This window comes from Canis lupus, chromosome 14, assembly GCF_003254725.2.
Source record: "Canis lupus dingo isolate Sandy chromosome 14, ASM325472v2, whole genome shotgun sequence".
NCBI classification, from domain to species: domain Eukaryota; kingdom Metazoa; phylum Chordata; class Mammalia; order Carnivora; family Canidae; genus Canis; species Canis lupus.
In genome coordinates, this window is record NC_064256.1 from 27,175,940 (window position 1) to 27,232,855 (window position 56,916).

The 56,916-nt window shown below is 35.4% G+C and overlaps 3 protein-coding genes and 1 non-coding gene across 5 annotated transcripts; 3 read left to right on the forward strand and 1 right to left on the reverse strand.

Moving 5' to 3' along the window:
• Window positions 1–6,797: 6,797 nt before the first annotated feature.
• Window positions 6,798–7,709, forward strand: LOC112674828 (taste receptor type 2 member 7-like). The gene has a single exon (XM_025471182.1). The coding sequence runs from the start codon at window positions 6,798–6,800 to the stop codon at window positions 7,707–7,709; it is 912 nt and encodes a 303-aa protein (XP_025326967.1).
• Window positions 7,710–17,581: 9,872 nt separating this feature from the next.
• On the forward strand, window positions 17,582–30,548 carry LOC112674836 (uncharacterized). 2 transcript variants are annotated; one of them, XM_025471190.3, is made up of 6 exons: window positions 17,582–17,760; window positions 23,296–23,751; window positions 25,910–25,994; window positions 27,411–27,553; window positions 28,352–28,431; window positions 30,399–30,548. In XM_025471190.3, exons 1-6 carry the CDS (start codon window positions 17,758–17,760, stop codon window positions 30,418–30,420), a joined length of 789 nt encoding a protein of 262 aa, XP_025326975.1. In that variant the 5' UTR covers window positions 17,582–17,757; the 3' UTR covers window positions 30,421–30,548. The 2 variants fall into 2 exon arrangements, with proteins under 2 accessions (XP_025326975.1, XP_048949420.1); XM_049093463.1 differs by lacking the exon at window positions 23,296–23,751.
• Window positions 30,549–43,939: 13,391 nt separating this feature from the next.
• Window positions 43,940–44,224, reverse strand: LOC112674837 (60S ribosomal protein L37a-like). Its single transcript, XM_049093720.1, has one exon. It carries the CDS (start codon window positions 44,222–44,224, stop codon window positions 43,946–43,948), a length of 279 nt encoding a protein of 92 aa, XP_048949677.1. The 3' UTR covers window positions 43,940–43,945.
• Window positions 44,225–53,108: 8,884 nt separating this feature from the next.
• LOC112675140 (U4 spliceosomal RNA) lies at window positions 53,109–53,249 on the forward strand. The gene has a single exon (XR_003145775.1). It is a non-coding gene; the product is annotated as a U4 spliceosomal RNA (small nuclear RNA).
• The last annotated feature ends 3,667 nt before the right edge of the window (window positions 53,250–56,916 follow it).

Genomic DNA, 56,916 nt, shown 5'->3' on the forward strand with positions numbered 1-56,916 from the left:
AACCATTCAATACCTATGATCCAGTCTCAGGTAATTTAGGATGCAAAGCAGTAAACGGTATAAATCCCATTTTCTTTCTCTCATCCCAATCATGACACTGGTCTAGAGTTTGAAATTGAGATGAAACTTCTTCATCTGTACCTAGAATTGGGAATAGATTTCTGGAGGCCATGGAGCAGGCAAATATTTTTCACTGAGCAAAATCAGGGCTCATAGACAGGAGCGATGGTGAGTCCAGAAATCCAAGGCAAAACTGATGCACAGGTCACAAAACCAGCATTTTAGAAGAGATAGAATAGGACAAATCTTGCTGCATTTTGAAGAGCTTTGAAGCATAGAAAATGGGTAGAGAAGGTTGATGAAGCCCTCAGAAGAATGTTATAGAAGTAGCACTGACATTTACTCAGTGACCCTGGGAGCTTTAAAAAACATCAAAGGGTGAGGAAATGGGTGGCAAATCCAGTTCTTTGCTGTTTTTTTTTTTTTTGAATTTTCAATACTCTATCTTTTTAAAAAAATTTTCAACTTATTTAAATTTAAAAAAATAAATAATTCACCCATTTCTCACACTTACTACCTACCCCTTGCCTCTTACAACCACTGATCTGTTCTCTGTATCTACGAGCTTATTTTGTTTTTGTTTTGGGGGGTATTTTTTTCAGATTTTACATATAAGTGAGATTATGCTGTATTTGTCTTTTGCTGTCTGATTTATTTTACTTAGTATAATGCCCTCAAGGTCGATTCATATTGTTGCAAATAACAAGATTTCATTCTTTTTTATTGCTGAATAATATTCCGGTGTGTGTGTGTGTGTGTGTGTGTGTGTGTGTGTGTGTGTGTGTATTGGTGTATCACAATTACTTTATCCATTCACTCATTGATGGACACTTAGGTTGTTTCCGTATCTTGGCTTTTGTAAGTAATACTTCAGTGAATATGGGGGTGCATATACATTTTTTGAGTCAGTATTTTCATTTCCTTCAGATAAATACCCAGAAGTGGAATTGCTGAATCATATGGTAATTCTATTTTTAATTTTTTGAGGAACTGTCATACTGTTTTTCACTGTAGTTGTACCAATTTACATTTCCACCAGTAGTGCACAAGGGTTCCCTTTGCTCCATATCTTTGTGAGTACTTCTTATTTCTTGTTTAGATGATAGCCATTCTAACAGGTGAGATACTTCATTGTGGTTTTCATTTCATTTCCCTGATAACTAATGATGTTGAACATCTTCGTATAACTATTGCCCATCTATATGTCTTCTACAGAAAAATGTCTATTCAGATCTTCTGCCCATTTTTTTAAGTAGGCTCCACACTGGGTGTGGAGGCTTGATCTGAGATCAAGACCTAAACTGAAAAAAAAAAAAAAGAAAAAGAAAAAGACCTGAACTGATACCAAGAATCAGATGTTTAACCAAATGAGCCACCTAGACATCCCTCTTCTACCCATTAGTTATTTATTTTTTAATTTTATTTCATTATTTTAAACAATATTTATTTATTTTAGAGTGAGAGACAGTGAGAAAGAGGTGTGAATGCAGGGAGGGGAAGAGGGAGAGGGAGAGAGAACCCTTAGCAGACTCTGCACTCAGCACAGAGCTCAACATGGGACTCAATCTCACAACCTTGAGATCATGACCTGAGCCAAAACCAAAAGCTGGATGCTTAACTGACTGCAATACCCAGGGGCCTTCTGCCCATTTTTTAAATGAAACTGTTTTTTTTTTGTTTGTTTTTTGGGATTTTTTTGTTGTTGTTTTTGCCATTGAGTTGTATGAGTTCTTTATATATTTCAAAGATTAGCCTCTTGTCAGATGTATGATTGCAATTATTTTCTCCCATTCAGTAGGCTCCCTTTCCATTTTGTTGATGGTTTTATTTGCTGGGCAGAACCTTTCTAGTTTAATGTAATCCCACTTATTTATTTTTGCCTTTGTTGCCTTTGCTTTTGGTGTCAGATTCAAAAAATCATTGTCAGGACTCATCAAGGAGCTAACTGCTTATGCTTTCCTTTAGGAGTTTTGTGGCTTCAGGTCTTACATGTAAGAAGTGCATGTAATGAATGAAGTCTTTAACTCACTTTAAGCTTATTTTTCTGTATGGTATAAAAGTGGTCCACTTTTATTCTTTTGCATGTGGTTGTCCGATTTGCCCAACACCATTTATTGAGGAGACTGTCCTTTCCCCATTGTATATTCTTGGATCCTTTGTTGCAAATTAACTGACCAAATGTGTTTAATTTGGGGCTCTCTAGTCTTTTCTTTTGATCTATATATCTGTTTTTAGGCCAATATATAATGTTTTAATTACTATAGTTTTGTAATATAGTTTGAAATCAGGGAGTATAATGCCTCCAGTTTGTTCGTCTTTCTCAGGATTTTTTTGGCTTTTCAGGTTTTTTTGTGGTTCCATACAAATTGTATAATTGTTTTACTTCTGTAAAAAACATCAGTGCTATTTAGATATCACTGCATTAAATTTGTATTGCATTGAATTTGTAGATTTATTTGGGTAGTATGGATATTTTAACAGTATTAATTTCTGCAATTTATAAGCCTGGAATATCTTTCCATTTATTTGTTTCATCCAATTTCTTTCATTGGTGCCTTGTAGTTTTCAGAATATACATCTTTGATTCATCCACTTAGTTAAATTTTTTCTCGGGATTTTTTGAATGTAATTGTAAATGGATGTTTTTTAGAAAATTTTCTTTCTATTAGTTCATTATTAGTGTAAAGAAATCCAATAGATTTGTGTGTACTGGTTTTGTATCCTGTAACTTTATGGAATTTGTTTATTATTTCGAACAGTTTTTTATGAAGTTTTTAGGATTTACTGTATACAGTATCATGTCATCTGCAGATAGTGACAGTTTTACTTCTTCCTTTCCAGTCTGGATGCTTGGAGTCTTGCTTCTTTTTCTTGCCTAATTGCTCTGGCTAGGATTTCATTCAACTGTGTTGAATGAAGGTGGCAAGAGTGGACATCTTTGTTTGTTCCTAATCTTAGACAAAAAACTTTTAGCTTTTCACCATTGAGTATGAAGTTAACTGTGGGCTTATCATATGTAGCCTTCATTATGTTGAGGTATGTTCCCTCTAATCCTACCTTGTTGAGAGTTTTTATCATAAACAGATATTGAATTTTGTTAAATGCTCTTTCGGTATCTGTCAACATGATCATATGATTTTTGTCTTTCATTTGTTAATGTGGCATATTTTATGACTTAATTTGGCATATTTTATGACTTTATTTTTAATGTGGCATATTTATGACTGACTGATTTGAGAATGTGAAACAATTCTTGCATCCCTGGAATAATACCACTTGATTGTGGCATATGATCCTTTTATTGTATTGTTGGGTTTTTTTTTAGAGATTTTATTTATTTATTTATTCATGAAAGACACAGAGAGAGAGAGAGAGAAGAGAGGCAGAGACACAGGCAGAGGGAAAAGCAGGCTCCATACAGGCAGCCCGACGCGGAACTTGATCCGGGGTCTCCAGGATCATGCCCCGGGCTGAAGGTGGCGCTAAACCGCTGGGCCACCCCGGCTGCCCTTTTATTGTTTTGTTGAATGTGATTTGCTAACATTTTGTTGAGGATTTTTGCGTCTATGTTTATAAGGAATATTGGCTTATACTTTTCTTTCTTTTCTTTTTTTTTAATTTATTTATGATAGTCACACAGAGAGAGAGAGAGAAAGAGGCAGAGACACAGGCAGAGGGAGAAGCAGGCTCCATGCACCGGGAGCCCGACGTGGGATTCGATCCCGGGTCTCCAGGATCGCACCCCCGGCCAAAGGCAGGCGCTAAACCGCTGTGCCATCCAGAGATCCCTATACTTTTCTTTTTTTATGGTGTCTCTCTGATTCTGGTATCAGTCTAGATTCATAAAATGAGTTTGGAAGAATTCCCTCTCTTATTTTTTGAAAGAGTTTGAGAAGGATTGGTATTAACTATTCTTTAAATGTTTGGTGGAATTCACTGATGAAGCTCTCTTATCCTGAACTTCTCTTTTGTTGAGAAGTTTTTGATTACTGTTCAATTTCCTTTCTAGTAATCAGTCTGTTCCAATTTTTATTTCATCATGATTTAGTGTCAGTAGGTTGTATGTTTTTAGGAATTTATTCATTTCCTCTAGATTGTCTAATTTGTTGGCATATAATTGTTCATAGTAGACTCATGATCTTCTGCATTTCTGTCATATTGCTGTAACATCTCTTTCATTTCTGATTTTATTTGAGTCAGCCTTGCTAAATGTTTTTTAATTTTATCTTTTCAAAGAACTATTTCTTAGTTACATAGATCTTTTCTTTTTTTTACATAGATCTTTTCTATTGTCTTTTTAATTTCTATTTTATTGATTTCTTCTCTAATATTTTTATTTCCTTTTTTCTACTAACTTTGGGCTGCATTTGTTTTGTTTTGTTTTGTTTTGGTAGCTTCTTGAAATGTAAAGTTAGATTGTTTGAGAACTTTCTTGTTTCTTGAGGTAGATACTTATCACTATGAATTCCCTGGGAACTGCTTTTGCTGCATCCCATAAATTTTGGTATATGCTTTTCCATTTTTGTTTGTTTCAAGACATTTTTAAATTTCTCTTTTGACTTCTTCTTTCATCCAGTGATTGTTTGATAATATGTGGTTTAGTGTTCACATATTTGTAAATTTTTAAATGTGCTTCATGTAATTAATTTCTAGATTTATACCGTTGTCGTTGGAAAAGATGCTTCTATGATTTCAACCCTCCTAAATTTATTATTTATTTATTTTTAAAATTATATTTTATTCACTTATTCATGAGAGACACACAGAGAAAGAGGCAGAGACATAGGCAGAGGAAGAAGCAGGCTTCATGCAGGGAGCCCAATGTGGGACTTGATCCCGGGACTCCAGAATCATGCCTGGATCCCAGGACCGTGGATCATTCCCTGAGCCAAAGGCAGGTGCTCAACCACTGAGCCATACAGGCATCCTAAGCCTCCTAAATTTATTAAGAAATGTTTTGTCACCTGATATATGATCTATCTTGGAAAATATTCCATGTGCACTGAGAAAAATCTATACTCTGTTACTTTTGGATGGAACGTTCTGTGAAAATCTGTTAAGTCCATCTCATCTGGCCTAACATGTCATTTGAGGCCAATGTTTTCTTGTTGATTTTCTGTCTGGATGATCTATCCAACTGATGTAAATGAGGTATTAAAGTTCCCTACTATTCATGTATTTCTATTTCTCCCTTTATGTTTGCTAGCATTTGCTTTATGTATTAAGTGCCTCCATGTTGGGTGCACAAATATTATATTGTATTGTTGGATTGACTCTTTGCCATTGTGTAAAGCATTTCTTTATCTCTTATTGCAGTCTATGTTGTCTAATATAAGTACAGCCAATCCAGCTGTTTTGGCTCCATTTGTAGGAAATGCCTTTTTCTGGTGCTATTCAAAAGAAACTCTAGGGGGCACCTGGGTGGCTCCCTTTCAGTCTGGATAAGTCCTTCCACCTAAGGTATATCTCTTGTAAGTAGCATATAGATAAGTCTTATTTCTTATTAAAACTATTTCAAGTGTTGTATTGAAAATATTTCATAATAGAATCATTATTTTCTTTCTGGGGTCAGCACAGTATGAAAACAGACATTTAATAGTATTAATAGTAGATAACATTTGTTAAGTGTTTAGCATGACCTAACCACTAAGCTAAGCAGCTTGAGCACCATATTTTATTTATGCAGTTTAATGATTTATTTATACTTAACATGTGATGTAACTAAAATTCAGTAAGGTTATGTGAACATCTCTTTGTAATAAGAGATGCAATAATCTTTTGAACTGATGCTCTTCAGCATGAGCATTAGATGATGGCAGCATGAGAATTACTTATGCTAGTTAAGCACTACTTTATCACTGTAGTTTGCTGAAACTCAGGTCAGAATTCTACAAAGTAAACTTTAAAAATATAAGAGATCATTTAGAGAAATGAATTCTTCATCTCAGGAAATGATTTTCAAGTCTAGAGAAGAAATTTCCTTTGTCAGGTGGGGTGAGTAGGGAGTGGGGAGGAGGAAATTTCTTAAACTGTCTTGAAGTTATTGTTAGGAAAAAAATGTACTGAGGAAAGAGTCACATCTGAGGTTGGATACTTGTGGCAATAATAAAAAATAGTTGTCCATCCTGGATGTATCATTTGTCATTAGGAAAAAAACAAAAGACAAAAAGGAAATAGTACTAACCTAAATAGGACATATTTATAATCACATTTTTTGATAAAGTTGAATAGGAGATAGACTGATTAATACCAATATGGCAATTTTCCCCAGAATGTAATTGGAAGACCTCACCATCATTCAAATCTTTGGATTTGCATTCCCACAGTTTCTTTCTTTTTTTTTTTTTTAAGATTTTATTTATTTATTTGAGAGAGAGTGAGAGAGCACAATCGAGGGAGCTCAGGCAGAAGGAGAAGCAGGCTCCCCACTGAGCAGGAAGCCCCACCAGGGACTTGATCCCAGGACTGTGAGATCATGACCTGAGCAGAAGGCAGATGCCCAACTCACTGAGCCACCCAGGTGACCCCACAGTTTCTTTTGAAAAGAACCAGATTAAAAAAAAGTAGTCCCTCTAGTTTTCTTCTTTAGGGTAAAATTCTAGTGCAAGATTCTACTTATGATCCAGGAGTTGAAGAAGATCGGATTTCTCAGGGCTGTATGTTCCTCTCTGCAAGATTATCCGGAGGCAATATTTAACACCATCCACAAGAAAAAGCTAAGATTCATGGTAGGAAACATGATCTCCTTTTTGTCAGCTCTTCCTCATGTTATTGTTATGTCAGCAGAATTTATCACAGGGATTACAGTAAATGGATTTCTTATCATCATGAACTGTAAAGAATTGATCAAAAGCAGAAAGCCAACACCAGTGCAACTCCTTTTCATATGTATAGGGATGTCGAGATTTGGTCTGCTCATGGTGTTAATGATACAAAGTTTTTTCTCTGTGTTATTTCCACTCTTTTATAAGGTAAACATTTTTGGTACAGCAATGTTGTTCTTTTGGATGTTTTTTAGCTCTGTCAGTTTCTGGTTTGCCACCTGCCTTTCTGTATTTTACTGCCTCAAGATAGCAGGCTTCACTCAATCCTGTTTTCTTTGGCTGAAATTCAGGATCTCGAAGTTAATGCCTTGGCTACTTCTGGGAAGTTTGCTGGCCTCCATGAGCATTGCAGCTCTGTGTATTGAAGCAGATTACCCTAAAAAGGTGGATGATGATGCCCTCAAGAATGCCACATTGAAGAGGACTGAACCCAAGATAAGGCAAATTAGTGAAATGCTGCTTGTCAACTTGGCATTACTATTTCCTCTAGCCATATTTGTGATGTGCACTTTTATGTTATTCATTTCTCTCTATAAGCACACTCATCGGATGCAAAATGGATCTCATGGTGTTAGAAATGCCAGCACAAAAGCCCATATAAATGCATTAAAAACAGTGATAACATTCTTTTGCTTCTTTATTTCTTATTTTGCTGCCTTCATGGCAAATATGACATTCAGTATTCCTTATGGAAGTCATTGCTTCTTTGTAGTAAAGGACATAATGGCAGCATTTCCCTCTGGTCATTCAATTATAATCCTCCTGAGTAATTCTAAATACCAACAACCTTTCAGGAGACTTCTCTGCTTCAAAAAGAATCAATGAAGAGGAGAAGCAATGTAAAATATTGTGTATTTCTTTAACATGGACTCGATGGACTTATGATTGTTTTTGGTTACTTATGTATTTTGTGTGCTCTTTTGGGCAATTTCCTTCTCATCTCCTATTCCCAGGACAGGTGAAGCACTAATTCTGAAGTGGGGTGGAATAGGATATTTCTTTTTCCAGGGATTGTATCTTAAAAATATTATGATAGTAACACATTTAAATAATTAGTACTTGCAGTAGAGTCCCAGTTGCGTTATAAATCAGGGAAAAATTATCTGTTATCTGTCTTCTCATGTCTTCTGGTTTTGATAAGCAAAATCAAATTGATTTAGGAGAAGAGTTGGAATAGTATAATAAATTTGGCTATTTGGGTAAACATAGCTATTTTTAAAAAGCATCATTTGTGTAATTATTGTTAAAATGCAAATTATATACTGAAAGTGTATGTACGTCAAGACAATGTATTCAGATATACAGATTAAAGTCCTACTTTGCTTTCAATTTCAGTTACTAGTTCAGGTTTGTTAATGATAAGATGCAAATTGAGCTAGCATGCATGTGCATAGACACACACAATCCAGGGTCTCTGTGTTTTACAAGATGAATAAATCTTTTTCAACCCCCTGAAGTGTTAAACTGATGCCCAAAGAGAATCTGAGTGAGGTCATTGACTTTGAAGCCCCAGCAGGAAAATGTTCAACTGGTGTCTTACCCCTCAACTGGGATGTTAACTCCTTCGAACTGGAATGTTGTCTGGGGTATGGCAACAGCAAATGACTTAAAGATCTAAGGTAAAAGTTTCTAAATATATTGATAGATTTAAGTGGATTCTGCTCCTTAAGTATCTTAAATAATCTTGCTTTAGGAAAGGACAATAATTTTTGTAATGTCTTACATCTCAGGATATGTTTGAATCTGTGAAACCTTCACTGGCTCCTAAACAAACAAACAAAAAGATGTATAGTTACTGTAATTGTAAATAAATTGTTGTCAGGTGAATTAGAAGTTGCAAGGGTGGAAAAAAAAATACCAAACCTAGATATGTCTGTGTGTGTCCCTGTGTGATTTGTTTACTTTACAAAATAGTTTTACACAGAATTGTTTACTTCATCCTCAGATCACTTTGTAAATAGACAGTAGAATTATCTCCATTTTCACATGCATAAATAGGGTTGGAAGAGAATATTACAGATTCCTAAAGTCCATCAGCTACACTCAGTAGTGTAATTGGAACTCAAATGTGGCTCTTCTGTCTCTACAGCCGGTACAGTCTTATTTGGTTTTCTTTCCATTACTGTTAATACCAACTTTAGATTCTGAAATTTGTGATAAGAAACGATGTTTGCCCTATAATGTATGATACCCTATGACCTTTCTTCATTATGTCCCTAAAATGTCAACTGAAAAATATTTCACAAATCTCTTGAATTATCCTGTTAATTGGTCAAAACATTTATTTTTTAATTTATCTCATATTTGGCTTACTAATAGCCTAAAGTGATCTAAACAGAGGTCCCCCAATTTACAATTTAATATCACTCAACTCTGGGAATTTGCTGTGCCACTTTCACTTATTATGGGTCAGGGAAAATTAAGCTCTCTACTGGGAAAAACTGGTATTCACTATGTTTCCAGCCTGAGCTCTGGACAATTGTGTAGCTGGAGCCTATTCTTTAGATAGCATGACCAATGAGTTTTTGCATCATACTGGGGAAGCCCTATGACCCCTTGTTTCCAAAGCCAAGTTGAAAGTCTCACTGATGCTAGTACCTGAATTACATAGGTATTCATGATACATACATCCATATTGAGGTCTGATACCGTTGGGCCATTTATATCTTCTACTATATTCATTTTTTAAATTTAAAAATAATTTTAATAATTGTTTTTTAACTTGTAAAATAATACATAATATAGAAAATTGGGAAAATACAGAAATATAATAAGTGAACCTGATAGAATGCAAGGTAAAATTTTCATATACATTCTTTTGGCATTTGAAATCCATATACAGGGCAGCCCAGGTGGTTCAGCGGTTTAGCGCCGCCTTCAGTACAGGGCATGATCCCGGAGACCCAGGATCGAGTCCCACATTGGGCTCCCTGCATGGAGCCTGCTTCTCCCTCTGCCTGTGTCTCTGCCTCTCTCTCTGTCTCTCTCTGAGTCTCTCATAAATCTCATAAATAATCTCATAAATCTCATAAAAAAAAGAAATCCATATACACATATGTGCATATACAAGTATATATATGTGTGGCGTAATTTATAACATTATGGAGATCATGCTGTATATATACTTTTTGCTATATTTTTATTTAAATTATGTGTATAAAATTTTGCACTTGTAACAGCTTCATGTTTCATTTTATGGGTATAGTTTTGTTTTAACCATTCCTATATCATTAACCTGTATTTCCATTAACAATGAGAACTAAACAGTGGAAAATAATGTTGATATCATTGAAAAAAAATCACTCAAACAAAACAAAACAAACAAAAATAAAATAAAAGTTTACAATTAAAGAACAAGGAGAATATTTTGCTATTATTACTATTCATACATGAGTAACCAAATTTGTACTACTGCCTTGAAAATTTTTGGTATGAGAATTTCTTGACATAGGTCTGTGAGCATGAGAATCCTTGGAATGAGCCTTTTGGCATGGGAAACTCTTGTAATAATGCCATGGTCTGGGAATTCCTTGGAATGGGGCTGTGGCATGGCAAGTATTCCAAGATTATAAAGAGGCACTAATGCCTTTGAGAGAAATTCCAATAATCAGGTAATTAATTTTCTATTCCAGAATTGCTTTGCATTTTGTGTTATTTCTTACTGATCATAACAACCCTGGTAGAGAATATTATTATCTGGTTAAAATATTAGGAAATATAAACTTGGAGAGACAAAAGAATTGGTTATTTATCTAGACCTGAATCTTGCCTTCTAAATCTAAAGTCCTAATTTTTTTCTAAACATAATTATGCATAAAAATTGCCTGGGAAATACTTTTTAAAGTGTGGATTTCTGGGCTTATCCTAGATTGGCTGAATATAGTCTCTGGAGATGGACCCCCAAAGTCTATTTTATAGATATGCCCAGGCAATTCTGATGTAACCTGTTTACCAACCAAGGTTTGTGGCCCACTACTCTACAGCATATTAATGCTACTAACTGGAGCCCTAAAAATATATTCATGTCAACATAAAGTTTTTCTTGGGAGAAAATTTTTAAGGCACTTAAATAACATTCTTTTTCATTATAAAACATTCAAGTTATTGCTTAGCCTTTTATTTAGACTCTTTTGGCTGAAAAGAACTGATTCACATTTTGGTCACCTAATGTATGTGGAATGCACATGAAATGATAAAGAATAAACACTGTCATGGAAATACAAAAATAAAAGCTGATGCTGGCCGAGTAAAAGGAAACTCTATAGATAGAGCTCAACAGCCATAATAATTGGAAGCTTCCCTAGTGCTCCTCCAATATTATGAGTCAACCTCTCTCTGTATACCCACTTTTCCTTCTCTCACTATAGGCAATAATTCTCCTCCATGGTGTGGAGGATATATAAATATATATATTATATTATTATAATAATATAATATATATATATTTCTTATATATAACCCTATTTTTCTGTTTACATATATTTATAACTCTTATTTCATCGTAAATACAACTAAGTCTACCATTCTGGACCTTGACTCTACCTCGTGACTTTTTTTTATCTTATACTTCAATGTATATTGGTGTGTGTGATTTGACTTATTCCTCAATTCAAATTTTTCTAGGATATAACTGATTGCACATCTGTCATCCAATTACACACCTGTCATTGTTGTCAGGCCATCATTAGGATCTCTGGTAGGTCTAGGTACTGGTTATCCTTGGATTAGGGGTCCAAATATGAACCAATCAGATTCAATCTGGGAAGGTAAAGCCACTGGTCTGCCTAGGGCTCCCTGTCCCTTCAGCTGGGCTGTAAACAGAGAGGTTTCTCTGAAAACATCAGGCTGGGGTTATCAGATTGATTATCACAAATCTGTATGCTTCTGTAATGCCTCATTTTTCAGGACTCAGATAAGGCAAGAGATACCCATAGTTTCCATGAAGACTTTTCATGTCACTGAGAGCTTAAAATCCACAAATAGGAATTTGATTTATCTTCCCTATGTATTCTAGATAATTTTATGTCAAAGAGGATTTGTTATGTATTTGGACAAGGTCTTTTACTATACAATACTAAATGTATACTATTCAGTAAATAAGTAAATACTGAGAGTCAATTATGTAGATACACCGAGGTCCACATGTTTGTATGTTTATAGTTCTTGGGCACATCACAACTGTTTCAAAGCTGAAAATGAGTTTCAGGACAGCTGTATTTGTTCTATTTCCTCTTGCTTCTCCCTCCATAGATACAGCTCTCTTTTATATATTTCAATAGTAGACAATTTATATTTAATTAATCAATAAAGAGTTTTAGTTTTAACCATTGGGTCAAGTTATTAGAAAGATTTTATCAAGTTAATCCTGAAAATTCTGTACTTCTTCTGTGACACTATTTAAATAGTAAATCTTTTGAAAATTAAGATCTACCCATATACACAACATATTTATCCACTTTTCAAATAATAAGAATTGCAAAATCTTATTGTATAAGAATTCCTTTCACTTTATAAGACAAGCTTCCTGGATTTTATTGAAGGGATAAATAGGAAAATTGCCAATAACTTTCACATAAGTAATTTCAGGATTAAAAGAGGTAATACAGATTTCTCTGATGGGGTTATGAATAGGCCATTGACACTACTTATGACACCAAATATGATACAATATATTGTTTTCAGAAGGAGATACTCTGATCATAGCATAGATTAGCTTTGTATCAGTTAGTTGCCCCTGATTCCATGGAGTAAAGCGTAAGTCAATTTCAATAAAGGCATGAACTCTGGAAAATTAGTTCTCTGCGTGTTTGACTTGAATGGGATGAATCTCAGTGTGACATCCAAGGGACGATGGGAAATAGAGGTATTTTAAACTAAATTTGCCATTTTTGTCAGAGTTCTGCTGTGTGTCACAGATATATAGTATAGAGGCTCCTTGACACATGGAAAGTAACACTCAGATTTCATGCTTCAAGTTGATGGTATTGAGTCATTAATGGAATTATTCTTTTTTTAATTTTTATTTATTTATGATAGTCACAGAGAGAGAGAGAGAAAGAGAGAGAGAGAGAGAGGCAGAGACATAGACAGAGGGAGAAGCAGGCTCCATGCACCGGGAGCCCGACGTGGGATTCAATCCTGGGTCTCCAGGATCGCGCCCTGGGCCAAAGGCAGGTGCTAAACCCCTGCGCCACCCAGGGATCCCAAATTATTCTTTTTTTTAAAGATTTGTTTATTTATTTGAAAGAGAGAGAGAGAGCAGGAGGAGGGGCAAAGGGAGAGGGAGAGAGAAAATCTCAAGCAGACACCCTGCTGCGCATAGAGCCTAACGCAGGGCTGGATCTCAAGACCCTGAGATCATGAACAGAAACCGAGTCAGTTGCTTAACCAACAGTGCCACCCAGGTGCCCATGGAATTCTTACAACACTGTACTATGAGGCCATGCTATGAGGCCATAGATGAATGAAAGAAAGTATTTAATTCTTGAGTATATTTAATTTCTAACTCAGGGAAATTATAACAACAGTTGCCATACAGAATCACTGAGCACAAAGCACTTATACTCATTAAGTACATGTTATATCAAGAAGTGCTCTTTCAGAGTATGCCAAATATTATTCTCTAATTTGTCAAGGGGTATATAGTTTTATAGAGGTGATAGGGCAGTGGAAATAAATTCTATGGAATTATTCCATGGAAATAGATGGGAATTAAAAAGGATGGGGCTTTATTGACCTAGTTTTCTTGGTAATGATTCTGAACTTTCAAATGTGTTTTCATTTTCAGAGACCCTTGTTGTTGCGATATGTCTTACTAATTAATTTAAGAAGTTGCTAAGTCTGTGCTTATGTCCCTTTTTAAAAATTGTACTTCCCCCTTGTGGTCTGTGTTTTTTTTTCAATATCTAGTTTCATGTAAGTAACATAAAATGGCATTTTGTTCTTTAAGCCATCATTAAATTATTAATAGGTTTTGTTTTTACTTTTCAAATATATACTAAATTTTCTAAGAAATTTAGATAGCTCTATCAGTGTTCTCCCGGGTTGTACCATAAGTACTACAATGTGTTAAAGCTTCTATAACTTTTTTTTTTTGCTTTTATAACTATTTAAATCATAATCACATTTATAAAAAACAAAGCATTCCTTGGGGCACCTCAGTGGCTAAGCATCTGCCTTCAGCTCAGATCATGATCCCAGGGGTCCTGGGATGGAGCCTTGAGTTGGGCTCCCTGTTCAGCGGGGAGCCTGCTTCTGCTCTGCTCCTCCCCCTACTCATGCTCTCTCCCTCTCTCAAATGAATAAATAATTTTTTTAAAAAAGTGAAGATTTGCTACCATATGAAAGAAGTTTTAGGATCTATACTAGTTATTCCCTCACTATTCTCTAAAACAGAGGTTCTCAAATTTAAGTGGACATCAGAATCACTTGGAGGGCTTATTAAAAGGATTGCTGCACCCCACCTCCAGAGTTTCTGACTTGGGTAGGGCCTGAGAGTTAACCCTTCTAAAGATGCTCATGCTGGTGGTCAGGGACCACACTTTGGGAACCACTGATTGAGAGTTCGTGTATTGTAAAGGCTAAGAACCTGGCCTCTGAGGCCAAACTGGATTGGTTTTCATCCCAGGCCAGCTGTATATTAATTGTATAATCTTGAGCAAGTAATTAGACCCCTTCCTTCAGCATCCTCATCTGTCAGATGAAAAAAGAGAAGTACCTATTCCCAGAGGTTACTACGAGATTGAGTGTATTAACAGGTATAACACACCTAGGACAGTGTCTAGCACACAACAAAGACCTGTCCCAAATATTTAATGAGTCAAGGAAATATTTTAATTGCTGCTATGTGGAAGGCATGCCAATTATTTCTTAAATAAATTTGTCTACTGTTTTGAAACTGGACAACTAGAACTAGAATTCTATATTGGTACTTGGAGAAAAGAGGTCAAATATGCTTTAGTTTAGAATGACAAAAAAGGTTAGTATTTCAGTTTGGCATAAAAGTAAGCAAGTAATTTTGACTTCTTTAAAAAACAATAGACTGACCCAGGTGGCAGAACAAAAATTAGTAATCGCCCAGAAGGAGGAACCACAAAAGGACAATAGGCCCTGCAGATGGGAGTGAAGGAAGGTGCCAAGAGCCTAAGGAGTATGACAGAAAGACAGATGAGAAGGCAATGTTCGCCATCTTGCCTAGGTCATAGTTTCAGCTGTGGGACACTGTTGTGCATTGGCCTGGTGAGTAAATATGGAACAAGCCATCTGTGGAACATCACTCCCACACCACCCATGGAGATCAGTGGAGCATGTTTTTATCAGTGTGACTTAAACATAGATGACTGAGGGAGAAAGTCTCTAACCACAGTAAATTTGAGAGGCCCTTTGGAACAAAGGGGAAACAAACAAACCAAAACACAAATCAACAGACAGGCTTTGAACATTAATGACATCAAACCAGGCATTCTCTGGCCTAGGACCGAACAGCCAGTATAGGCACAGTGTGAAAGCATCATATATAATTAGAGATACTTTATGCCTATTGACCCTGTTTTGTAGATAAACTTATCATGAATGCATTTCCATTTCTGGTAGTGATCAGAAAGCACGACTTTCCAATAACAATCATAATCATCTGTTAGAAAAATCTATTCTAAAATTTATTGAGGTTCTGTGGTGCATCAAGCATGACTATCTTAACGGTCCTGAGACTGGCCCTGAGAATTTACCTTGATCTATCTGGACAATAAGACAATTAGTATAGGGGGCTCCTCCCTCCCCCTAACAGAAGGAGTTGTTAGCTTCCCACTGGACTGTTAGCATTTCCCCTTGAAAAATAGGAATGCAACTTTGCACAGGCCTGCAAAGCCATCAGATGCTGGGCTTTCTCAGACAGTTCTATGAATAGCTGGCAGCCAAATTCAGCAAGGCTGGTCCCAGAAACTTGTTAGTCACTTTGATCTGGCCTCCACCTCCATTGATAAAGTTGCTTCCAGATATGCTTTGTGAAACAGAGGAGTAGCAGGAGGAGGAATTCCTATTACCCAGAAAGTTCACTTACAATGTGTCCAAGAGCAGGTGCTGGCCCACATCATCTATCTAGAGCATATTAGGGGGATCAGAAAACTTAAGTCCTCTTTTTTCCTGATCTTTGCTTGTATATTTGTTACTCTAATAAAATCCATTCCCTAACCCACACTGTGTGACATGTCAGGTGATGAGTGCAAAGAGGCCTGCCTCGCACGACTGAGTTGAGAATAATAGGTTAATTTTATTTCCAAAATTGTAGAAAATTGAGTACACTCAATTCTACTATCATTTTCGTGAATAAACAAAGCAAAAGAATAAAGTTGAACACTGGGGGAAAACAACACAGGCAAATTTATCTTGGCAGCTTGAGTTATAAACTGGGATAAGATTATAAGTAATGCACTGCCACCCAGTGGCACACTTTCACTTTAAATGAAATAATGGTTTATAGAGTTCAAAGACTCCAGCCACTGGGAGTCTTTGGTCAGGAACTTTTATACACCACTAGCAAAGTATGAGGGAAAGAGAAGTTAACACTCAGGTCATAGGAAATTTTGAACCAAATGAGAGTATATAACTAACCCAAGTCAAACAAGCAAATTTTTAAAAAAGCAAAACCAAAATCATTTATAAGATAATTGGAAACTTGGCTTTTGCCTTGATACTCAATATCAATGATTTGTTGTTCATATTTTTTGATATTGTAGTAGTACTGGGCTTATGCTTTAAAATAAAGTCACTTTTGTCTTTTAGAGTAAACATTTCAAGATAATCACTGATAAAATGATGTGATGCATCAAATTAACATGCAGAGTGGAGGGAGATAAACTGGAGCTATATTTGAAGCAATTTGAGTTATAAAATGAACATTTTTAAAGTTGCATGATGGTTACATGGGGATTCATTACATAAATCTGTCTACTTCTGTGCATATTTGAAATTCTCTATAACAATTTTTTTCAAATATTACCAGGACATATATTACCCTTGATTATAGGATTTGATTAGTAAAAATAGTGTTTTCCCCATAAATTGTTTTGCCGAAATCAGTAGATTAAATCATAGGTGAGAAAGAAGAACTTATAATCTTTGTGTGCCTTATAAATGAACATGGAGGAAACTAACACAGACCTTCTTAAGTCCAAGGGAATTAGAGAGTTGAAACAGCTTCTTGGGATGCCTGGGTGGCTCAGCAGTTGAGCATCTACCTTTGGCTCAGGTCATGATCCCAGGGTTCTGGGATCCAGTCCCACATCGGGCTCCCTGCAGCGAGCCTGCTCCTCCCTCTGCCTGTGTCTCTGCCTCTCTGTGTGTCTTTCATGAATAAATAAATAAAATTAAAAAAAAAAAACCAGCTTCTCAAACATGTTTGTATCAAGGGTCAAACTCATGTCGACTTATGAAACAGATGACTAAAAAATAACAAAAGATGAATTGTCAAGACTTATTATTTAGTAAACTGCACTGGAGTGCGGTTAATTTCTCTCTCTCCCTCCTCTCAGTATCTAACTATTTGAGCTCCCAAGTATGCGGATTTTCTGACCTTTCAAAAAAGAGCAAGGGAGTTACTGCCTTGTTGCTAGGTTTTAGGTAACAATTAGAGGTCCTTTCACTCAATGATAGAGGTGCTTTCACTTTTTCTCCTACTCTGACTTGAGTCTTTCAGGAAATTAATTCCGTTTCTTAGCAACCCAGATGGGTCAAACTTAAATATAGTAGGGTTCTTTTGTAAAGCAAAGGCTAAATGTTTCCCTTATAAAACTGTTTGTTTAGACTTGCTAGGCTTTGCAGAAAAGATTTGCTGAGATATACTGCCCTAGAAATTTTACAAAAAGCTCAGTTTCAAATGGTGAGTGAAATTATTGATTTTCTAACGAATTCTCCTGCTTTTGTTTTATTTTGAATTGTTCTACTTTGTCAATTTGACTAGCTTTTTAGAATCTGTATTTTTATATGAGATAGATGAATTTATTTATGAAAGAGTAATATCTTTATGTATAATATTGTAAAAGGGAGATTATGAAAAATGTATTAAGAAGGAGAAAGTTGAGCACTTGGGTGGCTCAGTGGTTGAGCATCTACCTTAGGCTTGGGTCGTGATCCCGGGGTCCTGGGATTGAGTCACACATCAGCCTGTGTCTCTGCCTCTCTCTGTGTCGCTCATGAATAAATAAATAAAATCTTTTTATTTTTAGAAAAAAGGAGAAAGCCAAGCTGGAATAAAGTGCTGAATTTCTTTATAAACTTACAAATATGCAAAAAACAAAAAAAACCCTTACAAATATGCACGAACTTGTGGTTCACTGTGCTCTTAATAGCACACTGCTTTACGCTGCTTTTTCTTATATTGACAGCATTTAGGTATTGGGTATATAACCTATATTTCTTTAAATATCTATTACCCCAAATACTAATATTACAAAATTAGATATGTAGGCAAAAAAGCTTAAATTTGCATACATTTGCTAATCAAAGAAGTTTATTTCTTTTAACTAGCATATCATTAAAAACAGATAAAAATATTTTGTGACTCTCCAATTAAAAATATTTGAAGAATAAATTAAATGAAAGCTTGTATTTTATATTGCCACTTGTATATAGAAGCTCTCCATTATTTAGGAATAAATATGATTAGATATTTGGGGTTTTAGATACAGTTTTCGAAAACAGAATCTGTAATTTTCAGTTTTTGACAAACATAGAATACTTATCATTCCTCTTACTGAATCACATAAAATTTGCATTTTTGTAAGATTGGAAAATGGTTGAAAAATAGTATTTCACATTGCTCAATTTAAAATATGCTACATAGGATTTGTAAAGCTAGAAATCCTTGTCTCAACAATTTTATAATCTAATTCGGAGGCAGAGTTTGTAAATAATTCACTTTAATAGGTGCAAGGCAAAACGTATCTTCAGGCTCCATTGTTCTATTCAGAAGGAAGGAGGAATCCTGAAGGGGAAGCTGGGAACACTTCTACTGGAGATGGCATTTAAAAGGGTCCTTCAGATATAATAATTTCATAGGTGGAAAGTAACTGTGCTTACTAAATGCAGAATAACCTATTCTTTCATTTTCAATGAGACAACTTGGCCAAAATATAACTTCCATAATATCAACATTTACCACAAAACCTTGAACTGAATGAGAATATTGCTGGTTTATTTTTTTCCTAATTTCTAAACCACACATCTCATAACTTTGTATTTCTCTATGTTGCAGCTTTTACCATTTAAAGTAAGTATGATGAGATATCACCATCACAGACTTCAATCATTCAACTAGGTCACCAGGTGATTTCTTTCATCTGAGGTGGCTATGGACTCCGATGAAATATGCTAATACATGATTCATATACTATAAAAGCCTAATGTTACAGACATATTATTCAAATGAATAGCATGTAAGACTAAATTCATAATATAAGGACAAAATAAAGTATCACAAAAATTGGAGAGAATTTATTACCATTTAAAATATTAATTTAGTAAAAAAATTAAAAATTTAAAAAAAATAAAATAAAATATGACTTTGTTTCATTTTTTGTTAGTCAGGAATCCCCAAGACATAAACAGAGACAGGCACGTCTCAGTGTCAGCAAGGTACTGGTGAGCATGTCTATCTAGTCAAATAGAGATCTAGGCCAGTGTTACATTGTCCCACCACAGCCTCTTACTTTATGGCTAACTCTCTTACTGCCTTGATACTTGTTTTTATGTCAATTAGACTTCCAAGGTCTTGGCCTGGTTTTATTCTTCCGGTTTATGACCCTCCTGGTGTCAATTTCTTTCCAGCTGTATGTCCTGGTGAGGTACTTCACTATCTCATTCACTGACATCCTCAACCTCAGTGTCCTTTCATTGCAACAAATTACAAAACCCCTGACCACATAGCCAGATTTCTGAGCCCTGCAGGAAGTAGGTATGTGCACAATTTTAGCCAAGACTGAGGCTTCAGTGCTCCTAGAAGTTTAAATATATATTTTTACAGAAATGTGTAGGATCATGGGTGAGACAAGACTGTTTTATATATATATATAAAATATATATATATATATAACAAAAAACAAGAAACAAAAAACAAAACAAAACAAAAAAAACATGTACTAGAACAAATTAACTATCCACTATCTGTCAAGGACTTGATTTTCATCAATTCCTAGTGAGTCCAGAAGAATCCAGCATGAATACCAAACATGCAAAGTTATTAAATGACATGAAAAATAAACCAAACGAACTCAAATTTTTGTTCTAGTTCATTATCTTCCAGTAGATTACTGTTCACGCGAAGTCAAATATCACCTAATTGTGATTTGGTAAAAACAAAATCAGAATAAGGAGAATTAATCGTGTGGTTTTATATTAAATAGCCCCAGCTTATGAGATGCCATACATATTGATCTCTAAGTATTGAGGGATATGATAAGGGAAATAAAAATATCAAATGTGGGCCAGGGTACTCTTGTTTCCAAAAGATTAAAAAAAATAAAAATATATATTTTTAGATTTATTTGAGAGAAAGAACACCTGAATGCCTCCAGATAAATGGAAGACGGAGAAGGAGAGGGAGAGAGAAATCCAAGAAGATTTCTCGCTGAGCACAGAGCCCACCAACATGGTGTTCCATCTCAGGACGCTGAGATCATGACCTGAGCCAAAATCAAGAGTCCCTCTAACTGACTGCACCACCTAGGTGCCCCTAAGAGATTATCCAAAGGGGGCTGCCAACCTGCAAGCTACCCTCTACACCTTCTTAAATGTATTTTACTTATGAACACTTTAAAATTCTATGCCAATATTCCTGCTGTAATACAAAAACATGGTATCAAAGTATTTTTTTTAAAGATTTTATTTATTTATTCATGAGAGACACACAGAGAGAGGCAGAGACACAGGCAGAGGGAGAAGCAGGCTCCATGCAGGGAGTCAGACGTGGGACTCGATTCCAGGTGTCCAGGATCACACCCTGGGCCGAAGTTGGCGCTAAACCGCTGAGCCACCCGGGCTTCCCTCAAAGTATTTTTTTGAGTTTAACTTACTATCCTTTGAATTTTAGGCATTGCTCAGAGAATAGTAATTCCACATTTTTATTTCCACATAATTTGTTGATTAATGTGGTATTTTAATGATTAAATTTAATTCATTTTACCAGTAATTTTATGGAGATTGTAAGTGGCTCTCTATTCATCAGATTTGCTTTATTTTTACTGTACTATTTATCAAGAAGAGATAACATTTTTGAACACTTGGGGAATTTCAAATTTTCATAGTCAGATGATGAATGTCATTCTCTTTTTGGTCTCTATTCAGTTATTTTTTTATTGTAGTAAGAATACTTAACATGAGATCCAATGTATTTTTTAAATTGTTATTATAGACAATATATGTGAAGTGCTATTCCACTGCATTTCCCTCATCATAGTGATATTGAGCATCTTTTCATATACCTGTTTTCCATTGGCTTATATTCTTTAAGTATATTCAGTTTTTTAATCAAGTTCTTTTTGTTGTTGTTGTTGCTATTGAAGTGTAGGAGTTCCTTAAATATTTTGGATATTAATCCCTTATCAGAGAAATGGTTTGCAAATGTTTTCTCCCATTTTGTAGGTTGCCTTCACTGTTGATTGTGTCCTTTACTTGCATATTTCCCATTCCCTTGACTTTTTTGTTTTTTGGGTTTTTGTGTATGTGTGTTTTAGTTTTTTTTTTTTGTTTTTTTTTTTGCAAAAGTTAAGTAGACTCAATTAGGTAATAGCTATGGTCTTGTTCTATTTATTTTTCAGAAAAAAATTGTCTTTTGTGTATATTGAAATTTATCCAACCTGATTTAATGGTTAATTTGGTTTTTTTTCTCTAATTGAGACAAAATTTACATAATTTCACTAGTTACCATACTGACATGTACAACTTAGTGGTTTTTAGTATGTTCACAATCTTATGAAACCATTACGACTATCTAATTCCAGAACATGTCTATCTTCCCCCTGCTAAAATCTTGTACCTGTTGGTAGTCAATCCCAATTCTCTCTTCCCATATCCTATGGCAAAAATAAAAGATTTTTTATTTTAAATCACTGAGTTTGGGAGAGTTTGTAATATAACATTATTGCAGATAAGCTGACTTAACCACAGGTCTATAATTACAATTATGTAATGTATCTATATTTTGTTTAAATCTATTTATCATTATGATCTTTTTCCATAAACTATTCTTCCTTTTATTTTTTCATAGTTTTATTTATTTACTCATGAGGCACACAGAGAGAGAAAGAGGCAGAGAGATAGGCAGAGGGAGAAGCAGGCTCCAGGCAGGAAGCCCGATGTGAGACTTGATCCTGGGACTCCGGGATCACGCCCTGAGCCAAAGGCAGGCACTCAACCGCTGAGCCACCCAGGCGTCCCTATTCTTCCTTTTATATTTCTTATCTTGGTTAAATAATTTTGTATTAGCACCGATGCATTAAAACTTCTTGATGTGCCACGAATGACTTTTGCTAATATAGCCCAAAAAATTTTTCTGGCTTTATATATCATAGTATTTCCACTGTCTCCTCACATACATAGGCTATATGCCAACCACATTGTACTTCTTCCTTTTCTCTCAATGAGCCAGTCATTTAAAAAAAATTTATATTAGAATTTGAAAAGCAATTCATTATTTTATTATACAAGATATTGTATAATAAAAGCATTTTCTAGTAACATTTTGACAAATACATTAAATCCTAGAAATATGCCAACGACTTCCTTGCCACTGGTCAGCAAAAAGCAAATCCACGATTCTTATCCACAGATTCCAGTGGCAAAAGCTATGATTCACTTGTGGTGGTTTAGGTGACCATAGGTATCCTAGAAATAGCTTTTAATAAATTCTACACACCTTTTGTGCCTTGGTGAAATGTTGTTTACTTCCTTAGCAGCCTGGAACATTTTTACTTATCCTTCAAGACTGGTCCAAATGACTTTTCTTGTGACATCACTTCTGTTTTCCTGATAGAGTTAGCCCATCACTCTCCCTGCTTCTCACAGCACTATTGTAATATCTATCACATTATACAGGGTTTTTTGTTTGTTTGTTTTTGTTTTTTTTTTTCTTTCATGTCTTTCTCCCAAGTAGCCCCTCATTACTTAAGGACATTGGTTTCACGTTAATTATCTTTGAATTCCTAGTCCCTAGCATAGTGACTGCTGGGACCAGGGTGCTGAATAGATGCTTGTAGCAGCCATGATGCTTCCCTCCCATTCCACACACATGCACCCATCATTTCTGAGCTTTGTTTTCCTGATTCATAAATCTTTCAGGGATTACATTGGCCTGAAGAAAAAATATCCAATCTATCATTGCTATAGTGGCAAATCACACCAACTGGCATGTCTGTTGCAGATTGCTACATGTGAAAACACTCTCAGCCCAATGTATCTGGATTCCCAGAAAGGCAACAGAAGCAGATATGTCACAAAAGCATGCAGCATCCCATACAAGACTTCAATTCCAAATGGAAAAAAAGAAGTCCTACAGCCACCACAATGTAAAATGGAAGTCAACGCATGGGAAATAAAGCCTCCTGATTTCAGTTATAAACTGTATAAATCTTTGAGATTTCCAGAAAAATCATCAAGGACTAGTAAGGAAGAACAAGGGAGGGGGAAAAAAAGTAATTTTCCAGAAACAATGCTTCACCTGCCCAACATAAGGAATCATTCCAAGAAGGTCAAATCCCCTCCTTTTATAACTACATTCCCACATCTGGATTCACATAAAGCAAAGTTAATGTTTGTGAAGAGTGGAAAATATCCAAATGGTGTATACCTCAATCCAAAACCACATGATTTTCGACAGGTACAGAAGTGTGTTTGACTCAAAATAACATAAAACAGATAAGGAAAAAAATATATTATTTTTATTCATTTCTTAAGTGTGACTATTACATGGGCAAAAAAGGTATGTGCATATAATATGTATAAATCTACATCTTTATTTCCGATGGAACACTATAGTTCAGATTTAGCAACAAATGACAGAGGAGAAAGGTAAGATCTTGGTTGATGTTTCAGCTGATGTTGATGATACAGTTTTCTCTGCCAGGTGGAATGAATGACTCTGGGATGGACTTTCTTAGTTTTTAGAACAGTTGGAACTTACATGTGATTGGGAAACAGACTTCAATTGCCAGTTTACAATCTAAAAAGTAATAAAATCAATTCATAGAATGAACAGATAAATAAATAAAAATTCATTATTTTTATTGACAAAGGGGGCATTATATTACTTTAACGAGTCTTTCTAATGATTAATAATTTAAACAATATGTGAGCAAGACTTAGATTGATAATTTAAAATAGCGGTGAGGAGTATATATTTAAGGAAATGCAAATGAGGTCAAAATATAATTCCTCTAGAAACTGAATGTATCCTCTACTTAGGCCTATAATTTAATACATAAATAGGACTCTTGCTCAGTAATGAGGAAAGCAATAGGACTGATAATACGAAAAAAAAGCTATAAAAAGAATAAATTTTTTCTTGGAAAATGTAAGAAAGCAGTTAGGAATGTGGCCTCTGGGATTAGATCATCTCTCCTTGTCCTCTTATTTCTAATAATTTTGGACAAATTATTAAGTCTCTTATTTATAACATGAAATAACACTACTTCATATTTAATATGGTTCTTTTAACTAATGAAGGAGATGATTATTTACAAAGTACTTACAACAGGATCTGGGATACTGAGGTATTCAATGAGTGTTAACTCTTAGGAGGTCTTAGGATAAAAGCTACAAAATTCAAGAAGCCTTGATCCATAAACTTCTTTACTCATTTAGGGCATCCAAACCCTTCTATTTTCAGTAAATGAAGTATATTACCTTTTGGAGACAAGAGAGAGTCAATTAAATAGCATATGTCATTGGTTTATTCAAGAATTTCTCTAGTTACAGTTACAATTACAAAACTTAAGTGAGTAAAGTTCAAGGAATGGGGGATATTTTAATTTTAGCTGAATTAATTTGTGTTTATGAGAAAGTGTATTGGAGACAGTGCAATATAAATTGTGCAACCACCAGATGTCAGTATAATTTTTTAAATGAACGGGGTTCTACATTTTATTTGATTAAATAGTGATAAATCTTGTGTTGGAGTTTCCTTTGGGACTTTTAATATTTTGCTGTTTGCTTCAGCAGGATTTAGAATCACTCACAAAGAAGAGGACTGTCTAACCTCTGCCTGAGTTCATCCTTTTGTGCCACATTGATTCAGCTTTCAAGGAGAAACATTTGTGATTTTTTAAGATTAGTTTCTGGAAGTGTACAAATTCTATTTCAGTTCATATAAATTAGTTCATTTAAGTCATCTAGGGATGCCTGGGTGGCTCAGCGGTTGAGCATCTGCCTTTGGCTCAGGACTCCGGGATCGAGTTCCGCATCACGCTCCCTGCATGGAGTCTGCTTCTCCCTCTGCCTGTGTCTCTGCCTCTCTCTCTGGCTCTCTCACGATTAATAAATAAAATCTTTAAAAAAAATTTAAGCCATCTAAAAAAAAATTAAGCCATCTAAAAAAAGCACTTTGTGGTATAGCTTACTGAAAACAGTCAATTCTATGCCAGTCTCAGTAAGTTATTTTAGCTTTGTGAAATATTTTTATGTCCTTGAAATAAACTCAGCTCCAGAAACATAACATGTAACCCTATTTCATTTGAAAATAAATGCAAATTTTGAATGGATTCTTTTAGTTTCATGCTGTTAAAAATATTATGTCATTTATTCACACTAGGATATTTGAAGTACTCTATTCCACTATAAAATGAATTGGTTATACAGTATCTTGAATTAGATTATTCTTTCAAAGTTTAATTTGCAAGTTGTAAATGCTATAACAAAATCATCACAATTGCATTTTGCCAGTGAAATAAACAATACTTGTAAAAATCACATCACAAATACAATGTCAGTAGTAAACAATACTTATTAGTAATAGTAAAATCTTCTCTTTACATATCTAGTACCAACGTAATTTACCAAACTTCGTGACAGCTTGTGAAAGGGATCCTTTTGGATTAAAATTTAAGTCCAAACACTTAAGTACAGGTAAGTCATTATAAAGTTATGAATATAACAAAAAATAAACTTTCTGCATTATCTTAATAGTAATACTTAGGGTTAGCTCAGTCAGTTGGGCCTCACACTCTTGATTTCAGCTCATGTCATGATCTCAGGGTTGTGGAATAGAGCCCCATGTTGGGCTCTGTGCTCAGTGCAGAGTCTGCATGAGATTCTCTTTTCTTCTCTCTCTGTCCCTCCCTTCACTTGTGCTTTCTCTCTAAATAAATACATACATACATACATACATACATACATAATCTTTAAAAAACAGTGATACTTGTAAAAACAAACAACTAAAATGATTTTTTTAACTTATCATCTTTACTAATATGGTAAATTTTTTAAATGCCCAGTTAATTAATGGGAACAATCCACTTGCTTCATTATCTACAATTTTTAAATATTATTGGAGATTGAGTTTTTAACTCAAAGTGTTCTGTATAGAAAATCAATAGAATAAATGCTTAAGAGTATAGACCAGGAAGCAAACTGTCCCAAATTACCTAAACTATCTCTTGGTCTATCCATCTGTAGGTGGGAATGATAATAATTGAATCTATATCATAGAATTATTGTGAGCATTAAATACATTATACATATGTACATCACTTTGTTAATAATGTATATATAGCACATGTTACCTGGTACGTGGAAATACACACACACACACACAATTATTATCATGGTGCTATTTGAACAGTGTTTGTCCAGGGTTAACTTTGAATTATCTAGCATTCCTTATTTTGACAAGGATAATAATACATGCATACATGCATTCTATATTTACATATTATAATTTTATATCAATTATAAACAAAAAAATAAGATATTAATAGTGATTGTCCCTGAGTAATAGGGTAATGGTTGAATTTTACTTTCTTCTTTTAAAAATGACAATCAAGTATTTTATAATTACAAAATTAAATTAATTTGTTTGTAAGTAATATACACATTTTAGCACGGGTCATATTGACAAAAACCTTGTCTATGTGTGTAATTAAAATGGGACATGTCAACTTTTCTTATGTGTACTATGTGTAAGTAACTGTGGAAAAAAATATCATGGATACTTTATAAGATCCAGTCTCCGATCTCAAGAAATGTGTAAGTAAAATTTAAGGTAGAAGGCAAAATATGCCAGTCAAGTCACAAAATACTACTGAGAAGTTTAAAAAGAAATTTCCAGGGAAATAAAAGGTAGGATTTGAATTGAAGTTTGAAGGTTGACATTAATTCCAGTAGAAATGGTGGGCAAGATAAGGAAAATTTTATTTGGATTTGCATTATAAATTGTCATCAATGTATCTATCTTGGGCCCTAATCCCCAAGTATATTCTGAGAAATATCATGAACAAAGACCCATATAATTTCTAAGTTTCTCATTTGTCTCCATATCTGTAGTACATGGGCACCACTCACCAAAAGATGATAAACAGAAGAACAATACAGAAAGATTCATCACCTACAAGCCTCATGAATGCACCTGGGATTCAAAGCTAATTTTACTAAAAGCCCCGTGGCCTATTAAATCCGCTTCATACACAGTAAGCTTGACTTTCTCTTCCTCAGCTGTTGGGAAATGTCTCCAACACTGTCATTTTTTTTAAAGGTTTATGAATCTTTTTTTTTTTAAGATTTTATTTATTTATTCTTGAGAGACACAGAGAGAGAGAGAGAGAGGCAGAGATACAGGCAGAGGGAGAAGCAGGCTCCCCACAAGGAGCCTGATGTGGGACTCCATCCAGCATCCTGAGATCATGCCCTGGGCCAAAGGCAGATGCTCAACCACTAAGCCACCCAGGGGTCCCTCCAACACTGTTATTAATGATTGCTTTAATGCAGGAGTTTTTAATTTGTTGTTAGCATAAATAGGGAAAGATATTATCTCTAAAAGTAGAGCAGAAAGATCTCTGTTTTTTCTTAAAAATGCAAACAGTGAATTATCCAGAATTTTGGATTTTCTTTTATTATTACAAAGATAGTTGGTATGGTGGATTGAAGCCTGAATAGTGTGAAGAATTTTCCCCAAAATTTACTCTCACCCCATTTGGAGCAGCCCATTGAGTGAACTGCATTCAGGAAGAAGACCTGACAAGAAGACTTTGTCATACCCTCATCAAAAGATTTTGAGAAAACACCCTTTACCATGGCTCAAATTCTACCCTGGATAAGTAAGGCTCCTTTGTATCCCTGTATGTTCAAAAACAGCAAGATGTGCATTTGGCATATGGAACAAGTTTTTAAAGTAAAGATTATTAAATAGCAATTTTAAAAAGACAAACAACAATTAAAGTCAGTACATGTCTGCTTTTGCTAACTTCCTTTGTGTTATCTTCCTTAAGAGACACAGAAGGCGGCGAGATGTGTACAGTGCATTTATGGATCGTGTGGAAGAAAAGTTTACCCAAACATGCAAGAACAGGTGGGCAGATCCTTCAAGATTTGTTGTTATTATTAATTTGTTAGAGTTGGTACTCAAATGACTTTTTTCAATAATGTGTACTTTATCCTATAGAAGCTCCATCATAAGAATTGTAAATGAAGTATATGCATGATGCTTAAATCATTTTAAGTGGAGTCCGAGAGAATCCAGTCCTTTGATCAGATAAATTATTATTTCTCTGAGATTCAATGGAATTTTGGAAAACTACCAGTGACTTTATCACAATTCCAGGTTTTGCCCAGATCCCCTCAGACTTCATCATTCTAGAACACATGCCAACCTGCCAAGAGTCAGCATCTGTATGTCCTTGCCCAGGGCTATCTGTGGCTGCTGGAGCTGCCCACAGCTAGCCAGAAGTGCTGGGGGTCACATCTCCCAGCAGCAGCCCTCAAGTAATAAGGGGGGTGACTGTTCTGCACTGCTGCTCCCCAGAAATCCCCCAGGGGGCCAAACTCCAGTTGTCCAGTAGTGACTTGCAATTTGTTGACTTCCTTCCTGTCTCACTTGGTCACATGCTTACCTTGTCACTATTTTACCTTCACTTGGGGACCCCCTATGTTTTCACTAGAATCCTTGCCAAGTACTGCTTGTGGGAAAGCCTAAACTATGACACCAGAAGGCAGTTAGTATAGTGACCTTAGAAGGCAGAAAGCCTGGCTTTGAATCTCAGCCTGGCCACGTGATCTTGGGCAGATTACTCAATCACACTCTTCCTCAGTTCTTCAGCTGTAAAATGGGAATAATATGCACTGTCCTTAGATTCAGACAAGGTGGAGGCATCTGAGTTAATTAATAGCTTTTCTTACCTCTCTTTATGTGCTTGTCAATGGTCTGTGGGAAGGGGGGGCATATTAACATAGTGAATAGAGTTTGAGTTTTGGATTCGGTCAAAATGGCTTCAAATCTTAACCAAATCACCTATAAACATAATCTTGAATGATTTGCTTACAATTTCTGAATCAATCTTTCTTAGATTTTAAGAGAGCTAATTGAAAGGGTATTATATATAAGCTGCTGGTAAAATCTCTCATATCTTCTGGATTGATTTATCATTGATTATTATTGTTAATGATAATATAGAGATAGGGCTTTGTATAACCATAGAAAGTTACTTAATGACTATGGCTCAGTTTTCTCATCTGTAAAATGACAATAATAATTAACATCCATTTCATTGAGTTGTTGAGAGAAGTCAAAACTTTGTAAAACACGTGGGACATAGCACTGACAGTGATTACTAGATTACTAGGTGTTTTAGAAATAAAAATTTAAAAACTCTACATCTTGGGGTGCCTGGGTGGCTCAGTGGTTGAGCTTCGGCCTTCAGCTCGGGTCATGATCCTGGGACTGAGTCCTGCATCAGGCTCCCCAGAGGGAGCCTGCTTCTCCCTTTGCCTATGTCTCTGCCACTCTGTGTGTCTCTCATGAATGAATGAATGAATAAATCTTAAAACAAAACAATACAAAAAAATCTCTACATCTTACATCTACAAAAAAAGTATCTAGGGACTAGTCAAGTCAAAAATTGACTGAAAATAAAGAGAAGAAAAGAGGGCTGGGGGGTGGGAAGAGGAGAGAGAGAGAGAGAGAGGCTCTGCTTATGGCCTTATGTAATGAGGGGAACCAGAGAGTCAATAGTCAGTAGACAGCTATCTGAGAGGAACAGACTAGAGATGAATATGTAAAGAGGAGATCGGTGTCCAGTAAACTGGACAAAATGGGAAAAAAATTATTTTATGTTGCAAGTGCTTGGTATGAATGACATAGGTTGTAGACTTATTCTTACAAAGTTTACAAAGTGATTGTTTCAAATTGCAAAGACCCTGCTGTGCAGCGAAGTGGTGATCACCACAGCAATAGCAGGGGCTTCTCCTAGATAGATGATTTGTACTTGAGCTTAGTAATTAGGGGTTCCATCCTAATTGCTATCTTATAACCAAACACAGGCTCCAGTCACAAAGAAAATGACAGGGCAGTCCATCACCAAGTTACTTAAATGGATTGCAGAAAATCACAGACTCTTGCTGACTGCAGCATTTTGAATTAAGGGCCTCCAGCCTCCTCCAGAACCTCACCCTTCCGAGCTGCTCCCACTGGGAAGTATCTTCGCTTAACTTCAAGAGTAAATCTAAATTAATATCAGGCTTCTCAAAATAAAAATATTTTAATCTGAAATCATAGTTTCCTCTTATTTTGTTCCTTTAAAAAATATTTGATATACTTAGCAAATTGAACCTTGTGATAGTTCAAGCAAAATGGCTTTATTATTCTCAAACATGACGTTCAAGTGTGCTGTGTTAGATCTTTCTCTCCTAAGTTTGAGAGCATCTTTGGGAGGTCCCACAGCTTTTCAATCATTTCATTTATACCAGCAACGTCATTTCTGTAATTTCAATTCACACTCACCCATGAAAAAGCTCAGGCTAGGATAAAAAGCATATATGTTTCTTACCTCTACCATCCATAAAGAAATCAATTTGTGTGGTTTGTAGATTCAAATGTGAGAGGAAAATAATACTTCTAAATAAATTCAGGAAAATAGATGATATCTTAAACAGGACCCAAAAAAGGGAATATCCATATAGAAAAAAATTTATAAAAATTTTCTATGTATTAAAACTCTAAACTTCCATTCACCAAAAGACACAATTTGGGAGTGAAAAGCCAGCCACAGAACTCATGCAAATAAATATGAAATAGACAAGCAACTCAAGAAAAAATAATGGGAGTTTCACAGAAGAGACTATCCAAATGACCAAACTTACAAAAATGTGCTCATCTTCTGAGTTGTCAGGAAAATGCATCAGAAACACAGTGGAATACCATTGTACACCTACCAGAGGAGCTCAAATGAAAAAGAAAAGATGAAGCATTGGGAAAGATATGAAGCAACTAGACTCCTCTATACTTCTTGAGGAAAGTAGATTGAGATGAATACCTTGGAAAACTATTAGGCAGTATATTCTAAGGTTGAATGTGTATATAACATATGAAACAACATTTCATTCCTAGTATATTTACCTAAGACATATACACAGTATATACACACGCACTATTAGATATGTACAGGAGTATTCATAGCAAAATTATTGTTATAATCCTCAAACTATAAACAAGCCTAATGCCAATAGGTAGTAAAATGGATATAGTGTGATCTATTTACCCAATGGATTACCATATGGCAAAGAAAATTGCAACTACATGGATGAGTCTCACAAATATACTAATGAGAAAAAAAAGAGAGTACAGATACATTATATCCAATACATATTACATAGTATACCTATTATATAGTGTATATATGATAGATATTTATTATATGGTGTGTGTGTATATATATATATTACAGATAGTTATTCCATTTGATAGAAGAAAACACTTGTCTGTGCAAGAAATCAAAGAGTTGGTGTCCTTTGGTTTGAAGGGAAGGAGTACAATGAGGAGTTTCCAGGTCCTGGAAATGTAGTAAGTCTTGACCAGGTGGTAGTAATGCAGATGCATTCCCTTTGTGATATTTCATAGAAACATAATTTAATATAGGCACACTATGCTTCATAGAGGTAAAACTTTAATGAAAAATTAAAAACTGGAAGTTTTCTTGTAATTGCCTTACATTTCATAAATAAATAAGTAAAAAGGCCTCATCTGTTCTAAATTAAAACTTTAATCTAAAAACTTCTGCTCTCCTCAACAAAAGTTCCCCCTGCGGCTCCAGGGTTCACAGGAAGGAAAGAAACCTTGTCTCCTTTTTTTCTCTCTCTACATCTTCTTCCCATGACCCTCCATTGCTTCTTTGTCTGCCTTTTATCTCCAAAGTGCTGGTGCCTAAAGGAGAAGCAGGAGAAGCAAAGAGGGGGAACAGGGACCAAAACATCAGGTAGAAAAGATCGCCATAATCAGACAAGGCCATTGCCTGTGTGGCAGATGGCCGAACAGGGACTTGCTTGTGAAGTTCATTTTGTTCATCCCTCTTTGTCCTGCCCAGGGATCTCATTCTGCACAGTCCTTTAGTGAAGACTAATGTCCAGTCTCCCTCCCTCAGCAGTCTGTCCTACTGCCTCTCACAGGTAGACCCAAGTCCCATGTGGACAGCCTTCTTGGTAGGACTACCCACGAGATAGCTGGAGCTGAGCTTTCTTATGAGTCCACTGTGTTTGTGGAACACTCCATACAGCTCACCAAATAGTGAGCATGTGGATGGTCCCATAGTTTCCTTTCTCCTCACCTTGACACTGTGAGTTACCCATCTTTTTATCTCTAGACCCTTCTCTATGATCAAATGCACACCTTCTGAAACGTTGGAGATATAGATGAAACCACTCCTCCACCAGGAACTGCCATACTACCTTCTGCTGAGGGACACCACCATGGTCTCTGCATTTTCTGCAGCTCAGCAAGAAGACATCCACACCTGCCAGCTTCCTCCTCTTGTAGGCAACCACCATCTGTATTCTCTATAATGATTATTCTGAGAATTTTTAAATTGGCTTTGCAGGGATCACCATCTTTCCTTTCTCATAGGAATCAGAATGGGTACTCTGCAGTGCTTCCCTCCAAGGGTAATGATGCCTAATTAAAGAAAAAGATGCCTTCAGAGTATTAATCATGTACTTGCACCGAATTTGGGTGGAGTAGAGGGTGAGAGTAACAGGTCTGGCCCATCTACTTTTTAGAAAACCCTGTGGAATATGTCTTTTAGCATCTTCTCTCCTTGTGTTTTCAGCTTTGGGATTTTGCCTCATTTCAAGACAACAGGAAAGATCCCACTTCTACCTGCTGTTAACACTTGTATTCCTTGCCTCACTGAGCCCCTATCTTGCTCACCTAAGTGAGAAGCCTGGAGCACACTCTTCTCAAACTCCTCAAATGCCTTCAAGCCATTTCCTGGGAGTCTGTCTACGAACATCCCTCCTCAGCCTTTCCTACCTACCTATTTTATATGAATACCCCTCATCCATACGGGCGGTGGGGGGACACCACCCAGAGCATACCTCTAGCATAGCTTTTATTGCACACTTATAGATGATGTACTGCCTCTTTCCCCAGCTAGGTAATAATCAACCTCAGAGCCAGGCTCTTGCCTCATTTTATTTTATAGGTGAGTGCCTGGAGCATGGTACTTAAAAAAACTTTGCTTAATAAACGAATAGAAGAAAATAGTTGAGGTGGATTTGTGAAGCATTGACATAGATCACTGGAAATTGGACATAAAATGGTCTATTGTAACATTCCTTAGTACCTTCCACCCTACTGCTGCTGAAGGAAGGGAGATGTTTAACTGTGTGAGACATGACATATTTAGGAGTCCTTGACTTTGGCATTGTTCAGTCATCTTTTACAAATCAAACTCCACAATGTACAATCACTTTCATAGCAATGGCTTCACTCAGTTCCCTCCTGATGCCACGATGTTTACTTCAGTATCCTCCTCCTCCTCTCCCCCTCCTCCTCCTCATCATCCTCATCATCATGGTTCTAATTTTATGAACTAGGAAACTGAAGTCCTCATTAGGAACTTAATGTTCACAACATTTATTCACCATGAGGAACCAAAACACAATGAGCTTCAGATCGCAATGGCATATGCATACTTGCTGATAAATAGCCAAAAATAAATTTATATGGCTAACACAATATAGTTCTCATTTCCTATGATAGTTGTCATGCTCAGCTTTTCCTCTTATTATCATGCCATTATGAGCTTGGTTTTAAATGAATAACCTTATAATAAAATAAGAGGAGGGAACAGATGAGGTCTAGCATTTGCAGTCAAGTTTTTCTGGTCCTGAGAATGACATACCAGGTAAACTTCCCTCATTTATAGAAGCTAATTTAGGAAATTCTGGTCTCACATTTCTCTTCTGATTGTTTAGATAGCTGATGGACTGAAACATCATAGGGCTTCCTGAAATTTCTCCTGAGTGAGGGAAATTCATCTTCTGTGCATTTCCTTAGGAGAGCATCTATGGATTTTGGTATCATTCTGGATTCTACAGAAATAGGCACTTTCCCAAAGTCATAAGAAAGTTCTAAAGCTATAAGGTTTTCTTTTTTTTTTTTAATTTTTTAAAAATTTTTATTTATTTATGATAGTCACAGAGAGAGAGAGAGAGAGGCAGAGACATAGGCAGAGGGAGAAGCAGGCTCCATGCACCGGGAGCCCGATGTGGGATTCGATCCCGGGTCTCCAGGATCAGCGCTCTGGGCCAAAGGCAGGCGCCAAACCACTGCGCCACCCAGGGATCCCCTAAAACTATAAGGTTTTCAAACTAAAGTTGCCTAACTTGAAATTGCTTTGTTGCAACATAGATGAGAATGCTGTTATCACACTTGGGATTTGTGAAAGTTAGGTCTTGCACCTTTGAGTGGAAAGCTGATAAAAGTTGTACTTTCCATTAATGCTCAAAGTTAAAGAGATGCTCTAGTCTCAGGTTAAGCTAAGAAGATGCAGGTAAGTAAGAATAATGCTTACTAAATTTGACCACCAAGCTTCTCTAAGACAGGCACTGTGAATTTTGTTAGCATTCTTCATATTAACAAGAACTTTCTGTTAAATAGCATATATTCTTTTATATATTTTTTTTTGATAGAGAGAGAGAGAGAGAGAGGGAGGCAGAGAGAGAAGCAGGCTCCATGCAGGGAGCCCGACGTGGGACTCGATCCCGGGTCTCCAGGATCGCGCCCTGGGCCAAAGGCAGGAGCCAAACCGCTGCGCCACCCAGGGATCCCGCATATATTTTTTTAAAGGATGAATATTATATCTTTTGGGGACCTATAGTTGGTTAAAGATAAAAAATTTTGACATAAAAAATAGAGAACAATGTAGCAAATAGAATTGAAGTATCTCACATAAATTGGGCACTTTTCTAGTGGGATATTATAAAAAAAAATGGAGATTAATTTGTGCACAGTGATGTTTTTCTAAAGTTAAGTTGTTCCTAGAAGTAGGTTTTATTTTAGAAATCTTGGGATGCAAATGATCTATAACAGTATTATTTATTTTAAAAAAACACAAAAACTCAAAAGTTTGATGTATAAACTTTGTGTTCATATTTGCAAGGTGGCATGGGCTGAAACAATACAAATTTACCTTGCATATCTATGTCATATTGAATCAAAATATGAACTTTTTAAAAGATTTTTAAATTTTTATTTATTCATGAGAGACACAGAGAGAGACACAGGCAGAGGGAGAAGCAGACTCCTCAAGGAGAGCCTGATGTAGGACTCGATCCTGGGACTTTAGGACCACGCCCTCAGCTGAAGGCCGATGCTCAACCCCTGAGCCACTCAGGTGTCCCAGAATCTGAATCTTTATTTTTCAATTTTTCCCAATATATCTTTGAAGTTTATTTGACACATTCAAACATACTAAAAGAGAAGATCTCCAACTGAGGCAAAACATGTCCTTCTTGAAAATAGTCAAGAGAGATGATCAGAGAATTTATAGTTCTGGTGGCACAGAAGGGAGAGTCTTTTAGCATATTAAAATCATTTTCTAAAATTTTGCTTAAAAATTTGGTGGGAAAGAAAAAAACCCTGAAATGTCTTTGTTTCTGACCAAGATTTGATAATTTTCACTTTAAATAAAAAATAAAAAGAACTTAATGCCACTCACATTTTTATCAAATGAATTATCCTATCTCCTTTACAATTTCACTATGGAAACTAATTGGAATGAAGTAAAATAAGGATTTAATAGCTTTGTTTACATAAGCAACATTAAGTGGAAAAATGAGGCAATGAGTTACATCATTTCCCCAAGGATGTTCTGCATAATTCAAGTTCCCTGGAATTGTAATAGATAGTCCATGAAAAGAAAATGTATTCTTTAGAAAAACAGATGTAGCAGATACTGGATTAAATACATCAGATAGGTAAATTTACTCAGGACTTGAGTAGCAAGGCAGGAATGCTCCGGGGCTCATTTCTTGGCCCCAATCTCTTTCCTATCTATATGAGCCCTTGGTGATCTCATCCACATGCCTTGGGGGGTGGGGAGGATAACTAAGTGATGGGCATTAAGGACGGTACTTGATGTAATGAGCACTGGGTGTTATATGCAGCTGATGAATCACTAAATTCTACTCTTGAAACTAATAATACGCCATATGTTAATTAACTTAAATTTAAATAAACTCTAAAAAATAAAATAACATAAATGTCATCCACGTGCCTAAGACTTCCTAATGTATATCCCTAACCCTGGAATCTCTTCTCAACTCCAGACTACTAGACACCTTCCCATGACGTCTAATAGTCCTCCCAAACTTACCGTGCTCAAAACTGAGCCCTGTTATTCCGCCCTATACTCCCATAGTCTATAGTCTTGCCTATCTCATTAAAGAGCAATTCTATTCTCCCACCTGCTCAGGCAAGAAATAAAACTAAAACGGAGTCGTTCTGTCTCTATATTTCACACCACATATCAACAAATCTTATGCTTTCTACTTCACATTTTACTATAATCTCAACTATTTTGCACCATGTCTAGTGAATACATGGTCAAAATCTTCATAATCTCTTGCCTGAATTATTGCCATAGCCTCCTGTCTGCAGGTCTCCTGGAGGCCCACCCTTCCCTTAAAACAGAATAGTTGAGTTGTTTGACTCATAAAATGCAATTCCTAATATGTCATTTTTTCTGCTTAAAACACTCCAATGTCTCTTACATCTTAAGCCAAAGTTCTTTCAATATCTCACGTGGTCTTTTGCTCCCTCTTCCTGGTTATTTGACTGAGTTCATCCACTACTCTCTTCGCTTACTCTTCTTCAGCTATTAGGGTCCCCCCCCTACTAACAGGAAAGCCCCAGATTTTGTTAGTGTTCACTGCTGTGCCTCAGTGCTAAGTGGAATAGCTGATATATATAGTAGATGCCCATTAAAACTTCATTGAATGAATGACTTCACTGCAATAATCTGAGAGCTACGTAAGGCATAGATGACTGATTCCTACTCACAGGAGCCAATGAAGCTGAAGTTATCCAACAGCAGTTGAAGAGTTCTAGAGTATGTATATATTCTATGTACCATTTCTCTTCTACCTTAAAATAGGTAAATTAATATCTTTGTGGAATAGTATGCACTTACACTGCTTTGCCTCTGTCAGGAATGTTGAAATCTTAAGATTCTTATACATTGTACTTGAAATGGAAATACTATCCCTTGAGGTCAAAAATGAAGCTTTTAGGGAAAATGCATGCATTTCAATGATTGCTACCTCTTTTCATCATTGCCAGGCAAACACAGGCTTAGCGTTAAGGCTTGCTGAGAACACTAATGATTAACTGCTCAAAGATGCATGAGGGAAGTAGTCTAATTAACATAAATCTCTACGATACTGTGTTCACATCCTTGTAGGCAATGGATAAAGGTCACACCATAAGCTCCTGGTTGTATATCTTTTGCAAGTTTGTGAATTGTAAAGTGACTTTTAGAACAATGTTAAATTATGTCATAGCTTGATTAAAAAAAAAAAACACTCTGCAACTAATTCACAAAAGAAAGATCTTTTGTAAAAGCCAAATTAATTCAAAGACTTTAAGCATAATGAGAACTTTTTTCTATCAAAATATAGTTTTGGAAAGTCTAAAAGGACTTTCATGTGTACTGTTAATGGGAGTGATCTCTTCTAAACTACATCTATTAAATCATTAGAGGTTTACTAATTTTTAATGAGAGCATCACAAAGATGACAAAGCTGGTTAAAAGATCATTTTAAGATTCTGAATACTTATGCACATGTTTTTAAAAATGTTGTAATAAGATTCCTAGCTTACTTACAAAACTGTTTGCCGTCCTTCAGGGCAATAAATTCATAAACTGTAGGTTATATTTTCTACCTGAGAGAAATCATTTATATTCCTACTACAGCTAAATATACCAGTTAACATGTATCTTAACAGAGTCTGGGCCTTAGTTAAGAGTAAATAGGCCATATTCTCTAGATTATCACCATCCAATAGAAATAAAATACCAGTCACGTAAGTAATTCAAAAATTTCCAGTAGGTACATTGAAAAAAAAAAGAAAAAGTAAAAAATATTTTTTATAATAAACTTTATTAACTCATGGTATGAAAACTATTATCAATTTAACAGAATATAACAAGTCATTAATGAAATATTTTACATTCTCTTTATATTAGTTATCTGATTTAATTCTTACAAAAATTCTTGAAGATATTATTACCATTTTAGAGATGTGGAGGCTAAGAACATTTACATAACTTGCTAAAGGACACATAGCTTCTAAGGGGAAACTAGTGGAAATAAAATCCAGGTTTCTTAACTGCAAAGCCTGAACTATTAACCACTACGAGATACACAGAGATGACTTCAAAATCAGTTCTTTCAACCCATATCAATTAAATAGCTAAACATTTGCTAAGCAAATTAAAGTGTTGTTAATGATATAATTATATGTCATTAACATATCCTTTAGACCAGAAAAATGTGTTTTCTAGAATGAGTAGAATAAGTAGGAAGAATTGATACAAAAAAAAGGTTTCTGTAATTATAGGAACATACTATTTCTTTAACCTTTAAAAAAACAATTATGTTGCACACCTGAAATTAATAACACTGTGTTAATTATACATCAATAACAATAAATCAAAAATTAATAAGGGAAAAAAGTCCACATTAATTTTTTGTAGTGTAATAAAAATCAATGGTTTTGTTCTCCTTAATTTCTATATTATAGGTTTGGTTTGTAAATTGCTTTTATTTCATAGCAAGAAACCATAAGGGATTAATTTTGATTTTCATTATCACAGAATATAATTTGGAAGACCTTTCACATTCAAATAGAAAATTGAAATAGAAATGGAATTAGGAAAAAGGTCCTTGCATACTGGTTTTTCAAGGCGAAAATCTTCTTGAGAATATAAGGCCAGTAGAAATAAAATGTGGCCTCATAAAATGTGCCATAACAATAGTTTGGCATTTTTTTCTCTTTTCTTATATTTTGGTTCAACTTGTATAAACTAGAAATTAGCATGGTTCCTTGAATATGTGGTAGGAATTATCTATACAGTTCTCCTTGTCTGGTGCTTTCTAAGACAGAAAGCTCCCAACTAGTAATAAGATATATTTAGTGGCCATTAATTTATTTAAGTTGCTTTACCATCTTTTACTAATTTTGTCACTCTACGTTTTTATGTTATTTGTCCAACTTGGTTTTCTAATGCACTGTTAAATTGTTACTTACAGCATAAGTAATTTTACCTATCTCATTCTGTGCTTTGTTTGTTCCCATTTCCCAGACCATTTTTTTTTTCCCAGACCATTTTTTTTAAATGTATGTCTGGCTTACTGATATTTAGGGAAAAAAAAAAAAACAGCTTTCAGTTTTGTAAATCATGTCTTTGTCTCCCAATTCATTTAATGACATTCTATTATTCCCTTGTTCCATATTTTGTTATTTGCTTATTCAGTTAATCTTTTTCTTTATTTGAAGGCTTATATAATTTACATATATGTATATATATTTACTTTCTGAATAGTGTTTTCAAAACCATACATTTATCTCTATTCATTGCTGTATTAGTTCTGAATTATCTCCTAGGAAAAGGAGTACACATTCTATAACAGTTCCTTGTTTTCTTAGCTCCACTTGCTGCATTAGGCTGGCATTTATTTAATACTTGTCCCCTCACAGGGAAAATTTCCTCAGTAATTTAAATTTTATATATAGCTTATTCATTTCCTTCCAGATTCCTACTGAAGCAAAATACTGTACTGTTTTTTTGTTTGTTTGTTTGTTGTTTTTTTATTTATTCATGAGAGACAGAGAGAGAGAGGCAAAGACATAGGCAGAGAGATGGGATGCCTGGGTGACTCAGCGGTTGAGCATCTGCTTTTGGCTCTGGGGAGTCCTAGGATCAAGGCCCACATTGGGCGCCCTGCAGGGAGCCTGCTTCTCCCTCTATGTCTCTGCTTCTCTCTTTGTGTCTCTCATAAATAGACAAATAAAAAATCTTTAAAAAAAAGATGTATAGATGTAGTTTAGGAATAAAATTACATGTTTTCCTACTTGAGCCTGGCTTGCAAAACAAAGGGAAGGAGGTGTGCTGCCCTCAGCATCCCAAGGGGTTTCCATCTCCTCAGGTCGTGGGCCTTGAGCTGAAGAGCCAACCCTGGGCTGCTTCCTGGGGGCTCCGCAGACCCCTCACTAGGACCAAGTCCCCCATCATGCTGGGAGTGTGGATTCCAGCAAAAAGAGCTGGAAAAAAAAGTGAGACTCCACAGACCCCCTATGGGGGACCCCAACTTAGGCCAAGGACTGGGTATGTTGGGTGCTCATGAGACCCTAGGCCAGACCCCTTTGCTGAGGACTCCTTGGACTATTTCTGAAGAACCCTCTCCCCACATACACCCCTTCACAAGCCACCCCTCCTAAGAGGCAGGGGGCCCTCCCCCCCTCCCCTATGTACTCCCCACCTATGTTCTGTTTGACCAGCATAGAAATATTAAACGTCCTGTATTCACCAGGGGGGAGGGGGCGGCTGGACATCTTTGTGTCTGGTAGACATTTATAGATAGAATCATAAACTTTATTATTTTCAGAAGAAGGGTTGAGCCAGACCAAAAATTGAAGAAACTTTTTACAGCTTTGAAAATATATATATTTTTTAAAAAGAAAAAGGGTGCAGAAAATCATTCCTATCTATCTGAAATACTGCTTCAAAACCTATGATTTCAAGCAAGGGCAAAAATATATTTTTTTAAGGGCAAAAATATTTAAAAGAGGAAGCTAAACATGAAAAGAGTACCAGCCAAATTCCTTAATACAGACCCATGTGGCAGGAAATATCATGGCAAGAGATGGTCTAGCCAGCTGATGCAATTTCAGACCGACCTTCAAGGCTTAAAATCATATCACCCTAGGCTAGGGTAAATTATTTGGTTTTCTTTTTTGGAGACAGTCATGTGGATAGAAATATGGGACTATGGACCAAATAATACTTAAAGTCTTATCCATCTCTCATCTTCTAGCTCTGACTTCACAGGTATTTCACTGAGGAAATTGGCTACCCAATATATATACAAAGCTATATTTTTACAGCTGCCCTATGCCAAAGTACTTTATATGTAGATTAAATATCTAAAGAGCAAAAGCAAAGCTATAAAATGGTTAGAAGACAATATGAGAGGATTTTGTCAATTTGGAAAGGCCCACTTAAAAAAAATCTACACACAACCACCAATAGGCGGGGACAAATTATTTGTAACTCATATATGAGAAAACGAATTAATACTCCTAATATACACAATGATTAAAGAAATATAAGAAAAAGAAACCATACAAAAGATAAATATATATTAAAATAAAAGTTATAGAATACCTAAGACAGCCAAAAAATATTTTAAAAATGTGTTCAACTTCACTGTTAGCCAAGAAATGGAAATTAAAATCAAATACTGGGGTGCCTGGGTGGCTCAATCAGTTGAGTGTCTGCTTTTGGGTCAGTTCATGATCCCAGTGTCCTGGGATCAAACTTTGCATCAGGCTTCCTTTTCAGCGGATAGTCTGCTTCTTTCTCTCCCTCTACTCCTCCTTACTGCTCTATTTTTTTCTCTCTCTCTGAAATAAATACATAAAATCTTTAAAAAAAAATATAGGGGCACCTGGATGCCTCAGTGTTTGAGCTCAGGGAATAATCCTGGCATCCCAGGATGAGTCCTGCAATGGGACCCCCGCAGGGAACCTGCTTCTCCCTCTATGTCTCTGTCTCTGTCTCTGATGAATAGATAAATAAAATCTTTAAAAACAAAAAACAAATGCAATACAATTTCATACCCATTGAATTTGCATTAATTAAATTGATAGCACTAAGTACTAAGACCTGTGAAAATGAATAGCCTTTCTTTTTTTAAAGATTGTATTTATTTATTCATTAGAAACACATGCAGACCCTCAACCTCTGAGCCACCCAGGCTCCCCAAACTCTACCTTTTAATTTGTAATTTATCGCCTATAGAATATATGTCTTTTCACTGGGTGTGTGGGGCTGTAAACAATATAGAATTTCCAAAAATCCCATCCTTCCCTCTAGGAAATCCAGACTTGTTGGACATGAACAAATTCCATGTTGTTTTAGAATCTTTGAAAGTATGCCATGACTTTAACTTTTATTTTTATTTGTGAAATTATAGGGGATAACCATATATTTCTTGTTCTTGCACATAACCGTATCTTTCTTGCTCTCCATTTTGACAAATATTTTATTATTTAAGGAGTGAATGCCTATTTTTGGCTCATGGAAACCCACGTTTAGTGGTCACAACATTTAAAAAATTTGATGCATATCCTTTTCAAATATTTTAGTTGATACAGACATATTCATGCATCACCTGTCTTCCCATCTGTCTCTCTCTGTTCATCCATCCATCCACCTCTCTCCATGTTAGTGCTTACGAGCACAAGCTTTAGAGCCAACTAGATTCAGTTTTCTACCCAGCCAGTTCTAGCTGTGTAGCCTCGGGCAGGTTTCTTGGCTGCTCAGTTTTGTCTCTCAAGTGTTGACATTTGATATGATAGAACTGAGTTAATACAAATAAAGTGCTTGAAAGAATTCTTGCCAGAGAGAAAAATTCTCTATTAATGCCTATTCTTATTCACACACAAATATAACCCACACACATTTCAACCTAAATGGAGAGCACACTTATATGTGGCTTGCTTTTAAATGAATAGATTATGATCAACTTTCAGGTAAGTATGCATAGATTTATCTCATTAAAATTAATAATAACCTCATGGTGTTAATATGCCATTTTCTACTTAAATAATTTTAGTTGTTTTAAAATGCACCTATTCAAATAATATGTCAATAAACACATTTCTATGCATATTGTTCTTTATATGTACTTGTCACTATTTCTGTAGGAGAGATTTCTAAAAGTGGAATTTCTGGGTCAAATGAATTCTACATTTTAAAAAAATGTTAAGATATTAACAAATTATATTCTTTAGGGGCACTTGGTGGCTCAGCCAGTTGGACAGCTGCCTTCAGCTCAGGTCATGATATCGCGGACCTGGGATCCAGCCCCTCATTGGGCTCTCTGCTCAGCAGGGAGTCTGCTTCTCCCAATCTCTGCCTGTGGTTCCTATTGCTTGTGCTCTCTCTCTCTCTCTCTCTCGCTCACTCTCTCTCTGTCAAATAAATAAATACAATCTTAAAAAATTGCACTCTCTAAAACAATGTAAGAGTATCTATTTTCCCATTACTTAGCACTGAATGTTAATCTTTCTTTTTTTTTAAGTGTTAATCTTTCATTGAAAAACAAATTGCTTCCAATCTGATGTATGAAAATTTTATCTCATTTTTTGAAAATTTGTGTATTTGTGATTATTAGTGAGGTTGAGCACCTTTCTATGTATTTTAACCTGTTTATATATCTTATGGGAATTTCATGTTTTTTAAAAATTTTATTACATAAATTAACCCATTTATTAGAGGCTACCAATGTTTCAAATGGTGGAGCTTCTACTGGTCTTTCAACTCCTTTAGTCGTCTGATGGCAGACTTTACTGTGACGGCAGAAGTGCTGTTGTATGTCCAGGTGCCACCAGCTACCGTCATCATGCAGGAGCCACAATGCCAGATGCCCACAGTTCGCCTTTTCATCTTGGTTTTGCCACAGAAGGAGCAGGTGTACTTGGCGTGCTGGCTAATTTCAATCATCTTCTCCATTTTCCTGAGGGAGGCACCATAACGGGTTCGGTATTTACCTACGATTCTGATCTTCTTGGTACGGTTAGCCATGTCGCTAACAACCGGTTCTGAGCCCAGAGCGGAAAAGCAGAATTTCATATTTATTTTATTTGCATCAATGTCTGCTGAACTACACATTTTTTTCATAGTTTGCAGATGGAGAATATTTTTGCTTTCACATGGGTTGCAAATGTATCATTTATTTTCCTTCTTTATTTTCTCCTTAGGAAGTCCTTTCTAACCTGATGTTAAATATCATTCAAATATGCTGTATTGTAATAGTTTGGCAGTTTTGTATTGTCTCCTTATATCTTTTTAGTCCATGTGAAACATATTTTGTATTGTCATATGATGTAGAATATGAATCCTTCCCCAAAATGATAGCCATATTTCTCAATATGATTTTTTTCTATAACCCATAAATATTGATTCAAAATATCATATTTATTATACATAAATTCTTATTTCTTAGCTTTCTATCTAATCTACTTATTTATTCATTTATCTGTAACATGCTTCTTTTATCATGATAATTATTTTTCCCTTTAACTTCTGCAATGACAGGTCTTAACTAAATATTTTTTCCAGAATTTTCTTATCAATTCTCACATATTTTTCCATGTAAAATTAAAAATCAGTTGAACATTAACTTTTTTTTTTAAAGATTTTATTTATTCATGAGAGACAGAGACACAGGCAGAGGGAGAAGCAGGCTCCATGCAGGGAGCCAGATGTGGGACTCGATCCCGGGACTCCAGGATCACACCATGGGCTGAAGGCGGCGCTAAACTGCTGGGCCACCGGAGCTGCCCCAACATTAACTTTTAACATAAGTTTAATCTACTGTTCTGGGAACATGATGTAATCATGGCATTTGGTCATGTCTTAGTCAAGAGTATTTCAGAATTTAAAAAAAATTCTTATTCCTAGACTTTTCATGATTGAATATATGATACATTTGTGTTTTCCCATATGTTGTGTGCTTGCATATGACTATATATATAGTTTATGTATGTATATAATATACATATGGTTTTATTTTTTGTACTCCTATTCCAATAATAGGTTCACCTTCAAAATTAAAGGAGTAGAAACTACACAATTCCAATATATAGTTAAAAAAATCTGATAATCTTTAGAAGTTACTAAAAGTTATAATTTAGAAAAATTTGGTGTTATTGGAAAGTTTTTCATAATAACATTGAATGAAAGAAAAAATGTCAAATACAAAGTTGTATATTCATATTTGGTTAAATTGCAAATAAGCAGATTACTTTTGAATATTTTGTGTGTGGCATATACTGTGTACATGTTTTCATATGTATTTCCAGTTTTATCTCACAACAATCATTTGTGAGAGGCCCTATTATTATCATTTCCATTTTCTTTTTTTTTTTTTTTAAGATTTTTGTTTATTTATTCATGAGAGACACAGAGAGCAAGGCAGAGACACAGGCAGGGGGGAGAAGCAGGCTCTGTGTAGGACCCCAATGGAGGACTGAAACCTGGAACCCTGGGATCACATCCTGAGCTGAAAGCAGATGCTCAACCACTGAGCCACCCAGGTGTCCCTATCATTTCTGTTTTCAAGAAGGGAAAACTTAGGTATGGAAGGGATAAGAAACTTGGACAAAGTTGTTTGTGCTCAGTGCTGAGCTGGTATCTGAATCCAAGCAATCAGAGTTATGAGCTCACCATCTAAACCATAGAGACCAAGAATAAAATAAAATAAAAAATAAAATAAAATAAAATAAAATAAAATAAAATAAAATACCATAGAGACCATCCAAACATCTACAAGCTTCAGGATGTCTAGGCCCTAACTGGATGAGGTTGTCTAATTTTTGAAGAATAGTAAATTGATTTTGACATGTATTTAGATTTATTTTAGCCACACTGTTGTTCTTTAATCTTAGAATCAAATACAGAGATTCAGAGATGATGGGACTCTGGGAATATATAGTTCTTGATTCCAGCAGTTACATAAATATTTGAAAAATCAAAGATAATATTTTAAATAAATTAATGTCTATAAGTTTGAAATTCAAAGCAAATGGATATATTTCTAGAAAATGTAAAGTGTCAAAATTAACACAAGAAGAAATAGAAATTAAAAAAAAGGAAGAAGTAGAAATCTTAATTGACCAATGTATTTTAAATAAACAACATTGCTTTAAAACATTTTCTATTTAGAAGTTTTACATGTGAATTTTACCATATAAACATAGGCTAGTTTGTCTAGGAAACAGAAAAAAAAAAAGCTGCTAAAGTATTTTAATGAGCCTATTATAGCATACAAATACCAATAAAGACAGTTTAAGAAAATAAAACTATGGTTCAGTTTCATTTGTGAACAGCAATATTAATATTATCAATAAAATTTTATCCAACCAAATAAAAATGTGTTTTGTTTAAAATAATAATAATTTCAATAGATGAAAAAGAAATAAAATCCCCACATGTTCAGCATTCTTAAAAGACTAGGTAGAAAGGGGATTTTCTTACTCTAATGACAAAATAATAAATTATAGCAATAACACATCAAATGAAAAAAATTTAGAAGGATTTCATTTAAGATTGGAAAAAATATAGACCAAGTATTTCACTACTATTAACAGAACACAGAAAGTCTTAGACAATACGAGAAGACCAAAAAAAGAAAAAAAAAAGAAAAAAAATAGAAAGTATGAATTGCTAGGAAGAATTGAAACTCATTACTTGCTGATGATAACCTGAAAATCAAAAGTCTAAAAATCTACTGACAATCTAATTGTCTCAATAAGAAAATCCAAAAAGATTATGAAATGATTAGAAGAATGTGATTATATAAAATGAAATATAATTTCAAAAGAATTAAAATAATGTAATTATTATAAATAATTTTATAAGTATTTTAATAAATTTTATAAATAATAAAATTGAATGTGTCTGTGATTTCAGGATAGAAAGAGATTTTTTTAAACAATACCAAAAATAGCATGAAATATAAAAGGAAAAATTGATAACTTTACTACATTGAAGTAAAGATGTGCCTTCAAAATAGGATGACAAATACAAAATTAAATCATCAGCAGTAGACTGTGTGAAAAATCTTTTCAGTTTCTACAAATAACTAAGGATGTTAAGAATATATATAAAGACGAAGGACTCATCAAGATAATGTCAAGGAACATTATAGAAAAATAATTTAAAGCTGTGGAGTAATTTGAACGGCCACAAAATATATGAAGAGTGCTCATTGACTTTTGTTCATTCGAGGAACTTTGTGAACAGCCAATATTTGAGCACTTACTATGGCCAAGCACTATTCTAAGTGCTTTTAAAATATAAAGTGCCCTGATTCTTACAGCAACTTTATGCGCTAGATATTATCATGATCTCATTTTACAGATAAGGAATCAGGAACAGAACGTTACACAAGCGTTCAATGATAAGAGCTGGAATCTGGATCTAATTGGGATAGCTTTGAGTTTACCCACCTAATCTCTGAACCACTGTGACTCTGCTGCTGCTCTTCTACAATGGTAAAGTCATAAGCTAGCTAAAAATTTGAGAGATAATATCAGAGGCTGATGGAGATGTGGGGAAATGAGAAATCTTATATAATATTGAGAGGCGTAGTACAATGTAGCTGTTTAGAAAACAATCTGGCAATATTTAGGTAAAATTGTAGGCATATACTTTGTGCCCCAAACTCTCACTCTGGAGTCTACCCTCCAGAGATGCTCTTCACAAATGCCCCAGAAGACATAAACAATGATAACCCTCAAAGCATATTGTGCTAGAAAGAGTTGAAGGCAACCCAGGAGTTCAAAAATAGATACCTATATATGTAAAATGTGGTATATGGATATGCATGAGAGGAATACTGTACAGTGTCAGAGCCAATGGGCAGCATGGAAGAAATAGCTGTGTAACCAGGTTTCAAAACTATATAATTGAATAAAATAGTAAGAAACAAAATGTGACACTATTTATGTCACTAAAAGCATACTATGTTAAAAATAAATTTCAGGGGCACCTGGGTGGTGCAATCTTTTGAGCAACTGACTCTTGGTTTCAGCTCAGGTTATGATCTCATGTTCGTGAGATTGAGCCGCCCCCCCATAGGGCTCAGGACTCAGTACAGAGTGTGCTTGAGAATCTTTCTCTCCTTCTGCCCCTCCTGCTTGTGCTCTCTCTGGAATTGAAGAAGAAAGAAAGAAAGAAGAAAGAGAATAAAAGAAAGAAGGAAGGAAGGAAGAAAGGAAGGAAGGAAGGAAGGAAGGAAGGAAGGAAGGAAGGAAGGAAGGAAGTTAGTTGGTTAGTTTCAAGGACAAACATATTTACAAGTGGCCACAAACTATGTGGAATGTTCCTTGGACTGCATGTGAGTGGGTGCCAGATGGGTGTGGGAAGGGGATAGATGACGGAGGAATGAATGGGAAGAATCATGAAATAAAACACTGGTTGACAATAAAAATTTGCTATGACCCAAGGCAATTCTGTGCACCTGAGATAAAATTCTGTGCACCTGAGATAAAAATCCCAAGGTAAATAAAATAAATAAAATAGAAATAGCAACAAAAATTTTAAAAATTTAAAAATCTGTCATCTACCTAATATATATATTTTTAATGTTGGTATATCAATACATAAATGTTATGTAGAATTTAGATCTATTATAATAAAAATATGTAGAAATTTAAAGAAATTATGGAGACCTATAGAATAGCACAAAGAGAATGGTTCTAATTCCTTTTATCCCTGTATATTCTTTTAGCTGTGTGACAAAAAGGAAAACATTGAACTCAGGAAGTGTTTCACATGAATTGTAAAACCTGGGTTACTAATTTACTATTGTATTTCTATCTGGCATAAGAATGCATAGCAAAATACTTGCTTCTATGACCTGAAATCTTGCAGCCTTACAAAAATATTCAATGATTGCTAAGGAAAATATGCCTTCTCTTGCATGTATTGGCCTTTCTTTTGATCTAGTTCCAAAACTTATAATGACTCCAAAATGTATTTACTTATTGAATCACAGAAACAGCAAAGAGGGAGAAGCTTGGGGAGTACTTTAAGAGAAGGCAAAAAAAAAAAAAAAAAAAAAAGGAAAATATTTCTTCCCTTTCAGCTATATTCTAATGGATATTCTAATGGTCTTAATTACTATCCTCTTACATAATGGCCTTTATTATGTGCTTGCAATACTTATTTAAACAATGGCAAAAATGCAATGTATGTATTCCTTAAAGACAAAAGGTAAAAAAAATCCTATTCTCATTTAGAGATATAGTAAAATATTTATGAATAAAATGATACAATGTCACTTTAAAATCCTCCAGGAAAGTAGTTGGTGAGAAAAAGATAAAAGGAAATTGGTAAGGTGATAATAGTTTTTGATATTGAGTGGTTAGCATATAGAGGTTCACTATCCTCTTAGGCCAACTCTTGTATAAGATTACGATTCCCCATTATAAAATGTTTTTCTTAAAAACATAATAAATTTGGACTTTGTATGGTTTAAAAAATGATTTTGCTATAAATGCCTTCTGAAATATTTATGACGTGAATAAAGCTCCTAGAGCTGCATGGCTGGATACATTAGGAAGAGTTTATGATGCCATCATAAAGGCATCAAAAGGCCAGCCGCATCAGGATGAGGTATGGCTTGACATGTCTCTCATTTCCAAAACAACTGGTAGGTGTGGGCTACTTTTTCTTTTTCTTTTTTCTTTTTTTTTAAATATTTTATTTACTTATTCATGAGAAGCTGAGACACAGGCAGAGGGAGAAGCAGGCTCCATGCAGGGAGCCTGATGTGGGACTCAAACCCGGGTCTCCAGGATCATGCCCTGGACCAAAGGCAGGCAGGCACTAAACCCCTGAGCCACCCAGGGATCCCTACTTTTTCTTACGTGTGGTAATCATCAGTAAGTTTTTTCTTCCCTGAATTTGTGTGGGGCACCTCCTGTCTACAGATCTTGCTTTCTCTTTCATTGAACAATTTCCAGATTAAAGTAGGAAGTGATGAATATTTATTAAAATCAAGTAAACTTGCAATGGAAGATAATGAAATTTTTTGTTCTGTTTTGGTTTGTTTGCAACTTCCAAAGTACATTGCAGAAAAACGTTGCCCGAAAAGAGATTAGTGAGTGAAATTGTAAATGTTACTGACATAGTTTAAACCAAGTCATTTGTTTTCAGAGAATTTTCTATACTAAAATACTAGTTGAGGGGATCCCCGGGTGGCTCAGCGGTTTAGCGCCTGCCTTTGGCCCAGGGCCCGATCCTGGAGACCCGGGATCGAGTCCCACATCGTCGGGCTCCCGGCATGGAGCCTGCTTCTCCCTCTGCCTATGTCTCTGCCTCTCTCTCTCTCTCTATGTCTATCATGAATAAATAAATCTTTAAAAAAAAATACTGGTTGAAAATTAGTAACATGTATTTTTTAAGGTCTGTGACAATTTAATTATTTCAAGTAATGAGTACTAAAATCTGAGACTGTGGAAAGTCTGAGGAACACCGCTCTAGAGGTCTGTGCCAAGCAGCTTTCCTCATATGACCCTGTAACTAGATGGCTTCTTTTACTTGTCATGTCAAGTAAACCAAGCTCATTATTTAGAAAAGGGTCACATCTTTCAAAAGGTCATCAGAGGTTGACTTTTCTGTTATTTGGATGACCAGGACAGGTTTTCAATTTTTATAGCTTTCCACTTTCCCTCTTGGGATGCTGAAACTATAAAAGTGAATCTTTTCTGCAGAAAGTGCTCTGCCCATCTGCTAAGAGAAGTTTAAAAATTTAATGATGAAATTGAATTTTAAAAGTTTAAAGTTCTACTACAATAAAAGGAAAATAGTTTGACATTTGAATTTTTTTTTTTAAGATTTTTATTTTATTTATTCATGACAGACGCAGAGACAGAGAGGCAGAGGGAGAAGCAGGCTCCATGCAGGGAACCCAACGTGGGACTCAGTCCCAGGTCTCCAGCATCAGGCCCTGAACTGAAGGCGGCGCTAAACCGCTGAGCCACCCAGAGTGTCTGACACTTGAGTATTTTTACTTTGTATTTCAACCAACGAAAAAAATCGAATGTTCCTCCACAGTCATTTAAAAATATGGAAGTTTTTTTGGCTTTACATTTTATCTTATTCTAGAAAACATGAAAAGACATTTTTCCACTTAAAGAGAAGAATAAAAAGCTGTTTTGTGTGTTTGTCAAATTTCTAGACAAATAAATAGGTCAAATACTTAGTAGTTTAGGGGATACAGTTCCACAAAGTCAGCTTTCCATGATAAAATTAAAGGTGAAAAGACACTTAAAAGCTGTTTCCTGCCCACTGCATGATTGTGACTCTTAAAGGCACGGAGTATAGTAGTTAGGAATCTGGAATTTGCATTAAAAAAGAAACAAAGCTACCTGGGTTTTATTTCCAGATGTTCCATTTATAATCAGTGTGTCCTCTGACAAATAAGTGACCTCCTCAACATCTCCATCTGTAAAATAGTGATGATGAATATATACTGAGCACATACATGTAAAAACATGCACATTGTTGTACAGGTTAAAATAGACGGTGCATAAAAGGCACATAACAAGGAAGTAGCATATTTATAGAACGTGCCCAGTAAGCTTTAATTATTATTGGCTCTGAGATACCATTTACATTTAATTTAAAATACATAGCAATGGATATGTATGACTGGCCAAATAATTGCTTTGAAAGGAAATTTAAAAAACACATTTGTTGTACAGCAGAAGCCAAATATGCAGCATGTATTTGCACAGTTGAATGATTCTGAATTGCCCTGAAATTCCCTGAAAGAGACAGTTTTCTCATTGGAACATACTTTGACTTTCAAACTGCATCTGGTTTGAATTAGCCTTGGAAATCACTGCTCTTTTTTCCTAAAATAAGTGCTTGATAATCTCACATAACCCTGACAAAAATGTCATTTAATGGTTTTGGTTTTTTTTGGGGGGGGGGCAGTAGTCTATTGACTGCTCAAAACTTTCACAAAGAGAAATATAAGTAGCAGGTTATGGGCCTTTATCGATTGTTAATGTGATTGTAAGAATGTGAACAAGCTAATCTCTGGCTCACAATTGCTGTGCTGTACAACTGTACTCAAATGTAGAACATTTCTCCTCATTGCTTTCAGTTCTTAATTATTAATATTCTCAAATCGATATCATTGTGGCTCCAATAAAAAGCTTCTTACCAAATAAGTGCCAGTATTTTCCCCAAAAGCTGTTCTTTATCTAATAGGGCCTTAATATATCATATTCATTGACCTTCCATCTTATTCCCTACAGGTATTAATTAAGACATCAAAGATAGATTCCAATGACGTATTGTTGGAGAAGAAAAGGAGCCCAGGTCTTTAAAAAAAAAATGCCAAGAGCTCTCCAAAGATTCCTGGATGGCTCAGAGGAGAACCTAGCATCTGTGAGACTCTGAGAGGTTGACAACTCTAACCAGGCTGTGTGGTCTGTCACCCTGTTTCAGGCTGGACCTGTTCAGAGAATTTCAATGAAAGGTTTAAGAGATGCAATTCTGGACACAAACTGTTGAAATCAATTCCAGTTCTGTCACCTACGGTGTGTCTTGGGTAAATTGTTTGTGGTCTTTCAAAAAGGGAGAAAAATAATTCCCAGCTGGTAGGGTAGTTTTTGAGGGTTAGGTGAGTCCATTCATGTAGAGTGCTTAGGATAGGGCTTAGCACAAGGTAGGAGGCCAGTATATATTTGCTATATCATTAGTATCAACATAACCATCATCATTATCATAAGTATACAGATAAATACACATATATACATACATGTAAATATGCATACATGAACCAAAATGGTAACCCTTTTGCTTTTACCTTGCAATTTGTACTTACCATGCACTATTTTTTAAAGGAAAGTACATAAACATTTATCTCATTTAAAAATTGCTGCCTAGCTTTGAGCAGTGGCAGTATGATAGCCAATGAAGTTTATCCGAGGCGTGACTATTGCTAATTGAAAAATTGCTGCCTTCCGACACATTATTTTGATATACTAATCTTACATTAATGTACTTTTAGTTTTTCTTTCTAGGCTTTTTGCTTTACAAATAGTATTTAAACCTACAGGATTTTATATATAAATTTGCGTATGAATACCATTCTTTCTGAAGAATTGATTTGTAGAAGTGAAACTGATGGATCAAATTATATTTATTTTCAAAAATTTGATGGATGGGACGCCTGAGTGGCTCAGCGGTGGAGTGTCTACCTTCGGCTCAGGGTGTGATCCTGGAATCCTGGGATCGAGTCCCACATCTGGCTCCCTGCATGGAGCCTGCTTCTCCCTCTGCCTGTGTCTCTGCCTCTCTTTTTCTCTCTCTGTGTCTCTCATGAATAAATAAACAGAATATTTAAAAAAAAATAAAAATGTGATAGATACTTCTAAAGTATTCTCCAAGTGTATCATGCCCCCATTTTATTCTTCTAAAAACCATATAAGACTACTCTTTTTTGGGATGCCTGGGTGGCTCAGTGGTTGAGCATCTGCCTATGGCTCAGGGCGTGATCCCAGGGTCCTGGGATTGAGTCCCAAATTGGGGTCTCCACAGAGAGCCTGCTTCTCCCTCTCTTTCTGCCTATGTCTCATTCTGTGTCTCTCATGAATAATAATAATTTAAAAAGGTAGAGTTTCATATCATGATCTTAATTTTGTTTAAAATGTTATCAGAACTTATCTGTGGGTTGTATGATTAGAGATAATTTGAATCTTATTTGTAGTTGGTACTTTCAAAATTGTCTTCAGTAAATATAACTATTGTAATCAGAAAAATTTACAATAAATATTAAAATTAAAAAATAGTGGGAAAAATAAGAATGATTCTTGCTTTTCAGAAGTCTCCCAAGTATCACAATGCCCCACAATTTCTTTGGTGAAACAAACTGCCTTCCACTTTTTTCCTCAGTGAGCCTCAGCTGGGAGCATGAGCACCAAGTATCTAGGGGATAATTATGGAATGGCTTACTTTTAATCTTTGTCACTTCAGGAGAGAGACTGAGCAGACCTGGAAGTGATGAGGCTCCCCTTTGCCAGTTTCAGAACAGTGTTCTCTGAAATATGTAAAAAAAAAAAAAAAAAAAAAAAACAACAAAACAACAAAACAACAAAAAAACAAAAACAAAACAACAAACTCTTCAAAAATCCTTCCAATCAATTTGAGTAGTCCATAGAAGCCTGTGATTTTTGGGAAGCCTCAAAGTATCAAGATAAGAGGAAGCTAGAGTCAAAGGAATACCAAATTGCTTAATTTAAACTCATATAAAGAGATGTTAAGTCAAGGATAGAATTTGCTGAAGGAAGAATTTATGGTCAGTGAGAAGCAGGTCTTTCAAGCCCTTAACTTTTATTTTTTATTTTATTTTTCTTAAAGATTTTATTTATTTATTCATGAGAGCCATTGAGAGAGAGAGAGGTAGAAATATAGCAGAGGGAGAAGCAGGCCCCTGCAGGGACCGGGATATGGGACTCCCTCACAGGACCCCAGGATCCCAGGACCATGACCTGAGGCAAAGGCAGACACTCAGCTGCTGAGCCACCCAGGCCTCTTGCCTTTAACTCTTTTAAACAACCTGGTATTTGGTTTAAGTGAATTAATTAACCTTATTTTTGTAAGTACCTGCACACAAAATGATGATCTGATCATGTCTGATTTCCATCATTCTCTATGGTCATACAGCTCTGACATTTAAATATTCTAAGTAGTTGTTGACAAAGTCCTTGAAAATCCTAAATTATTTCTCAAGGCTGGTCAAATCACGGCTACACACAAACAAAACTAAATGAAATGCTAATTGGATAATTAATAAGTAGATACATTTAGAAAAATCAGGCAAAAAAAAAAGTTGCTTTAGTCTCAAGCATGTTAGCCTCAATCTTATCGTATTTTAAAACCAGAATTATCTTTATATCTCTATCTGCATAAACGTAAACTTAAAGCAAAAATTATCACTTTACATCATAAATCTCCATGAGACTTTAGACTCTCAAACTTTCTTTTTGTCATAAGCATTCTCTAATATGTAAACTAAAATAATGATGGGGTTTGCTCTTAACAGTCTTGCAGGGGTTAGCTATTTCCTATACAATAAAAATAATAAATGATTTATGTATAATGAAGATATTAAAAAGGAAGTTGCTGAATCAACCTGGGGCCGTAAGTAGTTTTACAAGAAATGAATGATTTATCAAAACAGCAATCATTCAAGACCAATAAAATCTTTGCCAAGGTACTGAGCCATGACCATGTCATCATAGTATTATGTATAATTTTAAATTAATTAACAAAAGGGAAAGTTGTATAATCCAAATGAAACTAAAAAAAGATAAAGGTGAATTTTTTTTTGAAGTTCTAGTTTGTCTAGTATAATCAGGAACAATTTAAATACAATTTCCCTAGAGTGCATTTTTCACTTTTAATAATCACATGGCTTTGGTAGGTACTGGGGCTAAGGGATCTTGCTAATTATTAACTGTGTTTATTGATTGTATTCTCACAGCTTTGGCATACATTATTGCTTTTAATCCTCACAACACTCAACTCTTCTGATGCCAGGTTCCATACTTAAACTCTTAAAGCATTTGGTAAATCAAACAAAAGTTATTGCTATTCAGCAGGACTACCAATAAAACAATTGTATTTTTTTTTAAAGATTTTATTTATTTATGATAGTCACACAGAGAGAGAGAGAGAGGCAGAGACACAGGCAGAGGGAGAAGCAGGCTCCATGCAGGGAGCCCGATGTGGGATTCGATCCCGGGTCTCCAGGATCGCGCCCTGGGCCAAAGGCAGGCGCCAAACCACTGCGCCACCCAGGGATCCCAAAACAATTGTATTTTTAATGACATTATACATTTATAGAGAAAACAAAGCAAATAAATACCAACTTTAAAGACTTTCCCTCTCCTGGAAAAAAATATATATACACTTCCTGTCTTTTGCATATATTTAATTTCCACAATTTTGTGGTCACAATTCAGTGATGGAAATAAGATCCTCTGAGCTCTAAGATTCTGCACCTTGAGGAATGAAGATCACTTGGAAACAAATTTTTTTTGTTAGTATGTTTTTATTTTTGGTTTATCAACTCATTCCAATTAATTGCACAATGAATCAATTATATTCTTGAACATTGTTATCTATTTCAAGGATCAAACTGTGCAACATTTCCCCTTGAGCATTAGCCTTCTAGAAGAACACCTGTCCTGAATTTAACCACAGTCTTCACACCTTGGGATTCCCGGTAAAAGACCTACTTACCTTGGTTTTTTAGACCTGGACTAAGAGAGTATTTGTAAATGGATAAAAAAATAATAATAATAAAAGGTAATTTAATCCAAAATCAGCTATTCAACCACACCAATTCAGCGTGTGTTATCCTAAGGCCAGAGAAGAAAATGGTGAGACACAAGTCTGTGAGTGAGCCTACAATCTTGTGAGCAAAAACACACTTTGCAATGTACTGCATATCAAGATCACTGGGAGCATGCAGGATGCTGAAATTCAGTGGAGCCAGGGTAATAATGATGTTGAATCTATGTATCTTTCTTTTTTTTTTTTTTTTAAGATTTTATTTATTTGAGAGAGAGAGAGCGCATGCAGATGAGCAAAGCGGGGGTGGGGGGGGTGGGGAGCAGAGGGAGAAGAAGGCTCCCTGCTGAGCAGGGAGCCAGGTGTGGGGCTCAATCCCCAGCCCTAACTCTGGG

Excerpts from the sequence above, each read along its gene's own strand:
- LOC112674828 (XM_025471182.1), top strand. The coding sequence starts at position 6,798 with ATGATCTCCTTTTTGTCAGCTCTTCCTCATGTTATTGTTATGTCAGCA.
- LOC112674836 (XM_025471190.3), top strand. Across the intron at positions 27,554-28,351 it reads TTAAATCCGCTTCATACACA|AGACACAGAAGGCGGCGAGA; the intron begins GTAAGCTTGACT and ends ATCTTCCTTAAG. Across the intron at positions 28,432-30,398 it reads ACCCAAACATGCAAGAACAG|GCTCCAGTCACAAAGAAAAT; the intron begins GTGGGCAGATCC and ends AACCAAACACAG.
- LOC112674837 (XM_049093720.1), bottom strand. The coding sequence starts at position 44,224 with ATGGCTAACCGTACCAAGAAGATCAGAATCGTAGGTAAATACCGAACC.